The sequence below is a fragment of the Manacus candei genome, unplaced genomic scaffold, assembly GCF_025592945.1.
Source record: "Manacus candei isolate 608988 ecotype Guabito, Panama unplaced genomic scaffold, ASM2559294v1 h1tg000034l, whole genome shotgun sequence".
Classification (NCBI taxonomy): domain Eukaryota; kingdom Metazoa; phylum Chordata; class Aves; order Passeriformes; family Pipridae; genus Manacus; species Manacus candei.
In genome coordinates this window covers 16,525,862-16,597,950 of record NW_026138082.1, presented here as the reverse complement: position 1 = coordinate 16,597,950, position 72,089 = coordinate 16,525,862, and the positions used below count along the sequence as shown (strand labels likewise).

Sequence of the window (72,089 nt, the reverse complement as noted above, 5' to 3'; positions counted from 1 at the left end):
GTACACATATCTATTAGTGCAGTTTCTCAAATTGTCAAAACTTTCCGCCTTTAAGCACAGAAAATGTGACTTGTACAGCATGCCAAAGTACTTTTCCACGCTAACAGGTGAGCTTTACATTTGCACTTCTTATTTCCTCTTTTCAAATTACAGGTTGAGGATTCTTCATCTGTTTCAAAGTTAGGACTCTCACCTGCCCAGTCTCCCTGACTAGAGTTCCATCTGTTTTCCAGCTCCATGGAAGACAAGACAACCAGCAGAGCTGACACTGGCTGATTAAAGACTCAGAAAATGGATTCTCCAGGACAAAATGTTGCCTGTTCACCCAGAGCATATAATGCGTGCCACAAAGTGTCAAAAAAACTAAGTGTTAAAATGTACATTTTCTATAAGAACACAATAATGTTTCCTTGGAATATATGTAAGGTTCTCTCATAACAGCCAGGCTAAGAGTATCAGGTTGATCTAGTTATAGTAGTTACCCTACATTTTTCTGTAAAACAATCCATCTGAATTTCAGGCTTATCTTCTGTAATTTAGTCCTATTAATTAGTCCGGCAGGCCTAATTTAATATTATCTGTAATTCTGCATATTTAGCATGGATAGACTATGCACTAAAAGACCAGCTGTGGAGCTGTCAAGTATGAAGTACTCTTACAATAGCTCCTCCACTTTGTTTTAGATACTTTCCAAGTGATTCACCTTTAACTGCTCCTACTTTCCTCTTAGAATTGTTTTAACTGTGCATTTCCTATAGGTTATTTTTACCCACACTACCTGCAGCTACTTTGTCCTAGTATATGCCAATGAGAACAGGGGCTTCCCTACCTCCTTCAGCTGCTTTTCTTGACTCTGCCCACCCACCCACTCACACTGGTTTGTATATGCTTGCTAAGGAGCACCACACACCGTGAGACTAATATAGGTGAAGCTTTCCTTTCCCTTGTTCTTCCCAACGTTTTAGTTGCCGCATGATTCCCTGAGTGGCTTCTTCTCCTTTGGCAGCAGGGGATTGAGGACAAATCCCTGTTGTGACTGAGGCTGCTTTTTTGATAGGATTGCTGGTTTGTACCAGTTAGACATACACAATAGCCTTAAATCATGGTGAGAAAGATTACCCAGATCAGCAGTATCATAATACCCTTAGCTCGTCAAGATAACAGTGCAGAAAAGATAAAGAAGTGAAAAGTGAAGAGTAGACAGTTGCTGTCCTGAATATTTATGAATGAAAATCATGACCAGAAGATCTTATTAATTCCTGAAAAAATTTGGATATTACTTGAAATTTTCTTTTAACACCAAAATATTCCATTTAATTTTCATTTGCAACATGTTTTCCTTTCATGCACTATTATCTGATAAATTTGGGTAAAATTCTTCAGACAAAGAAAAAATTTTTAAAAATCTGCTTTTTTCCCATGCCAGATAGCAAAGTATATCGATTTCACTGGAGTAGAATATATTTAAACTTCACATTTTATACACATATTGACTATAAAGGCTATGGTACTTTCAGGGCCATTTGAAAGGAAGTGCTCGCAAAGACAAGATTTATGAGGGCTTTAAAACACACCATGTCATATGAGCTGCAGTAAATAGTCTTAATTATTAAGTGACAACCTCAAACATATACACACAGCTAAGTAACTGCTGTGAAATTCCAAGCCAGCTGAGTTAAGGTGCAGGGATTTGGGAAGCACACTGCTTTTTTTCATACTACAGGACAGAGACATGGAGTTATACTAACTGCACATATTAACATTTCCATACCATGGATTTCAATTTCAACTAGAATAGCTTCATCTACTTTATCCATTCTTTGATAAAGGGGAGTGGGGGTAAGAAATCTCATGCAAAAACCCAGTTGCAACACTAAAGGTAAAGCAGCAGGCACCCAAAGGTTTTTAAAATGCAGAAGTAGAACAAAATTTCACACTTAGCCTATTTATAGTCATATGCAACTGTTACAGTGTCCATTCAATGACAATTACCTCATTTCTAATACAATACAATATAGATCTGTTTGATTTCTCCTAATACATCTACTCCTGTATAATAACCCTTTACTGTATTTCTGTGTTGCAAAGAAAGGATGAAGTTTCGTACAGCACAGGTGGTGACCGACAACATTACAGTCCCATCACAGCCTGCTCTGCCACTATGAGATTATGATGTAATAAAGTCATCCTGGCTGTACAGTTCTTGGATTTTATGGTTCTTTCCAGATGTTTAGTACCAAACTGCATATCTCTTCAATCACAATGGCTTTAAAGTACGTTTATGAATATTTATTTATTTTAGTGCTCTCAAGCAAATCTATAAAGGAGAGTGGAATAACTTCAAGAAACAAGAAAAAAAAATGGCATATTGTGTACTGTATCTAGAGTCTGGGTTTTCACTGATAAGATCTTCTCTGTAGTATTTTCTTCCTTCTTTCCAGTTAGAGAGTTTGTTGTAGTACTGAGCAGCTTTGATGGCTCTGCGTTTCAGCAGCCATTACTCATTACTTGAGTGAAACAGAAGTCACCAGTAGTTTTCATTGAGAAGGAAAAAAAATATTTTTTTTCCCTAGAAGTGTTTTATCTTGGGAAACTCCAGCCAATATTTTGTTTATTTGCTTTCCTCTTCTTTTTAATTTTAAATCTCTTTGAATTGTTCCTGCTTACTGTCTTCTTTCCTAACTGCCTCCCACAATAGTAGAGTGGAGAAACAAAATAAAACAGACTGTTAGAGAAGGGGAAAGAGAAAGAGAAAAATTAAAACAAAATTTGGAATTATATAATTACAAAATGGAAGCATCTACTTTTTCCACATACACTTTTCAAGAATCTGAAGTTTGTTTGGCTTTTCCTTATCCAGAAAAATAAATATGAGCTCAGTTCAACTGATTTATACTGTCCCCTTTCTGTCGTGCAACATACAGTTGGTCGTATTTGGGGCATAATGAGAGAACACACCTCAAGTTTCTTATCCAGAGAACCAGAGGCACACAGCAGGAAATCTCTTAGACATCCACAAGAAGGTTGTCTAAGACTTCAGTATTCCTTACCTGCTACAGTCTAGTGCATGTTGCTGAAATTTAGGACATTTAAGAGATTCATTTCTTACTTATGTAATCGTAAGGAGTAAGTTTATTGCTATTTCAATATGAATGAATTACTCTCCACTAGAAAAAAAAAATAAAATTTGAAGGTCAAAAGTAACCTAAAATAAATTAGCAACAATGTAGATTACTGTGTATTTGGTACGAATGGGGTCCAACTAGCTGTGAGTAGCTTAATAGTTCATGTTCTGTGTATGGCAAACATTTTAAATAGATGTCTGCTTTCTACATCTATGATGCTAGAATAAATCTAGCACCCAGTGATAAATTAATGTTGGTTTCAGCATCACCACCTGGAAAGTCTTATATGGAGCACCATAATTGTGTTAGTGACCTCATAATATATTATATAATTTTGTAGTAGTTCTTTCTACATTTTTATATGATTCATATTCCCACCACAGCATATTATTTTGATATTTCAGTAGTTGTCATCATTCCATAATATTACACAAATGGTTATTATTAGTGTTAATGTTTTTTTTCTCCAAATCTCTGCCAACAGCTCTTATCCAAAGATAGCATTACATTTGACTAAGACTAAATAATTCTGAAAGTTTTGCAGGCAATCTGAGGATTAAACATCTGTAGAAACAAATGTGAGATTTGTCAAATAGTTTATTCTGACCATAGGTTAATTTTTTCTCCCTTTTCAGTGTCTTTTATTTTTTAAATCTTGTGTACTTTTCAACAGCTACTTCTCCTCCCTCCTCCCAACTGTTCTCACAAAAAAAAACCAAACTGCAGTGTTTGATTTCATCCCATCTCAACTTACACATGGTAGGAGCAAACTAAGATATGTTCTCCTGCTAGACATTTCTAACCAAATTTCCCACCTCCCTTCTTACTGCCTATAAGCCTTTTGTTTTTATTGAAGTCACCCTTCAGAGAAGTTCCACAGACACTGTGCGATCTTTGCCACAGACCACACAAGTCCTGCCATAACCAAACCCTCAGCTTACCTGGTGGCCTCCCCAACAACAAGTAGATTCCCTATGTGCACTAACAGCTGCTCTTATAGGAGTTAAATTCCTTGCCATAGTAGCACTAAATTAGCAATTTTTTATCTCCTACATGTGAAATAAAACGACAGCAGGTCATTCTGTCCCTTTCATCTATGGGATGTAGTGGGGTACCAGTAACTTTTGCAGGATTTTCCTGAGGCATGATGTCTTGGGGATTGTCTGGTCCATCATTCCTCCTGACAGCAACAACAGGCTGGATGGAGACACTGAGTAGGTTAGGTGCCATCCTCAGACTGTCATTTTGACCTTATGAGTTAATGTTACATTGTGAAGAGGTATACATATAAAACAGCCATTGGACTGAGGGTCTATAATTGTATTTTCTGCTTATGAAGCCTCCAAGAACACCTTTGAGATCATAAACTTTTCCTGTCTATGGTATATTTGGGGTTTCTCAAATCTTCATAGGGAATTGGTGTGTCTGACTCTGTGTTAAGAAAGCGTGAAATATCTAGACGAAAATTTTTGAACACTTAACCATGAAACTCTGCTGATACAAGGTGATGCATACAGCAAAAGCAGAGTTCAGTAAGCCACAACTTCTTACTGATTTTTTTTTTTTAATATAGGAACAGGGCATCTACAGAATTTGTTGGCCACAGAGGATTCACACACTAACTGGCTACAGGCAATTTTCACACCTGCTTTTAAATAATGCCTTTGTAAACACAACCACAGTTCAAATTACTTTGGCACCAGAATAACAAGCAGAAATGAATGGACAAACATGGTGATGACTCATGCTGTTTCACAGAAGGTTCCTATCCCAGAATTCTCCACAGATAAAAATCAGACTATCTTTTTCCTTTCCCCAGCCACTGCTACAATCTAAATTAGCAATGCCAACCCATTGCAAAGTGAGAGGCAGTAGGACTTTACTCAGTATGGATCAAAACCAGATTATCATCGTGTTGATTAAGGAACAGAGAGCACCTATCAGAAACTGTTCTGAGCTGACTGAATTTTCCTATAGCAGAAAATTTAGCAGCCACAAGCCATCCCCATTTCTACCTTTGTTGGATGGACTTCCCATAATGATCAATGCAAATCAGCCTTTGCCTGACATTCCCAAGTATTCTACTCCATATATACTCCCTGTTCAGGGAATGAAGTGATTGGGACCTCAGGCATGCCCTGATGTGCCTAATTGTTGTCTAGTTGCATTGATATTGGCTTCATATTGAGACTTTATCTGTTTACTTGGTAACCATGATTGCATTCTTTGTAGATCTGACAAACCCACTGCTAACAATATATGCTAGAAGTTATTCCATTCCTCCCTTGAAATGTCTATACAGCATTATATAGCCTCTTGCTACCCAGTAAATAGGCTTAAAACACAATCTATAAGTCAGAATTGTAAGGAAATTTATGGAAGGGATCACTTAATGTAAAAAAAATGCTAAAAAAACCAACTCTGAAATGCACACTATGGACTACACACATATAAGGACAATTCTCAAAAGATGCAGGAAAATAATGTCAAGTACCATTCAAAATATTCCAGGAATAATGAACTTTTTGAGATAGACAAAAAACTTCTTTTTCAGAAGTTTTAATAATAGGTTATACCAGTGGAATCTGAAGAGAGGGCCCAGAGCCTCCCACTTTACCCTATGTCCTAGTTAGGACAGCTGAGACCAGTTCATCACTGGATGGGTGTAACCCAAAACTGTGTATTCCATAGCCTTCCATGCCATTTCCCAGAAACTGTTATCAATGAACCATTTACACTATCTGCACATAGAGCCTAACTCCTCAGGCTATAAACTAGGTGCTAAGAGGCCTGTGAGATAGGAGTTGCTCTTGTCCTCACACCCATTAAGGAACCCCCCTGCCCTGAGGGAGGTACTGAGCATTCCTGCCTGAAATGGAGGATATATAATCTTGGGGTCTTGGGACCTTTTCTACCACTCGTGGGATTCAGAGGAAGACTGCAGACCACTGCTCTCAACCAGACTGCAGACCACCACTCTTGACTGGACTGCAGCCACCACTTTTCAACCAGACTGCAACAGCACTGTCACCAACAGGTTTTCCCCTCTTTTTTTCAAAGAGAGACATTGTGTGTAGCAGTGTACTGATGGGATGCAGCCAGTGCCACTGCACCTCTGATACCAGCCTCAGATTGCAAGGGCCGTCAATGGTTTCTTCTCAGTTCTCTGGATTTATGCTCTCTCAAGTGTTACAGCATAATAGTGGTACAATTTAGTTCAAGCAAGATAAAATTATCAGCTTTCTTGACTGTCATCAACAGCTTAATAAAGAATTTAATTTGCTGAAGCAAATGTTGGAGTGATTTTGTTTTGATGCCTGTTTTATTTTTTTTCTCCAGAGTAGCATCACAGACTGGGATATCATTTATTTGCATCTCTAACCAAAACCAGAAGCTGTTAAGATCAGAGCTGCTATAATATTATTAGTTTCAGTTGTGTGCAATTGGCACGGGATTTACTTTTCTGTAAAGGGACACTAATTATCTCTTGTTATCAAGAGTTTTAAAACCATTTTCAAATATGATGCTAAAGAACTACATATGTCAACAGTCCTACAGCAGATAACAGAAGAATTTAAAATGTCTATCTTCTTTCAGCCCATTTTTCTCACTGCAAAAGAGCTGTGTAATACTCAGCTCATAATTTGATAAACCCAATCCTGAGGAGAGGGAGGAAACAGATGTTTTATTTCAACATAAGAAACATTTTTTTTCTCCTTCCACTATGTTATTAGTATAGATTCAAAGGCACAAAGATGATAATTCTGACCTGGAAAATGAAATTCTTCTTCAGGGACCCTTTTCAAACTGATTTGCTCAATCAGAGCTCTCTCCATCTACCTGATCATGGCTATAGTTCTTTAGAGAGCTTAGTCAAGAGATGATTAGAGAGGACGACATCAAGGAGGTTCAGGTTTAGTGCCATCATGGTGACCAATCAATAATGTGATTGTCCAACTCAGTATTCAGGATCTGTGTATAAATCTTGTTATTTACTAACTCTTCATGTCTTGCTATGAAAACAAAATTGATGTGCTCTTACAGAGTAGAAATGCTCATTGTAAGAATATTTTGTCTGGAATAAGCATTCATGTCTCCAAGACAATTCCTTCAGTCTCCTTTTGGCTTTTTTAAGATTAAAAGTGTTTTCATCCTTCCAGTGATTTGTCATTTTATCTATGTTTCATATGTTTCAAACTCAAAATAAAACCTGGCTGTATTTTTGTGCATATCCAGATCTCTAGTAAAAGATGCCTTTGCAATACTTCGACCCCTTTGATATTGGTTTTGGAAAGACAGCCTGATCAAGGAAATTCAAATTCTTAAAGTTATTAAAAAATAACAAATAAAAAACCTCCAAGCAAAAAAGAAAGCTTATTGTGAAATAACAACAGGTTCCCCTTCTTACTTGGTAAGAGTAAATCAATTTGTTTCTCTTGATTTAAAACTATTAAAGTCACATCTTGGTTCATAAATAATTTTACCTGGAGAATCACAAGATATCTAATAGTTCTGCCATTTCTATGCATTAGATGTTCCACTTCAATCAAAAGTAGTAGAACCCAAAAATTCTTTCAAAGTCCTTCTAGGCAGAAGGAACTAATAACAATTCACACTGATTAATTAATAAAGACTCAGAGCCATCCAGCTTTATTTACTTTCCTGCACTGTAAATTTTGACTTTAGAATCGAGTTCAGTGTTCTTATAATTTCCTTCAGGAAATAGACAGTCTTGCCACTTACTTTGGCTACATTCTGGTTATAGTCTCTATGTCATCAAGTCCAAGGAATTCTGTATTTTGGCCAGAGTAACTGAAACCTGGATCTGGCAGAAGAATTACCAAATTTTGATCTAGATAGTTTGATTTCTGTTCTGCAGTGTTTCAGCAAAAAGCAAGGTAATACTGTGACCATGTAAAAAAAAACAAACCTGTAGCTAACATCAACTTTCTGTTGAAGAATATGAAACTGTGCTGTACCCTGACCATGTGAGAATCCCCAAAATTGCTCCACTTCAGAATTCACCAGGACAGAACAAGATTATGAGGTGTTGTGGGTCAAACTCTTTGAATAGAAGCACTCTTGGCACAATAATTTCATCATTCTCCATTTAATGAGAGGAAAAAATAAATGTTCAGTTATTAGCTTTCTCTTGGTATCATGGACAAGGTTTTTTGCCTTGGTCTATCCTTATCGTTTGAAGTTTGATGATCAGGTGAGATCAAGTGCTTCTCATATAGATTTTGCCAAAGGGCTTTTTTTTCTTTTACCTGAGGAATCAGACGTAAATATTTATTGATGTATAACATCTGTGTGAAAGTCAAAAATGCTTTAAAAGGTGAAACTAGAAGTGAGAGTAGAAATCTAAAGCTACCAGATTTAAGATGGTTCAAAGATTTCAACCTGTGATGTGTAACAGTTTGCAAAAATGTTTTTCAAAAGTAGTTTTCCCTAACACTTTTGGGCTATGAGTGAAATCTCTTCTGTTTATTATTTCCATGATGTTCAGATTCTTATCTGATATAGTGTGAAGGATTTTCTCCTGAAAAAACACCTGCAAAAGTAAATAAATCAACCTACAGTGACCACGCTTAGCTAACAGGAGCAAAACAGAAATCAGTCAGCACTTAAGTCCTGCACTACAAACAGAGCACATTTAAGAACATAAATGAAAAGGCAACAGAGAGAGAGAGAAGAGAAAAAGCAGAGATATGATTTTGAAATAAAACATAAATGAAAAGCACGCTTAAGATGCATCACTAAACCAGGTTAAAAAAAAATTAAATACACTATCCTAAAAATAAGAAGGAACCAAGGCAAAAAAATTTAGAACTTGAGACTAATCAAACTAAAATATAAAAAGAACAGAAGGAAAATGCACAAAATAAATAACGCTCTACAACTAGAGACAGACAGATAAATGGAAGCAAAATAAAAGGGATAACCTGCTTGACAAAACCAAAGGTATTCAATTTGTTGTAAAATAACACTACAGAACAATAAATCTATACAGACAATGTAAAGAACATTAAAGTTATCTGTATTTGAGACAAGAATTCAGGCCTCCGGTGTTTGTAGGAATGGCTGCAACAAGATTTTAAAGGGTTTTCAAACCACTAAGAGTTTTATTTCCTTGCTTTACTTATTTTTACACAAGCAGCTGCAAAGTAATAAACTACAGGATAAGCACCAAGTGATAATAGAATTTGATAAGACAGAACATGTTCAGTGCAGTATAATTCATGCCAGATGGTGAAACTAGCAGAAATTACAAACAAATAAATGATATTGCTCATTCAAGTCCAAAGCTGACCTCCTAGAATTTGCAAGGGGGATGTCAGATAACAGAAAACGTCTTTGCCCCAAAGCACAGTTTGATATCAGGTACAGTACAAGAAAGCTCAACATGCCTAAACAATTACCTGTCTTCTTCCACATTTATTACTTGACCATATTTTGGCCCAACACCAAGTCTACTCCAGTTCTAGGACCTCAGTACAATTGCTACATCCTCCCATTCAAAAGATTAATTTCCCTTCTCTTCCACTACTGCTTGACAACTCCTTTTCATAGAGGGGAAACATTCCTGGTCCAGTCCTAGTGCAAGACTTATTGCAGACCACTGCTAGGCTCTTGGGACTAAAAGAGGAGAAGTGGGAGGAACAGCAAAACCATCAGAAGCATTCATTCTTGCAGCTCACAAATATTACACATGCCCTAGGCCTGATTTGTTAAAACAGAAGTAATTCTATTGCTAAAGGGGAATTTTTATAATACAGACTCCTGCCAACAAATAAATACTTCAAGACTATTGATTGCCATCACAGAGACCATCATCTGCTAGAGTTTTGCCATTTCTAGTCTAAGCAGGCTTCAAACTAGCAGCCAAAAGATTCTTTCTTATTCTGTGTCAGCCACCCACTTCCCTACAGGGAGGATAAGATTTGCCAATACTTCTGTAACAGTCATGGGCATAATAAGAAAGAGTATTGCTACTAACTGGCCGCAGTACTGACACTCTGTTCCCAATTAGCAGAGGATGCCTGTTTGTACGCTTCAGGCTGGTGTATGCATCACCCTCACATCCAGTTGGATGTGTGGCAGTAATTGCTCCAGCTGCAAAGCTGCCATTAAGGTCAGAGGTCCCTCCAGCCTCAGAGGTTTCCTGCAGCTGTGCATCCTCTTGTCAGCCTAGCTGCTGCAATGGAGTCTCAGCCCTGCTGGGGTGACTGCTCTGCTTCCACTGCTCTTTTGTAAAGAGTAAGGGCCTGACTCCCCAGGGCCTTGGGCAGCATGCTGTCATCTACCTCTATGCAAACTGGGTACAACATACTGCTGGAGCACTACATTAGGCGGATGAAAACTACTAAGATCAAGCTAACAACATGAGATGGTTTCCTCTCAGCAAGACTTCAATAAGTTTCTTTCAATTTAAGTGTAAAATTCTCTGCCTTTTGCTGTACTGTAGATTCAGCAGGGGTCGATTCTTTCACAAGAAAGCCTCTGAGTTGATTTGTTGGGGTTGGTTTTTTTTGGTTTTTTGCTGTTTTTTTTTTAGATTTCTTGTTTTTCTCACAGCTTAGCAAACACAATCAAGGCTGCCACTGTAAAGGTATCTTACCAGGCTTATCTGATTCACACAGCAGGCTCCAATGATGAGAACAAGAGATCCGATGTGAAAGCAGACTGATCCAGAGGGAAAGAATTGTAAGCAAAGATAAAATTTTTAATGGAAGAGAAAAAAATTTTAAGGAGCTAAGCAAAAAATGCTGGTAAAGAGCAATTGAATTGTTAGCTTTAATTACAGAAGAACAAATGAAAGATAAAGGAAACAAAAAAAAGGACTACTGTCTCCCAGAGATGAAAGTGGCACTTCCCCCCCACCTTCACATTGTAAGGAAATATGCCCTTAATGTAGGAGGCAGGATGGATTCAGCAAAACTGCAAGAAAAGGAGGGAGGACCATCAAAGTGCTAAAAAGGAACAATGCAGTACAGTACACATTTGTACCCTGTAACTTTTAATGGCCCAGAAGAGAGCCATACCTATTTCCTTACTTCTGGGCTTGTTTCTTTTTTCTGTGGTTGTCGGAGTTGGCCCTCTGTGGCCCCGACGGTCAGTAAAGAAGAAAGGGTCCAAACGCTTCAAGGGTTGGTGCAAAAGAGAGTTTTTTATTAACATGGCTCCTGCCTTTTATAGGGCAGGAGCAGAACTTGCTAGAAACATGGGAGGAGTATGCAAAATACAACTCTATAAGGAAAGATAGGGATATGGTTTAACATTTTAGGGAAAGAGTGGTCATAAAAGGAAACACTGCAATGCAGCAAACTTTGGCCAATGGGGGAACAGGATCAAGAATACAAGGGATATAAGAGAAAACTGGGGTACAATATAAGAAGGAATCTATATAATAAGATACAAAATACAACATAAGATTCAAACACATATCTCCAAAATGACTATAAGTGTTAAGAATACATTTGTCTCATGGGTATCTCCAACACGTGGTTACTAGTTCTCCAGTTTTCTTCGTTTTTTCTCACTGTAATTTAACACAACATGCCTTTGCTACTAATTTTATAACTGAATGGTTTGGGATGTGGTTGGTTTTGGTTTATTGTGTGTGAGGTTTTTTGAGGGGGTTTTGGATTTTTTTGGTCAGCTGTATCATTTTGTGGAATGAGAATATATAGCCTGAAAAAAAGTGTGGCTGTACAGCATCTTCCCCTCCACCCATAGGGGTAGGGACTGTCATAACAGTGCCTAAGTAGTTCAAACATCAGCCATGCTATATATCCAAGCATGTCTGAATTGCAGTCAAAGGCAGAACTGTACAAACTAGCTTTGAACTAGACAGCTTGTGTGCCAACAGCAACGTATCTCAGCATCTCCATGGTTCTTCCTTCACTATTCCAAACTAATTTCTTGATGTGATATATATATATATATAAAGAGAACTACAAAGTTCAGCACATCTGTCATTTCAATCTGGGCAATATTAGTTATAATAGTATCTCTTTCGTAGTAGAATTAAAGTGATGCATAAGGGCAATAAACTACATTTTAAAAAAGACTTTTAATTAATCCTTATGTTTTTTTTAATGAGGAAACATCATTCTTGTTTCTCTAAACATCAGAAAAATCTATTCATTATATTTGATAAGTACTCTATCTATCCATCCCCCTGTAGACAAGAATATCTCACGGTATGATGCATTTCCATCTCTCTCCATGGAATCCCAATATTTGCTGTTAAATAAAACAGAAACAGAGTCCAGTCTCTGGGCAAATGGTTTGGCTTAGCTATATCCACACTACACAGCACTTAGTATTCATCTTTCCCTGAGCCTCAGTCATCTTAAGTCATACTTATCATCCCTATATGTTTTTTTCTCAGTTGAACGTGTCTGGACTACTGAGAAATCTGTGTTGCAGTCTATCAGTGTTTCACTGACTGAAATTGGGGGTGTTTTGAAGGCTTTGGGACGTAGCCTAAGTGTGGGCACATGGGAGTGCTTGAGGATGCCAGTTTTGCTGGGATACTATTGGAGGACTGTACAGGGCAGAATTGCTACACTACATATCCCTCATGTGTGCGGAGATGAGAGCTCCCTGACACATACTATGCCCCAAATTTTACCCAGACATTGTTTCAGAAAATTCTGCTGCCAAAAGCATGACTGGGAGCATGATAGCATTTCAGTAACATGCGTGATGACAGATTTATTTAGCAATGTAGACAAAGCTTATGATACACACATTTCTGACTAAATTTTCCACCTCTTTTCTCTTGTTCTTTTATTAGAATACCCCTGGCAAAAGGATTGTACAATGCAATTGAGTCAGTGGAGTCTTTTAATAGGACCCAGAAGTCAGCAAAGAAAAGAATAAAGTCAGGAAGCACGTATAAAGAAACAAAAAACTGATTACAGCAAGACATTACATGCAATTAATAATAATCCAAAGGAAAAAAAGGCTTGGATAGCCATGTTAGCAATATTTCCATTGACACGGTGACCTACTCAAACGTGAAAATTATTCTGTTCCTGGTGTCACAGATCACTGTTACAGCAAAGCTACAAAGGTTTCTCAGGGTCTGTGGGCTTGTTTGCTTTTATTCCCCGAAAACAAAATTACGAAAGAGAAGAACAAGCTAGAAATCCAACTGCAGAAAGAGACAGTAACAACTGCCTTTTACTGAGAAGCTGCACTAGCAGTTCAGTCGGATTCCTTGGTGCTTTGCAATTAGTTATGAATTTTTTTAAGCCCTTTTCTCCTTGCAGAAGACACAATGGAGATTACGCAGGCTAATCGTGGTGTGTGAGCCAACACTTCCATTAACAGGCTCTGATGTAGTCACAACTCTGCTAACTGCGTCTGAGCACTGATCAGTCTCTGGCACAGAAAACCTGAACTAAGAATAAATGTAGACTGCAATCACATTTAGAAAAACACCTACAAAGAAAGCCAATAAATATGTGGAAAAAGGATGTGTCCTGTTCTTCTAGGGACATTCACATTACGACTTATTTTGCTGCAGTTAGTTTTCAAGTAAAAGAAGGCAAAATCATTATCTGCTGACCAGTATAATTAAAGAAGTGATTACTTTAAGAAGTAATTGGAAATAAAATGCAGAACCAGTAATCAGAAGCATAGACCATATGTTTTTAAATATGACCAAATCATCTGCACAGTGTTTATGTGCAATAAATAAAAACCAAATGAAAAATCTGCTGACAGGAAATAAGTAGCAATAAGGGTAGAGCGATATGTTAAATCCTTCATCCCAGATCATTTAGGCAATGTTCCGTTCATTTTAGATTCATGAGTAGAAGCCTTTATAGATTGGGCATGCATACCATAAATCTCAGGTTATCCATTATTAGGTGGCATTCTGCTGCTTGCAATTGTACATGTTTACTTTGTGCATAATTAACTGCATAATAGCTGTCTGTGTTCTGCACAGAATTTACACTCAGGCTCTCATCAAAACGAATGACTCTAGAAAGTAGGCCCGTTCCAATAAGCTATCCGCAATCTGCATTTTCTAATGCTGGTTCTCAGAAAACGGAGTTGGAGCTTTGATTTTCCAGCTGCAATTAGAGTAAAATCCAGTCTTTCAAAGGCCCTATGTTTGTGTTTTCAGGATATTTTATTAAATCTTACAGAAATAGCTGGAACACCAAGGGGTGGAGACAAAGTGAAGCTGAGTATACCTAACAGAAGCTGGGATGATACATTTCCATAAAAATAATAAGTACAGAGCAGATCTGGACAGGCAATTGATCATTGCACAACTCCATGATATGGATCAAAAACTTCACCCTGCATTTTTTCTATTTCTGTGCATGATTACTACTATCAGGTCAACTACTTCTGCCATCCAGTTTCTTTATACACTGTATGTCAGCAAAAGCTTCCAGACTTCTTTCTCCATAATGCAGGAAAGGAAAAAAAAAGTAAAACAAATTCATGTTGAAAGAAAGCAGGGAAAGCTACCAGTAAAATCAAGAAAGGTTCAAAGAAAGAGGGAAAAGCTGCTAATATGAAGGCCAGCAGTTACAGATTAAAATGAGACAAGATACAGATGAGTGGAACTTGACTGCTTCATGGAACTGCAAGATGAAGTCTCTATATTTTTAAATTATCTAGATGCTACATAAAGAACATGTAGTACAAATGTGGGTATGTAGTGAATATTATTTTATAGTTGATCTGCCACATAAAGGAAGTGTTTTATAATAGGAGTTGTTTGAAAATGATTACTGAAAATATGTGGGAAGAAATCTTATAACCTACCCCACTGTTTGAAGGAAGAATTGTGATAAAATGTTACTATCATGGTACAGAATAATATAAACATTCATCACAAATAAAAATATCTCTCAGATTGGACAGCTTTAAGCTAAAAAGCATGAAGAATATAAATGGTCCACTAATGCTAATGAGTTCCTATTTTTTCCCCATGAAATGATGAAGGGCTACACTTGAGGGAGACAAGTTATATGCAAAATTAGTTGCAAAGATAATAATATGTGTTTTATACAAATTCCTTTGTTTCTGTTGTTTTACAGGTTACCCTAATGTAAATTGCTATTTTTTTCTTACAAACAACTATACACTACATTCATTTGGGGAGGAGGTGGGGACGGAATTGTGTGTTTCCTAGTTTTCTTTTTTACCTTTAGAAGAAGCTGTGGTTTCTTTCAGAACAGCAGTGGGAGGGGCTCTTTTATTTTTCTAATTGCTTTTCTTGGAAGGGATTCTGCTCAGTCTACACCCTATATTCCCCAGAAAATTTTGGTATATCTGATTTGTGTAATATCAGAATGTAGGATTTTTCATTTGAGGAAATTCCAAGATACTGCGAAGCAAATGACAGTGCCTTTCCAAAAATTGCATTAAAACAGAGATATATTTCTACAGCCTGGCATGGTTTCCTTTATTTATTTTTCTTTCCAAACTCTTCACTTTTGAAAATTACATATCAAAACATATCAAAATCAAAATGAAAACCTGCCACATTCATCAAGCTGACGTCTATACATTTTTAAATTATCTAGATGCCACGTAAACAATAATTAATATCAGCTCAGGTACACAGTGAGTATTATTTTACACTGATCTGCTGCATAAAGAAAGTGCTTTATAATAGGAATTGCACTCAGTCCTCATGCTGATTAGCCTGAATGCATTTTTCTCTTCCTTTTTGGTTTTGAAATACAAGGGATGAGGAGCTAGCAAACAAGTCCTACTGCAGGATTTTCCAGGCTGAGAATTATTTATTTCTGCTCAACTCAGATGTTACAACACTGCTGCTTTATACCCTTCCTTTTAGCAAAACATCTCAGTATTTGTGGTTTTTTTGTAGGTGATTTATTAACATATACAGTTACCTACATTTAATAAATAAGATCAACAAAGGCTCTTAAGAACCCGGTGGAAGTCAAAAGACCTTTGTGCTTATTTCCCATTTATACCTTTGAGAATCCCTGCTCTCACCCCTGCAAACACCACTATACAAGTTGAAATAGAAGTCTGTATTCATCAAACAGCTACTCTGGTAGAGTCATCCTTTTCATTTACAAGACCCCGTCATCTTTCTTACAAAAAAAAAATAAATAAAAAGGAACAAGAAAAGAGATGGAACTCTTCAAAGAGAAGTAAGACAGAACTTTAGACATTGAATGCCACCAGAACCCATGTGTGTTCAAGGGTTACCTGCATCGAACCACGTACAGGTGAGTCGTAAGCAAACTCTGTCTATCTCTGCTATGATCAAAACCAACACTTCACTTTGAACATCTGATGTCCCTGGCTTTTAGAAGGCTTGTTGATATTCATTAATTGATCACTTGATTCTTTTCAATTTTTTTTCTCTTTTTATATTTAGATAGTGTATACCTACTATACGTGTACAAATGCATAACAAGATATATACATAACAGCAATTTGTTTCAACAAAGCTGATCTGTTTGTAATTTTAACATCCTCATGAGAATATCTGGTGCCATGAGAAAGGTAAAGAGATACTTTAGGACTTGTACTAGTTTTATAATTTTATTATTTATTGTACAGTATTGAGAAGCACGCTTGAATGGGACGAGAACATTTATCTGATGAGTTTTTAAATGTGCATAGTAAGAAACAAGAAGCTTTCTCAGGTTCGTAGTCTTCTTTTTAAGCAACATCTGAGGATTTTAGGGTAAAAAAAAAATTCCCTTTCTTTATAATACTCAATGGCGTATAAATTGCTTCAGAGATCTTGAGAAACAAAATTTCCCAGTCTGGTACTTTCTTCTTCCTGGAAGTAAGTAGTGAACCAGGGAGTGTGAAAATGTATGTCTGCAGCTTACAATCAGTCAAAATTTAGGTAATGAATTCCAAGGAATAACAAGAGAGGGGAAGGGTAAGTCTGAGCAGCTTTGAAGAGCTACATCTGACTTAGGCTACAGTTTGGTTTTCTCCATGTCAGAGAGGGAGTAGTGACTTCTCAGCTCCTCCTTGACCAACTGGGTTAGATTCTTCTCATCTGACTGACTATAGTCATTGACAGTACAGGCATCTCTGTATGAGTGGGTAATGCCTGGTTCCCCTCCTGGGTGATGAAGAGAAAGAGGTCTCTGAGGTTCAATGGTGTATTTTTCATACTTCCTGTGCGATGTACCCCAGAAAACCTCTTTCTCTGAAAAGGGAGAGAACTGAGACGGATACCTTGGCAATAAGCACACACACTGCAGATGTCTATAATTTGGTCAGAATAATCAAGCCTTTTTGTTTGCTCTAGTTCTCTAGTTCTCAGCATCCAAGCTGTTTAAGGTTTGTCTTCAAGAGCTGTAGCTCTCTGGCACAAATGTCAACAAGTCGGGGGGTTTTTCTGCAAATTTGCAGAGACAGAAATCCTGGAGCATTAGGATTTAATCTGGTCTGATCAGATGAATCATTCTAGAAAAAAATCTTGGTCAAAGCTCACAATCTGGGTAACTGAGCAGGTAATGTCTGACTCCTGGCTCCATTTTTTGGTCACTCTTCTGCTTCAATAATGTCTGTCAGATGTGATCTACCCTTTCAAGCTCTTTCCATTTTGTTGAAAGAGCTCTGACTTTTTTATGTCTCCTGAAGTGCTTTGTTTTGTGATAGAGAACTGTCCTAATCTGCCTCACCTGATGATCTATATTACAATCTATGTTACTGGGAAAACCAAGACACAGGGCAAACATATTTCCCTATCCAAGCTGGTGGTGTGAGACTGTTGTGCATTGTCCTACATGAGGTCACACTGCAAAGGGTTCCAGTGGTTCCAAAGGATTCCATAGCAAGCATGCAACAAATTTTAGTCCTGTTACAAACTTATTCTAACAATATTTACTTCCAGGTTGGTCTTAAGACCTATAGAAGAAATTCTAGTAGAAGTTCTGGATTCCATAAAAACCTAGTTTTAGTCACTTTCATCTGTGCAAATGTACATTTTGTAGACAGTAAGATAAGGTGTGCACCTCTATTCACCGGGTAAAAAGTCACGTTCCCCTGTGAGGCAGTATATTTTTCAAGAACAAAGAGAATCATGAATTTTTAACATATAAAAGCAGGAAAATTAAGGAAATAACTGCATGTAAATTTATTTCATCCCAAACTTCCATTATAACAGCAGATATTTTTTAAATGAACTGATTTTACATCTTGTGTGTCTAATCCATTGTCTGGCTATAAAGGAAGATCCCAATGAGAATATCAGTGAAGTACAAGCTAAGCAACAAAAACATTCCTGTTTTCTGATCAAGTTTTCATTCTTGCAAATTGTACAAAGAAGTTCAGAGAACAAAGCCAACTTCTCTAGTGGTTTGTAAATATTTACAGTTACTATCTTGGATACCATCCTGGGTCACTGCTAGATTTACCCTGCTGATTTTTCTTGTTCTAGGATTTTGATCAAAGATTCTATTGGGAAAAGCCATCTTCCACTCTGCCAGCTTTGTTTATTCAAGGTAGCAGGATTTTTCCTAATGGTAAAATGTGTTCTCATCTCTAAACTGTGCTAAACTGATAAGTGTGAAAATGATGACTGCTTAGATCTCTATTCCAGTAAGTGTATATGGATGCAAATAAAACAAATTATATTTAAACTTTATGTTATGGATTTCTCTTTTAGTAGGTAGAGGAATTGTAATGCCCTGGGCATTTTTAACTGTTCTGCAAAGGACTGCGTCATAGAAAATGAGCACTCTACAAGTTATCTGATATAAGGAACCTATAAAATTTTTTTAAGTATTAACAGAGGTTGTACATGACTGTTTTTTACATAGTTATACTTCAATCCACATTTAGAGCTCAGTTTAAATTGTTTTCAGAACATGGTTCCCGTTAATACAAGAGGAACATATTTTTAGTATCAGAAACTGTTACATAGCTAGCTTGAACCCCTTCTTTGATATTTTATAAATATCAAATCACCAAAATAAAAGAGTATAGTCACTTCCACTGGAAAGACAAACGTTTCTCAAATATATTGCCTCACAGTCAGATTCACTGACATTGAAAGTGCTTTTCACAGCCATAATCTCCTAATTGTTGCACAATGACAACACTCAGAAGTCCAACAAACAATTTCTTGCACACTTGTAAAGTGAGCTCAAACCAGACCCTCTATTAATCATATCACTAGTATTGACTGCTTCATTTATTTTCCCATCTAAGTCTTTCAGACATACTTGAATGAAAAGCATGTCAGCCCATAATTCCTAGCTTCTGTTCAGTAATGGGAATGACAAATGTATAGTTTGCAGCAATTTGTGTCAAACCAATGTCATGTTATTTTTAAACTGTATTTGGTAGGGAGTTTGAAGTGTTGTGAATAGGGCTATCAGTCTCTCTACCACCTACAACATCTTTGGAGAAAATTTTCATCACATTTGAATAATGTTTTGTCACAGGAACAATTTATCTAAGATCTGGAAGCAGCATTTATACACAGTTTTCTTGCATTTATCATGTGCATTTTTCATAGTTTTAAAAAGTTAGAAAGAAACATGCCATTTTCCTTTCCATCTGACTGGAAGTTCTATTAGTGCTTGTCATCAGTAAGGCAAAAAGGCCATCAGACACAAAGCTAGTCATTCTGCAGTGGCTTATCCAAACACTGTCAGAAAAGACACCATCTCTTCCCCAAGAAACTGAGTCTATCCTATCCTAACATTGGTGCCTGCTATGTCTGTAAGAGTCATAGAAGGAAGTTAACCTTAGTGTCACCCACAGCCTAGTAATTCATGATTAAAGAGCCATATATTATATATAAGGGAAGATGCAGTCAAGAGCAGATTTCATTGATAAAAGAGAGGGAACTTCTATCAAAACCCAGAGAAGACATCTCCCTAAGTTTTGAGAGACCCTTTTATACACAACAATGTGAATTACTACTGCCTGTATTCTCACCTGCGCAGCACTCAGGGGCTTATCTGCAAAGAGTGGCAGATCACCATGACAACTTACATCAGTCTAGATGTTTGTGGGTTTTTGTTCTGTTAGAAGTTTAAATTCTGTTCCTTCCTTAGTAATCTTAACACATGAACAATGAACCAAGAGCCTATGTGTTTATCTTTACTTTTTGTTTACTATCATATGCCTTTCTGATAGCTTTCACCTATTTTCAGCAATTTTCAGCTTAGTACCTGATTTAAAGATATCTTTTCTGTGATAAATATGGCTTCAAAGTTAGGACTATGAGGAAAGTTGCAGTATTCTCTAGAGATAACATATGACTATCAATAAGCCAATTCAACTATCAAAAGTGATTTAGCCTATGTAGGAAACTTTGCATAGGTTAATTTATCTTAGTTATTACTGAATTATGTTATATGTACTTGGGTTAGTTGGGTCTCCTGTTCTTAAAGTTGGCTAATTTAAACTTAGCTCTACCTTAACACTGTGTTGTTATGCTGACTGCAGCATAAAACAATGTGGGTTTTTGCAGAAATACTGCAGCATGAGGTTGAAGCTCCATAGGCAGTTTCACCAATGCCTAAATATATGCCTAAAAGAGAAGAGTTTCTTGACTTTCTGTATTGACTGTGAAGGAAACCAAGCCATACCTCCTGGATGTCTAATGAGTAAAGGTTGAAGTGAAGTGACACACATCCCACCATAACCACCTCAACATTTATCACTGTTTTCCAATATTGTTTTCTGGTCTAATTTTCTAGCATGTGTGGTATTCTCTATATGCTTTGTTATTTGGGTGGAGACAGAATATGCTGGAAAACTAAATGGGGACTTTTTTTTTGAACAGGAAGATCAAACTTTATTCCGAGGAATTTCAGTGTTTAGTGGAAGGGCAAGCCTAATAGTTTACCATAAACCCAGTCAAAGATATTTAATTATGAAAAGCACTATTGCTAACACATGCTCTCTGTAGTATCACCTCAGATTTTGACATTCCAAGAATCTAGGAGAAATGTTGTAATATATTTATCACAAATATTTACTACCCCACTACTGCAGCTGTGTTAGAGATGTGGACACAGGTCATGTCTGTGATGGATCAAGACACTGGCATTGCTAGTATTTAGCCTTCTCAAATCCATTTAAAAGAGATATAATTAGGAATGCCCTCACCAACCTTTTCTGGTTCACAGCCTAGTCATGGGGCAAGTAATTACTGACTTAATTTTACTGTGTTCTCTGAAACCGCTTATTTAAATGAACAGAGATTATCTCTTCTCTGAGGACACCAATTTTGTAGATATTATATGGCTGATCAAGTTCACTAACTTGTTGTTGAAGGCATAACATTATTTCTGTGAAACCAAATAAGTAAATCATTAACCATGGTCTTTGACAAGGTACTGTGCTGTTAAGAGTTGTTATCCTTTCAACGAGGTGTTACAGGGAAATTACATCTGCTTACCTCTTTTGACAGATGGAAGTCAAAAGACCCCCAGAAGCACTCTATTCATGCTTATCTTGGTGTCCTTGCCAATGTTTTTTCACCCAGAAGTCAAAGAAGTCCTGATCCTGAGTCATTGCTGAACATAATATATATTGCAGTAGGCTACATTGTCATTCACAACCCATTTATAACCTTTTTATTAAAATATTGTCAATACTAAACACATGAATTCGACTTTGCAAAGACAAACCTTTGAATTTAGAGGAACTTTTGTTTCCACTCTTTAGAATAAACTTTCTTGGTCTGGTCTCTAGATACTTTCCCATAAGTAATTAAGGGAAAATAATAATATACCTCCTGTTTTGTGAAATGGTGTGAGATCATAGGCAGATCATCTGCCCTTCAAGTGTAGAGATGACCCAGGATGCAGTCTCCAGAGAACTGCATCCTGATCTGAATTCTATGACTGAAGACTGATTTCTAATATAAGTCAGACTATGCGGTAACCCAGCATGCATAAAATGAGTAAAGGACTTTATTTACCCTTATCTCTAAGTAAAGCTTCAGCTCTTCACTCTTTCCTCATATACATTTAAATGACTTCAAGTTCTCTTTATGTTCCAGTCTTAAAATGATACTTGATTTATTTCTGCTTTCTAAGATTTGTGCTTAAGGAAAAAGAAAAGAAACTTCATTAGATATTCACTTTGACATTCTGGCCCCAGAAGAAATAACATTAGTTTCATACTTATCCATCTGCTTTCCTATTTTAGCTGGAAAATCTCTGCTTATAATTATTCTAGGGACATGTGGGCAACCTTCCAGTTGTGCCATTAAAATCCGTTACATCCTAACAACATGTTAATTAATGTCCTCTGATGGTTCTGCATGCAAAACTGCAGTGGAAAATGTGTCCCAAAATGAAAAAGTTTGTAATTCACAAGCAAAATTCAAGTGATGTCTCTTACTTTCTTTGGCTGGTATAAAATCTTAGTTTAACACATATGCAATCATATTTAAATAAAAAATCTTTGAATTTCAGAATAGAATAAATAAAGTACTTTTTAAAGTTAGCTCTCACAAGAACAAAGCTGACCATTCGTGTTGCCTAGCAACTCCATTTTGTTACAGGAAATCTAATATTGTATCGTAATGATTTGGGGAGTATTAGTTAGAAGTAATAATTTACATGAGAAATATATAAATGCCTGTTCTCATTAGGAACTACACCTCTTTTCTAAAATTGGTCAGCAGTAGTTTGGAGTCAGCCATCTGTCTGGGAATGCTTTTCTCCATATGAAAAGGCAGATGAACATCATACTATCAGCAGCATATTGATGGAACAATAAAGTGGTTCAGAAATTAACAGGGGACAAGAACAAAACTTGCTTGGCCTTTCACAATGCTAAGGTAGTAACATATTGTGCATTTAATAATCTGTCCCATCCAAGGATTTCAAAGACCTTTACAATCATTCAAGTTAGAAATTATAAGTTATCATCAGTACCCATGGGCAGGACTTCCACTGACCACTTTTAGCAGTTTTTTGGTTTGTTTTATTTTTTTATGCAATTTTTTATACTGGTTTAATTTTCCTCTACTCCACTATGTTTTTACTATTATTATTTTTTTTCATCTTTCTTTTCACTAGAGGAATGATAATTAGCACTTGGGATACAAATTAGGCACTAATATTAGCATTGAAATGTGAAAGTTGTATATGCTCCAGCTCTGTGTTCCTACGTAACATTTCTGTGGACAGAGCCATTTTAGATTGCAGACTCAGAGACAAATTCACTGGAAAGAAACAGGTTCTGGTGGGTTATTGTATATTTTCATTTTTTTTCCTGGATGTTGCAGTAGGTTTCTGTGTCTGGATTTTGGTAGCGAGGGGGGGCTACAGGAGTGGCTTCTGTTAGAAGCCTCTAGAAGCTTCCCCTGTTCCATGGAGCCAATACCAGCCAGCTCCAGGACAGACATCCTGCTGCTGGCCAAGGCCAAGCCAATTAGAAGTAACAGTAACACCTCTGTGATAACATATTTAAGAAAAGAAGGTTGTGGCGCAGAAGAAAATTCCAGCCAGGGAAGAGCGGAGTGAGAACATGGGAATAACAATGTCGACACCAAGGTCAGTGCAGAAGGAGGGGCAGGAGGTGCTCCAGGCACCGGAGCTGAGGCCCCTGCAGCCCGTGGTGCAGCCCGTGGTGTAGCAGCTGCAACCCTGCAGCTCATGGAGGACCATCGGGGTGCAGAGACCCACCTGCAGCCCATGGAGGAGCCCATGCTGGAGCAGGTGGATGAATGAAAGAAGCTGTGACCCCGTGGGAGGCCCAGGATGGAACAGGGTCCTGCTGGAGACCTGCAGCCCATGGAGAGGGAAGCCCACACCAGAGCAGGGTTTTCCCAGGTAGGACTTGCGGAGCCTGTGGGGTACCCACGTCAGTACAGCTCATTCGTGAAGGACTGCACCCCATGGAGGAGAGACCCAGGGGACAGCAGTTTGGGAAGAACTGCTGCCCAAGGGATGGACTCACGCCGAAGAGTTTCATTAAGGACTGCCTCCCGTGGGAGGGATCCAGCGGGAGCAGGGGAAGGACTCCTCTACCTGAGCAGCCACAGAAATAACAACTGATCACAACCCCCATTGCCTGTCCCCCTGCACCGCTGAGGGGGAGGAGGGAGAACATGCAAGGAAGAAGCGGTGGGGGGAAAGTGTTTTTAAGACTGTTTTATTTCTCACTCTTTGGCTCTTATCCTGTTAGTAATAAATATAAGTACTATCCCCACTTTGAGTCTTATTTTGCCTGTGAAGGTAATCAGTAAGTGACCTCTCCCAGCTGTTATCTCAACTCATGAATTCTTAGCTGTTTTTTTCTCTCTCTCCTCTGTCCAGTTGCAGAGGGAGAGTGAGAGAGCGGCTTTAGTGGGTACCTGGTATCTGGCCAGGGTCAACCTACTACAATGTTAAATTTGTTTTTGAATATGGGCCTTTAAAAAGCTCACGAAAACAAAAACCACACGCACTGCATCAACACATCAATATTAATAGATTATTTACATTTACTAAATTCTGACTTTTTACGTCCAAAATTTTAAAGTGAGTTCTGTTAGTGAAGTTTTGTGTTTCCGTCTGTCTTTTTTTCTCTTGAGGAATTGTATTTATGGACTTCTTAAACTTCTCCCAGAGGAATAATTACACTCTGATATATTGTTAAAAAATAGCACCTTATAAGCCTACAGTTCATGTGTATAATGAATACAAGCACAGCAGAAATCAATTCCACCCAGACTGTAAGAAGCTGGCTTGGCTTCTGGAATCAGCATTTTCTTCAATCAAGAAGCACCAATTAATATGTTTCATTTTAAACTTGCAAATGCCCCCACTGGAATATGACCTCCCTTGAGCTCTCCACAACTAATTTTTTTAGAGAAAGACTGAAAAAATGAATGTGCTATTGTACCCCCCATGGTGTTTCCTCTCAGTTAATATCAGTCTAGGCTAAAGAACATATTGAGTGAAAAGGTACATCTGTACATCCATATTAAATAACTCCTTTTAAAGTTCTCTTCCTTTGGTTCATCTTACTGCTTTTCACTTTCTCACTTTTACTTTTAGCTTCTACAGCCGTATTAGATTCACAGTCTTATGTCTGTGTTATGCAAAGATGGAATTCCTTTTGCTGCCCTAAAGTTCCTTTGGTACTTTCTGATGTAAGAAATAGTCACCATTTCTACTCCACATATCTTTTGCCTGACACTTCAATATCATGTGAAGAAGTGGTCTGTCACTATAGACTAAATAGAATAAATATATCTTCTAGATGTGTGATTTTACAGAATCTACAATGAGATCACCTTTCCTTCCCATATTAAAATACCCTCTGTTTAATGTTTTACAGAAATCATCCCATACTTTGATTGCATCTGCCACCATTACCTTTACCTCTTTTTGTTCTACCGCCTAGTTCTTTTAATTTTCTTTTTTTTTTTGTCCTAGTAGAAACAAAATCACATGAAGCATTCAGGGTGTAGCTCACCATTAATTTCTGACTGTGTTTCCTTGTTTTATAGTGAGGAATTCTCAAATTCTGTTGACAAGTTGACTTCTGTAGACATAAAGATAAGACTATTGAACATAAAGATAAGCGCACTTGAATCAGAGTTCAAGGACCATTGCATATTTTCCAATATCAGGAATAAAGAAAGGCTCTGGCTAATTCTGATTAACTGCCAAGATATAAAGATCATATACTTTATTATTTTGGGATATTTATATTCTACTTTGTAAGTTTAAAATTGAAGCCTGCAAGATTCAGAACCACCAATCATTCCAGGTGATTGTTTGAAGACCAGCAAATATCACTGAGTATCTAAAATGCTAAGCCAGAAATACTGAGCTGGTAGCAACTGAACACATAATCCTGCACAACTGAAATATGTTCAGGGATAGATATTTCAGGGAGTAGATTGAAATTCATCTGTGCATACCTCAGAGGCACGACTAAAGCATTTAATGATTCAGCTGAAAGGCCTGTTGCTGCTGAATGGTGCAGTCCAAATATCTTATCACTGGACAAATGAATCATTAAGGAATGGGATGTGCCGCTGATTGAAGAGATAGCTAATCTCAGAACAGATCATAATATGTACCTTACTATATGATTTCCGTTCTTCATACTCATTGAAAAGATCAATATTATAGGCAAAAAAGAACGATCTCTGTTTTAATTTATCAGGCTAAACCAACAACTAAAATACTAGGTCATTATTGTTTCTGTCCGAATCTACATGCTTCCTCCAGTGATGAATTTCAGATCTGAAACTTTTTGTGGGAACAACTGGTAGCAAAATGGATCTAGTTCAAACACACATAGTTCTTTTAAAATTAACAAATGGACAACCTATGGCCCTTGAGGTCAGTGTCCTGATTTCAGTTTCTTTTTCTGTCCCTGCACCAGGGAAACATGAAAACACACTACTTCGCCTATTATTAAAGCAGCCATTGCAATAGACTACACAGTGCATGTGTTTAGAGCTTTCCTATAACACGTGTATTATAAAAAAATCAGCTTATCTGCCTAGGGGCAAAGCTTATCTACAAAAGTACTAGACATTTCCCAAGTTTAAAATGCTGATGAATAAATATACATTTAGCTTCACAGAAGTTTCTTTTTACATGCCAAATTTTTTAAATGCATTACTGGTGTGTCTTCGCAAAAATTTTTGGCACTAGATGTTAAAAACCCAAAGAACATTAAATTACATAGATGAATGCACTTTATAAAACACATAATGGTATTATGAATGGTTCCAAAATATTGAGACACACATTATTACCTAAATCTCAGCTTCCTCAGCATGGAAAAGTCTCAGAATCCATTTTCAGGGGACAAGAAAAATTTTTAATATTATCAACCATTTATTATATATTGCCAGCTGAATTACAGGAAAACACAGAAGTCACAAAGACCACAATTTTAAGTGTTTACATGACGTTTTTCACATTAAAGTTTCAAGCACCATACAGCAATTTTTTAGGTATCTCAGCAAAATCTTCAGTTTTGGCTTTGGTATTCCCCATAGTTAATGCCAACATTTTTATGGTAGAATTTCTCTAGAAAAAAAAACACTTAAAGACCTGGAAAAATAAGACATGCAACTAAGCCAGATGGTAAATCTGTCCTTCTGCAACGTCATCAAGTGAGTTTATTTGCTTAAGCATATGATTTTGTTAGGACTTTATTAGTTTTGGACTGTTCAGAAATGTTAGCCAATTCAAATAACAATGGAAGACTCCTACTTATTCCAGGAGAGTTTCAGCAGTGACTCTGGCATTGAGGGGATTGCCTATCCCCACCTCCCACTCCAGAGGTGTGGAGAGAAACCAAAGAGCACTCCCTTTTGCAGTCAACAACGCTCTTCTGTTCTGATGCCTCACCTTCTATTGCTGCTTCAATCTACTTTGAAATCATATTCTTATGTTCATGATAGAATGGGTTTTCTTGAAAACACTGAGATTCAACAGGCTTTTTTTACAAACTTCCTGCAAATGTGGGATGAGTGAATGCTTATAAAGCTTGCAAATATAGCTGATATGGGCTAACATAAGGGGAGAAATAAAGTAAGTGCTTCTATTGTCACCTCTTATTGTAAAAGTATAGAGAGACTGTCAGGAACCTCTTGAATGAATAAAAAGACATCCTGGACTTTGTTTTACCAGTGCCCACTTCACCAACTATGTAAACTGTTGCCTGAATCTGAACCCAGATATGCTGAGTAGGTAGTTAGCAAGCAAACTACAGAAGTAACAATGCAGTCTCTGCTGGTCTAGAGTCTGCCTGCAGCCCTGGAGTTATGCACCACAGTAGAAAGTTCTGCTATTCCCAAGAATGGCTCCAGAGAAGGTCTGCCCAACTACAGTTAAGCAATACAATTAATTATCTCCCAAAGCAGGCTCTCATTCCCATCAGCAAACTGAAGATGTTCTACTTCACAAATCCTGCATCAAGGGAAGCCCTGGCTTTTCTTTGGAAAACTCCTCTGGAGCTCAGTTGTCCCTGCTTCTCACTTTCTCTCCAGTGGACTGTAATATTAATTAAACATTCTCTAGCTTTCTATGCTTTAGCTTGATGCATTTTATGTATTCCCAATGGACATGACTTTCTTCAGGATTAGACGAACAAAACTGAGCCAATATCTTTTGAGAAGCAGAAAAAATGCTTTTATGAGAGATCACTTGTGTTTTAGTCTTTCTGGGTTTTTTTCTGGTACATTTTCTAGTTGCTGAGAAAATTATATATTTGCTTCAAAGATATAATGGCAAAAAGTTTCTCAGAGAGGCATGAGTCTGGGTCACTGACAAATATATTCCCAAGCATTATGCTGTCAGTGTAAGCTTCACACTACTGTTACTAGCAGGTATTGAGTCCTTTCTCATATGAACTCTGGAAAAAATGAATTCCTGATTCTCCTCTAACATCTCTGCTCAACAGCATGTATTGCTTATACTTTCCATGGTTATGGTTTCAGCTTGTGAAAGATTTGCTTTTATTTTACTCTTTTTATTTTCTGAATTTTATGTGCAATCCTCCATCTTACATTCTGACCTTTATTTCTCTCTGTTAGTAACAATGTTCTACTAAGTACTACTGAATTTTCACATGAGAACTAGATACTCAAATCCCACTAATGTTCAATTAGACAGACTGTTCTAACGGAGAACCAGTGAAAATCTCAGTTATTATTTTTTACTCTGTTCTCATCAACACACTATGACTCATTCTTCAACCTTGAACTAATATTTTATTTTATTTTCTTCCTTTAATAAATATTGGCAGGACTACTCATTTAAAATCTTAACTAGACATTGATCTTCTTGTGGTTTTTAAATGATTTACCTCCTCTTTACAGACAGAAACACTGACACTATATTTGGCTATATTGTAATCAATACATTTAATTTTTCACAAGTTCATTTCTTTCCAGTCATAGTGAAATTATTGCAAGAAGTCCAAAATTTGCTTCAGTGGAAATCACATGGCAGAGTTATTATTTCCTCATTTCTTAGAAAACTTAGAAGTCTTCAGTCAGGCTGATATCTTTGTGTTGTTTGCCTTAACAGGGAAAAGATGTAGAAGGAAATGTATCCACCTGAACACAAAGAAACACTCTTTCAAAACAGGTTTTGATATGTATTTTATTTCCTTTATCTACTTACTCCCTAAATATTTCTTTACCTTACAGACTAAAACACTGTGGTATCGAACTTCTGGTGGCTATTTCAGTCACTTGTTAAATTTGACTTTTCCCAAACATACCTCACCAGTTATTATCATATTGAAAGTCTAAAATAAGATTAAAATAGTAATTAGCTAACTAAACTTTATCTTAGCATTTCTTTAACTGAACAGACCCCTCATTTCTTCATTTTTCTTTCTAAAGGAAAAGATAGTTTTCAAGATAACAAAGAATCCTCAGTTTCCTCAATTTATTTTAATTAAGAATTCATTTCAGCCCTATCTTTCCCAGCTTGGGAGGTAAAAAAAAAAAAAAGTGAAAAAAAAGGAGAAAGACACTAAGGTCATAACAGAATATTCTTACATGACATAGAATATTCTCTTCACCTTGCTGTCTCTAGCAGCAATTCTTTCACATTTTTCTGTGCCTTTTCTAAGCTGCAGCCTAAACTGGATTCTATTCTCTAATCATCATAAACTGCATCCTGCTCCCATCATTGTTATTCTCCATTGCCACTCCCCTTTCCTTTCGATATTTTTTGACTGCTTCTAAAAAACACTAAGTGCATTTCAGTACTGAAAACTAAAAATGTAATAACAAATACTAATTTATTTAGATTGTTTGTTTTGTCTGGAAAACCACTTAGTTACATCTTATTTCTGGAAATTTCTTACTGCTGAGTACACGAAGCTGAGTGGTGCTTTTGACACAACTGAAGGACAGGATGCCATCCAGAGTGACCTGGACAGCCTTGAGAAGTGTTGCCATGGGAAGCTCATGCAGTTTAACAAGACCAAGAGCAGGTTGCTGCATCTGGGTCAGGGCAACTCCTGGTATAAGAGGCTGGGGGATGAACAGATCAAGAGCAGCCCTGCTGGGAAGGAGTTATGGGTGCTGGTGGATGAGAGGCTGGACATGAGTCAGCAGTGTGCACTTAGAGCCCAGAAAGCCAATTGTATCCTGGGCTGCTTCAAAAGCAGCATGGCCAGCAGGTCAAGGAAGGTGATTCTGCCCCTCCACTCCACTCTGGTGAGATCCCACCTGGAGTATTGCATCCAGTTCTGGGGTCCTCAGCACAAAAAAAGACATGGACTTCTTGGACCGAATACAGAAGAGGTCACCAAGATAATTAGAGGGATGGAGTACCTTTCATATGAGGAAAGGCTAAGAGATTTGGGATTGTTCAACCTGAAGGGAGAAGGCTTTGGAGTGACCTAATTGCAGCCTTCCAATACCTGAAAGGAGCCTACAATTAGGAGGTCCCTTTTAATCAAAGATAACTTTTTGGGATGTCTGTGTCCAAGTGCTGGCAGTGGATGGGCTGCAGGGGTGGTCTCCGTGAGATGAATACAGGGACTGTCCTGTGTCAGACACTGCCAGCTCCCACAGACTCACCACAGGACACTGCTGAACCCTTCAGCCTGGTGGTCCCTTGGGGAAAACCTATTTAAGATGGGAAAAAGGATGCACAACAGTGAGGAAAATAGCAACAATGCTGTGAACACCAAGTTAAGAGAAGATGGAGAGGAAGAGATGCTCCAGGACTTGGAGCAGTTATTTCCCTGTAGCCCATGGAAGCTTTGGAATTCACTGTGGGGAGCAGGTGGATATTTCCTGCAGGAACTGAGCCTGTGGAGATGAGCCCAAGAGGGAGCAGGTTTATTCAGAAGGACTACAACCCATATAGCAGACCCACGCTAGAGCAGGGAAAAAGTGTAAGGATGAGGTAGTGGCAAACAGGAGCTCAAATTCTCATTCTCCATCCTCCTGCTTGGTGGGGGTGGAGTAATTAGAGGAGCCAGGAACAGAGGAGTGAAACTGAACCTGGGAAGAAGAGAGGCTGTGAAGAAGGCATTGTTTTAATTAGTCTTTGCTTCTTACTTTCCAATAAATTGGCAATCAGTTAAAGTAATTTTCCCCAAGACAAGCCTGTTTTGCCCATGACAGTAGTTGGTAAGTGAATTCCCACTCCTGTTTAGGAGAAGGAGTGAGAGAGCAGCTGAGTGGGTGTCTGGCAGCCAGCCAGATACCAGCCAAGGTCAACCCACTGAAAGCAACATATCCTTGGTCCAGAGAATTTACCAAAATTAAGATTCTAGATTAGGAGGAAGTTTGTAAATTTTTCCCAGATCAAGATGTAGTTTCTACTTTAGGGGACAGAACTTCTAGAATAGCTGCAGATTCCTTCTCTCTATTTATGGGTTGTTTGCAGGTTTTTTTAACAAGTTGGAAGGTTGGTTTTGACTAGTTTTATTAAGGATGTTTGAATTATACAATGTTCCTCTTTTGCTGAGTAGCATTATATAAGTACATAGCAAATATGATTTATTGTACATCAGTGATTAAGTAAGCATAGTGTGGTATAATAAACAGGTTTGTAGTATTAGAAAAGGGTAATTTTGCACATGCTAATGTAACACCAATCTTCAGGATTTTGTGTGTTAAGAAATAAGATAGTTATGAGCTTCTCATTTTTACCATTTTATCAAAGTGCATCCACTGGAACACTGCATACAAGTAGAAACCACTTCTACTGGTATGTGGCAGTATGAAATATTGTTCACTAACCATTCCCGTTACTCATGTTAGATAGAAGCGGAATGACATCAAAGGAATCTAACTGCAGAGACTCGAGTGGTGAATAGAACTAATTAGAGTCACATTTAATATCTTTATGTGGTTTATGTCAAACTAACAGTATGTCTGTACTTACCCATGGCAAGTAATAGGTCTCTTCATTTTTCCACAATAAATCACTATAGTTCTCCATCTCGGATAATACTTGAATAATGTGAAATTACAGGAATTGTTTTTAGAGAAGTACTTTAATCTTCAGTCTACCTTGCCAGAAGGAATGTTAATGTATAAAACCAGTTTTATGGTTAATGCTTCAGTCTGAGGTGTGAGATAATAATAACTTCTATTTTCAGCCCCAATATAGAATACTTAGCTAAAAAAAAAAAGGACCATGCTACTTATTATGAATAGACTAGTTTAAAAAAAATCACTGGTAATGAGAGAAGGTTTTCTTCCATTCTCTATTATATATGACTTATCCTATGAAAAAAGAAGAACAATTCATCAGAAGTAATGAAGTCACTTTGTCTATAGTGGGTTTAGACCATTTTAAGTCAGATTAAAACTTGGATCATTGAGTATAATACCAGGGAATAAACCCCAATATCTTTCTTCATGCAAATTCAGATGATCTGAATTATTGACTTTTTGATGAGAGTCGTTTCCATATGTTTAAATGTGTACAAAAACAAAATCAGAAGGGAGTGTGGCCTGTAAGATATATGTCAAAGGTGATCCCAGTCTACCTTTGAAAATCCAGACGTTTTATATTATGAAGGAATTTTATCTACACCAAATTAGACACATTAATGTTAATCATTCATTTGAAACATAAGCACCTCAAATCCATTTCAAAGATGATAGAATCATAGAATATCCTGAGTTGTAAGGGACCCACAAGGATCATCAAAATCCAACTCCTGGCCTTGGACAAGACAGCCCCAAGAATCACACCATGTGACTGAGTGCACTGTCCAAATGCTTCTTGAACTCTGTCAGGTTTGGTGCTATGACCACACTGAAATAGGCACAATGAATCTGTCCTGAAATAGGACAGAACAGATGCTCAGAATAGGTGAAATGAAAAGCCATATCGTTATTTTTTCCCTTCAAGATTTAAACAAAAGATTAAGAAGTCTGATTTAAAGTTAGATAAGACCAGTTAAATCAGATTATATCAATACTGTCCTATGTCATTTCCTAAAAAAAAATAAATAAAACAAGCCATGTTCACTTGGTTTGTTATTTGTTATGACTTAAGGAGCACATATATAAAAAGGAGATGTCTGGCAATGCCCACATAGCTGTGGGTCAAGAAAATTATGTTTACCTCCAAATGCAATTTTATAAGCAATGATAACAGAGTCTTCATAAAAGCTGGTACAATTTTACTCCAAAATAGAGAAACTGCAAGTCAAAATGAGTTCCCATTCATTTTAAAATTATGGAAAAGATATCTACATGCAGATATATGACAACCACGGTTATTACAGACTGTTATTTAATAGAATTTCTAATTAGTATTCCTCTTCAGCACTAGTAAGCATTAATTAATATTATCATTTAATACAAGGAAATATTAAATGTGTGCAATAATAACAGAATAAAACCATCTTGCTTAAAATTCTCACAAAATCAAAAAACAATCCACATTTATACCTGAGTAAATTTTGTTCTGGTTGTAATTAAATTAATGAATGTTGTGGATCAAATCTTCCTCATTTAGAGACACATTATCATTGTTGGGAGGGAATTTTCTTCTGCTTCCTTCTGTTCACCCGCACACAGGCAACTGTGAGCTTTTGAAGTGTTTCCTCCTTATAAAACATCGCAGTCGTGCATTTCATGAAACACACAAGCAAGGATCCAACACAGTCACTAGCTACGTATATACTAAAGAACTAACATTAGTTTTAGCAACTTTCAACAAGCTTCTGTATAATAATTTACATGCCAAAATGCCTTATTTCAAAATTATTAACTTCTTATATGTTATCTAATGAAAGATACTACTAGTGTTTTAGCAATATATAAAATTTAAAAAATAATCATCTTCAAAATGTCAGTTACATTTTGCAGGATGACTCTATTGGGCACATGGGATTGACATTTTAAAATAACTATTAAAATTAATTGCAAGCATTTTGATAAATATAGCCTAACTACGTAACTAGCACTTAACAGTGCCCAATAAGAGCTTTGTCTATAGTCAATCACTTTCTAGCAATTAGGTAACATCTTATTCCAATTATTGCTTACAAGTTACTTCTTTTAAAATGTGTGAGGCCATTTTTATGAAGTTCTGCATTTTATTTCTTAGCAGACTATTTTTTTATTTAAGTACCGGGAATATGTGACTCATAACTGGGAGAAGAGAAGGAGCAAAGTAAAAGAATCGGAAGTAAATAGATTGGTTTGTCACTCAAAGATGAAGTGCACTACATCAATGCAAAGGTTAATAAACCTTAACACAGTTTGTCTACCAAACGTGAGTCTTAATATTAGGTGCCTAATGGTGTCATTGACAGTAGATTGCAAAATTGCATTCTGCTATAGAAAAAGTGTTTTGCAATCCATTTACTTGATGCCTAAAACTTTGTTTGTGGCACCTGTAATAAAAAACCATCTGCAAATGATTCACAATGTGACTCACCATAGCTTCATAGCTTATGCTAGGTGGACAGTAGCCCATCAGAATTACTCTCTAATCAGTTACTTGAATCTGTACTAAGCAGTATATTGACTTTGTGTTGCTCTTTTATAAATCATTACTATATTGTACTGATCCTTCTTTTCATTCTTAACTGGTCTGTTCTATATCTACACTTTTTAACTATTAAAGATAACATAGGCATCCATTTTCTTTCCATTTATTTCTACATTAAATATGATTGATAAAAAGCAAATACCCAGTTTAGACTGGGATTAAAAGTTTTCTCATCTTTTTGTCATTTTGTCTTTGGTTGGGCTTTATGTGCACACATTGCCTTAAAGAAGCACCTCTTGAAATGTCTGGAATAGATCTTGACAAAACAGAGGAAAGGTAAGTATTACTATCTCATTTTGCAAATAGGAAACCTAGAAAGATTAACTACTTTGCATGGGGTGCCACTCCTCTGACCCATGAGATTCAGTTTCTTCATCACAAAATAAAGCTCCTTTGAAATTCTGGGATTTCTAGCATTTGCTCCTTCTTCACAATGTCAGCTCCCATAAAGCAATTCTGCATTTGTAAGGGAAGTTTAGTAGATTTTTTATTCTTTCTGATGTGAAAGGAGTTGGGGTATTTGGGTTCTTTTACTGTTGTGTTCAGTGAGTCACAACACCCTGAACACCCTCTAGTGTCATAAGCATCATCTTTTAATCGTGTTAAGGGTAGTTAGAGAATAAGACAGAACTGCTCCCACAGAATTTTTCACAGGATGAGACTCAAGCTGTGCAAAGTCAATTCATTTTCCTTTTCTCATCTTGTCAATATTGACATAAAACTTTTTCATACAGAATATGAGACAGACAAGACCTCCTAATTGGGAGGGGGAGGGAAGAGGAGGTCTTTCATTATCAGCACAAGCTGTGCTGCCTCATAAACAGTGAGTGATCAAATCTAATAAAGATAAACCCTTCAATGCTTGCTGCTCTACTGCAGCAACACACTGTGAAGGCTTCGGGCGCTGGTTTGGTGGAGACTGAATCCCAACATATGGAGGGACTGCCAACAGGCATGTAGGAGAAAAACAAAGCTGAACTCCTGCATCTCTGTTTCCTGCTGCCTCTCTCTGTCCTTAGGCTGCAAAGCCATTTCAGATGCTGATTTTTAACAACACACAAACAGTGAAAAAACAGCCTTAAAATCAGTCTTGGAAGATATTCTCTTTAAAGAAGCCAGACAATTTGGTATGGGGTAAAGTGGGACAAGGAACTCAAGGCAGAGAAAAGTGTAAAGTTAAGGTGATTAAAAACCTTTTCTCAGCAGAAATTTCCAGATTTAGGATTCAACTGTGAAAACATCAGTATATATGCAAAAAAGTCATATTTCTAAAGCTGAAAAACATTTCCCTGAGAAACAAGGTATTTTTCTACTATTTCTGTGAGGCATAGACTGCATGATACTCTCCAAGACATGACTGGGGGATACCTGAGAACAAGTATTTCCAGAAGTTATATGGTTTCAGAATTTAATTTAACCAGTTCTAAGACCCTAACCATGACTGAGAAAAGGAAGGAAAAAAGGAACAAATTTAAAAAAGATGGAAGAAAGATATAACTCAGGGAAATGTATGGCGTCTGCATTTCCTTCTGTGTTTCAATGGGAGTTGTAAAACTGGAAGTTGAATTATTAAAAAATCAAAAGAAAACACAGAAACAGAAGGAGGATATTTGGGTATCGCAATCTAATTGCATCAAAATATAGGAAAAAATCTAGAACAACAAAAGTGTGGTTCAACCAGATATCTCTATTCATAACAAAGCACGAGCACTGAAGTGGATAATATAGTAGTTTGAGTGCTCTTCATTGTTGGAGGACTTCAAGATATATAGAACAAACATCTGACCATAATGATACAGGGACAGTAGATCCTGCCTTCAGAAAGCTGGCCTCTTTCAAGGTTCTGTCCACTCTGATTCACTAAGACACATTGTTTATTAAATGCACCCTTTTCAGAAAACATATTTAGTGCTGTACCATGCTAAGGAGTCTAGCAGTCTAGCTGCATGATATGTTTAGGCACAATTGTCTTCTCATTGACCTCAGCAAAGAAAGGAACAGCAAAATGGAGTTCTATTTCGGTTACCTATCTGTCTTCAATCTTTTATGATCCATCAGCCTTGTCATGATGTTGTATGACAGAAACAACATAGGTCAAGTGCTAACTGTTCAGTTTTTGTAGGAGTTGGGTTACAGGACGGATGTTTGATGAGGCATCCTGGGAAATGAAGTCCCAAAGTACTCCCACACATGGGCAGTGAGATGCCCTTGGTAATTGGTCAAGGGAATCACATGTTACTTTGAGGCGTATATAAAAGGTGTCGTCTTATTTGAATAAAGAGGGTTTTGTGTTGAACCCCCAACTAGGTAGCCGGATCTGTGCAATTCATTTATATATTATATTAATATGCCACAAGTTTTGTGACCCAAATAACTAAATACCTCAATATAAAAAGATATGCTATATAATACAAGGAGGCTTCTGCATATGAAGAATTTCACAGGAGAAGTTAAAAATCATGAAATGACACTACTTCAAATATTGTAGGACACTTAACAGGTGTGTCTTTTAAAACATCTTTGGAACTGTTCTGTGTTATTGAATAAGAGTCTCACACTTCGCAAAAACTTTTAAATGCAAAATCTGTTACTTTCTGTTGCTGTGAAAGGAGAGCATAAAGCCTTGGGTTCTCTTTGGGCTTTTTGTTTGTTTGTTTGTTTGTTTTTCCCACAAATCCAGCAAAGTGTTGGCATGTTTTCTTTCTAAATTAGATATGAAGATTTTAGTTCCAAGCAAAACAAACCTCAATCTAATTACATTTAAGGGTAAGCAGAAGAAGGAAGGGACATTATGAAAAAACTGAACTCTTGAATCTTAAATCAAAATATCTATATTAAACTGGCTTTGCTTATCCCTAAACACTGGTACCTACTTATCAAGTCTCTTTCTAACTAAATACATCAAAGAAAGTGCAGCAGTGCCAAATCTATATACACTAATGAAGATATACTTGACTATACTGAGACAAGAGATAGAGGATTTTGAGGGATTTTTGGAAGAGGTTACATCCTCTAATGCCACACAAGAACATCATGATTTACATTATTACAGAGCAGTGCCAAATGAATTAGTAATCATCAGATATTTATTCCTAAGTGTCACAAAAAACTCTTTAGCAATCACCTTCCAGAAAAGCACTAGTTCAAATATTTGTCACATCCAGAAAATGTCATAGAACATAATGAAAAAGCGTGAATTATCTGCAGAGTAGTTAACCCTGTGCTAACCCATCACACCACAAACCTGAGCTCCACTCCACTTGCTACCTGTAATGCCCTGGACACTGAAACGTACAACTGATGCCACAGCTTGTGTGATGTTGTTTGTTCAACAGAGACAAGGAAGGAAGGGTGTGAATCATGCCTGAGTATTTGCTGCTACCTTAGCAAATAAAAATTGATTCTCACCTGACAAAAATCTTGTTAATTTTCCTGGGGTTTGATGTCTCTTTTTACTATAGGCTGTTACCAGTTTTAGATTGGATCACTTCTCATCTTTTGTATTGTCACAGGATTGCAAGGAAAGAAAGATTCATTAGGGAAATAGAAAGAATGAGAGCAAAGCAACATGAGCGAGGGTTTTGCTGGGAAAGCAGCTGGCTCTGGGAGTGCCAAGGGGCCTTACTGTCCCTATCCAACACCTCCAAGGCTCTCCCAGGAGCCTAAAGCCCAGGATCCCATTTCAATTCCCCAACTCCTGGTTGGCACAATGGGACTGGTCCTGGCTGTCATACCCTGCCCTGCTAGACCCCATGGGAAACCCCCACAACTCCAGGTCCTCAGAGAGCGTCTGTCACCTGGCAGAGATGAGAGATCAGGGTCTGGGGTCCATTTCCCAAACCAGACTGAGATATCTTGTCCAGTTTCAATTTACATATTCAGGAAAAATGCATCAGAGACAGATTTGTATGCTTGACTGCGAGCCCGAACCTCTAATTCACACAGTTGTGCTGCCTTTTCCCCCCTTCTCTGCTTCCTTACATTCAGTTCTCTGTTGCACAGTGGTTCAGCAACAGTATCTAAGAACTAAAGATGAGCCTTTTCCTAAGTTTACTGCACGGGATTCTGTATGTTCTTGTTTTAACCATTTCTTGCAGACACTCTGTCGAAGGGATGTTTGCTGCTCTGGACCCTCACTTTCCCCAGGCACTGCACAGTGCACAGAGCACAGCATGGCATGTGCAGAAACAGCTTGGTCTTTCTTCTAAAAACATGTTTGCTGACGTGACAGTAATATGTCAGCCAATGTCTTGATCAAAACATTACCCAATTCAACATAGTTTTTTTCGGGCTTAGTCCGAAAATCATTGTTTCCCAGTAGAGGAACAAATCACTGGGACCCAGGTGTGCAGCTGGTGTCAGTTGTTTTAAGGAAAATGCTATAAAGATCAAAAGACTTTTTACCACCCTTCTCTGCTTGTTTTAGGTATTATGTCTTCATTGTCTTGGCTTCTGGAGGAACTGTGGATTCCAACTGTACTCCCAATTTTAAGTGAAGAACAAAAATTTATATTTAAAAGGTTTTATCAATTTATTTATTATTAATGTAAAGCCTTGAACCTAAATACCACTGCCACTTCATCACACAAATTCAAAAATAGATAATCTGACTTAAACATATTGTTAGGTATTTCAATTTGGTCTTAAATTCAGATTGAACTCCTTCTTGGTTAAAAATAATGGATTTCCAAGATAATTTTAATTTAATTCAAGAGAGTATAATTAAACATACAAATTAAAAAATACAATAGAGGAAGAGATATGTGTAAAATACTTTGCATATAATCCGACATCATTATGGTCAAAGTCGTCTTAAAATGGGCCCCATTTCAGTCTTTAACTCCGTGTTTTCAACATAGCAATGAAAATAACTTTCAAATAGCAGTTGTTTTAACTGGATGTATTTCCTTATTAGAAACAATTGTCTAAAAGCCCTCACTGAAGCCCATACACCACCCTCAGAGAACAACACAGTGCAGCAAGTTTTACAATTCCAAAACAGAATTTGATGTGGTGGCTTCCACTAATTCAGACTGAAGCATCAGGGAAAGTAACACCAAAGCACTAAGGTTTGGATTTAAGGAAAAACAATTTATTTTCAGATCAGATACCTGCTGGTTTTAATTTAGATATTGGATAAACTGTCTAAAATGAAAGCAGCAGACTAAAATTGAGTGTTTTCCAACCTCCTCTAATTAAAATCAACTAGCTCATTGCACCTTTAATCAGAATCACCACTTCCTTGCCTGACCAGGATGACCTGCCAGACGGGAGGGGTGAATGTCATCAAGGACCATTACAGACTCCAGATAAGGAATGAGGGGTTTTGAAGAAACTGTGAACACACTCTGAGGAAGAAATTAGACTGGTGGACTTGAAGGGGAAAAAACACCTGCAAATTGTTTAAACAAGAACTTACGACACAGGTCAATAGGGATGTTTCTGACTGGAAATCACTTGCTGGAGAAGAAATTGGTTTTGAATACTTAACACAAATCAGTAGAGTAGGTAGGGAACATTTTAAGTTATTCATCTTTGTCAGGAAACCCTGATTTCTATCTTCCATAGCCTCCTCTACTCAAAGTGTGTCATGGGAAAAGTATAACGTCAGATGAACTGCGGTCTAATAATAAGAACATAAAGCAGAGAAGGAAACAAGGCATCTGAGCAAAGGTCCATGTAGCCCATATTCCATTTCTGAAAAGGGCCTGTACAAAATGTATGGTGAGAGAGCTTAAGAATAGCAAAAGCAGAGATTGATACTTTTTCTCCCTACTTCTCTGGTTTCCAGCAGTCTGCCATTTGGGGATTTTTTTTGGTTAAAAGCTGCATCTGCACCCTGGTTTGTAGCCCTTGATTGATTTTCTTCTACAAATTTGCCTAAGAGTTTTTCAAATCCATTTGCAGAGAGAACCTCCACAGGAGCCCCTGGAGATGAGTTCCAGACTTTTTCTTCATACTGTGTGTAAGAGCACTTCCTTTTCTTTGATTTATACCTGCAGCCTGACCATTTCATCTGACGCTCCCCTGGACTGTTGAGAGAAAAAGGAAATAATTGTACCCTGTTACATTTCTCCATGATAACCTATCATATCCTCCCCCTCAGCTGTTTTACAAATGGAGGAATCCTCATCTCTTTAAACACTATTCATATTATACTGGGTCTTAGTGGGATGGAGATAATTTTCTTCATAGCAGTAGGTACGTTGCTGTGTTTCAGATCTGTGACCAAACAATTGAGAGCTGCACTACATGACCCTTTCCACTAGATCCCTTTCCACTGAAATATTCCATTCTATTCTATTCTTAAAACAACGTTGAAAACACAACAATGTTTTATCCATTGCTGAACACTGTTTGCATGGTGCCAAGACTTTCTGTTTCTCACTCTGCCATCACAAGTAGACTGGGGATTGGCAAGAGGCTGGGAGAGGTTGCAGGCAGAACTGCTGACCCAAACTGACAAGAGAGATATTCCACATCATATAACATCATGCTCAACAATAAAACCAGGTAAGAATTTTTCCCAAGTAACCACTGTTGGGCATTGGTTAGCCGATGGTAAGTTATCGTGTTTGCACCACTTGTTTTTTTCTGTTTTTTTCTTTTTCTTCACCTCTACACATTAAAATGTCTTTACCTCAATCCATGAGTTTTCTCATTGTTGCCCTTACAATTCTCCACCTCATTCCACTGCAATGGAGTAAGAAAGGGAACAGTTGAGGTCTTACCTGCCAGCTGAGGTTAACCCCACACTCCCATGAAAAGTGCTTCCTACTTTTATTCATCTCGCAAACCCCAGGCATTTTCTCATTTGCCCTCTTCCATTTCTTTATGTTGAGGGTGATTTAAGTGAGAAGTATGTTTCATATTGCAGAAAATCATTTATTCCAAGCATCGGATTTTCTAAGACCAGAAACACTGTCAAATGGTTTCAGTCAAAACAACGAAAGCCAATGGCAAAGATAGTCCATTCCCCAGCTGAACTATTGTCACATACCCTCTATAACTTCCTACCTGCTAACTCCAGAGACAATATTGTAAAAATAAGTTCTGTATAGCGTAGTTCATCTAGTTCCAAACCCCTGCCATGGGCAGGGATATCTTTCACTAGATTAGGTTAATCAAAGCCCCATCCAACCCGGTCTTGAACACTCCCAGGCATGGGACATCCTCAGCTTCCCTGGGCAACCTCTTCCATTGTCTCACCACCCTCATAGTAAAGAATTTTTCCTTCCATCTAATCTACATCTGCCTTCTTTTTGTTTAAAACCATTACCACTTACCCTATCGCTACGTAACTGAAGCAAGAGTAGATTAAAACAAAATAACATTGAGAAGGATTATGTCAAGCAGGGAACAGCATTTGCACTAATGTGTACTATCTAGGATACAAATCATATTCAAAAATAACATTTAATGTAAATCAACTAAATTTTCCCCTGGGATAAAAGCTTATCTGCTAAGCAACACTGCAGTGACTTTTGTGATCAAGTTATTGCCAGACTGAACTTCTGGAAATGAAACGCTAATATTTCAAGAATAATCTGGTTTTAGAAAAGCTGTTAATTTTTGGGGTTCTGGGGGGTGGGGAAGGGCAGTTAACCAAGAAATGTCAAATCTGCAGTTTATACTTGTTTTTCATCAACCTTTTCATTATATATTGTATTCTATATGTAACATAAGTATGGACATTCTTTAACTATCAGTTTTATATCAGCACATTTTGCGTTTTAGTTTAGATATTGGGTGCTCTTCTGAAGGACATGTCCCTGTATCTTCCATTTACTAAGATTCAGATCATCTCAGGGTGAAGTGAAAGGGTCTCATAGTGCCTGAATTCCTTTCAGGTGAACCTAAACAAAAATTATATATATTTCCGGAGATTTTTGGTTCTCCAGTTTCTTGGCATTCAGTCCACAGGACCAGATTATAGATAGTGTGAAACAACCTCCGTAACATAAATGCAGATAGTGGGAACATGACATCCTTATTCCTTCACATGCTCACTTGTGCTACATTCATTAATGCTGACATAGCCTAGAAAGACAGCTAAATGTAGAAACTCATTGTGGAAGGATTCTTTCAAATATGTTGGCAAGATTCACTTTCTGATGAAAACATGTTATTCAACAGTTTTTAAGGTGTTCCTCATCCACAGTATTTACAAACATTCTTTTTTTTAATATAGGCTTTCTGGATACATGGAGACGCTGATACATTCTCTAGTGCCTCAGAAGAATGTTTCTCTGAGGCTGTTTTATAGATTAGTTGTGTAGCATATGCTGTAAATGCTTAAATTTTGAATGGCTGCAGTCAGTCATGGCTATTTAAAATACAAAATACATGCTTTATCTAGACCCATCTACCACTTGCAAAACTTTATAATCAACACAGATTCTTCAATGTGAAGTGCTAGAAGCTGCAAAACCTAAGTCTGATGCAATTATAAGAAAGTTACACTGTAAGAATCGTATTGCTATTGACAGTAATATTCAAAAGCACTGAAGTTAATTTTGCCTAATGTTAACCTTAAAGGCCCCAGACCCGGCCTGCTATCAATCTGTTATGAGAACTTGCTATGTGACCCAGACATTGGTACCTAGTGTCCTTTGAGGAGTTCAAGCACAAGATGACAGGAAAGGGCTTGAAACATGATTGAATACTCATGACTGTAAATTACTCATTGATGGCAATTACTGCTCACAGAAGAATTGCAACCTTGAGAAAAAACTGTTATGTACATGACAAAGAGGAAGCAGCCAAGCAAAAAAAAATCCATCCGATTTTGCAGGATAACACACTTGCCACCATGTGGGTAAGTATCACTTAGTAGTGTTGCACGGTACGTAGTTTGAAGAATGAAGGGTGCAGGATAAAAGTTTAAAAAACTGCCTAGAAACTAACACAATCTGTGCAGGGAAAATGGAAATGGGAATTCCACGTAAGAACATAATGGGAATTATCTTATGGAGAAATTTTCCAAGCTGTGAGTGCCCTGCCCACTTTTCCAGCCTGATTTTACTGCCTGCTCCAGTTTCCCCTGCTCCCAATGCCTGATTTCTTAATGTCCTTTTGTACTGACAAACTCTTACTCAGGACAGGTTACAATTTTATGAGAGACTCTGTGTGTTTATTTGCCACGGTCCGTAAGGGGAGGGGAATGGGGCCATGACACAGCACAGACGGCTCCAGATTCAAAGCAGAGGTGCAAATAGAATCCCTTATTGAGGCGTGCAGGGGTTTTATGAGTTCAGGCGGGGAAAGGGCTAGAACATGGGGCGGAGCATGAGACAGACGACCAGGGGAACAAATGGGATTAAGAACTCGGGAGAAGAGGGCGGAACCGGGGAGGAACTGGGGAGGAAAAGATCCAATGGTAGCTCTCTCCTCACTGCAGCTTTCTCAGCCAATCAGAGGGAGGAGCGGGGAAGCGGAAAATTTGTGGCAAGCCTGGGCATGCCCAGGTTATACAAATATAGGAGCAACATACAATGTGCATATTTAAAACCACATAATAACTGTAAAGTCCATATAATAAAGTCCTGTCGATTGCTGTATGACTTTTTCCACTCCTGAAACTACTCCCATCCTGAATCTTGCTCCTTCACATTTCTTTGTATGTGTATGTGTGTGTTTCTGTGTGCATGAAAGTGTAGGCTCACAGAAGAATAGGGAATTTACTCAAAGTAGCCTACACAGTAAACTACAAACCAGCCCATAGAGGAAGGCAGGAAAAAAATCTTTCCAGTACAAATTCCTTTTTGACAAACCTGAGTATCCATTAACTAAGCACATGAGCAAGACACTTTGTACCAAGCAGCCATGGGAATTTCCCAAAACCTGTTGAAACAGTAATGCACCTGCAAAGTTTCTCCTGTCCAGCTATGGCCATCTGCAAGGCAGTTAAGAGAGGCTTGCAAAACATCAGGAGGCTGAGACTCAAGGTTACTCACACATTGGAGGGAAAGGAAAAGGAACTCTACTAGCATCCTACAGATGCCCTGAACCATGGAGGAGAATCAAATTAGTTGGAGTGATTTGTTAAGAGTTAGAGAAAGGACACTTACCTTTTTTTTTTTCATAAAACAAAAGGAATAATAAGTGCCCTTGCTCGGTCAGACACAGAGCTAGACCAAGTATGTGAGTCAAGATTTTCATTTACTGAAGCTATACTGAGTCTTTCTCAACATCCTGTGCTTTTCCGTTTGCTCAATAGTCTTGCCTTTTAGATACAGAAATCAGATTTTCCAGTCTGTAGTTTCCAGGTTCCCCTCTGTGGCTCACAGACTTTTTTATTTTGTAATGGGAGTTACTCTTCTAGCACAGTAGAAATTGCATTGCACTGTTTACAGTGAAAGTTTACAAGGCTTTGCCAGATGCTCTGCAGTTTCACATCTGAGTTACTCCAAAGATTTCTCCCAAACATCATCCAGTTCTGGAAACTTACCTGACTTTTCTGTTTGGTCTCATTCCTCCTGTATATTCACAACAAATGTATTTAACTCCTCTGATCCCTCTGCTGTAAAGAATAGTGGGGAAGTGGTAATTATCAAAGACTTAAGCAGTAGACTAATACAAAAATCTGTTGCACACTCTGCTCTGTCTTGTTCATGCCTGAGTAACCTGTTACACCTTGATCATTGATTATCCTGTTTGTCTTCTTATATGGAAGAAGTAAACAACTACTTACTAGCAACTTGAGCATTCTCTGTGAACCACTCTGATTCTGTTCTAGTCTTTGGACTTTGTCTTTAAGCTCAGGCTGCCATGTTTTAGGGGCTTTCTTTTTCTTTTCATTTAGATAAGCTCTCAATTTTCTATAAGGTTGACCTTTCCTTACAACAGCCTCCTTAAGTTTTCTATCACATCAAGCTGATCCAGTAACAACTGGACTTTTTTTTTGGTTTTTTTACTTATGTTTTACTTTGTAACTTTTTTTTAATTTTACTAATAGTATACATTTTTATAGTACTTTTCCTTGCAGATATCAGAGTGCTCTAGGAAGGAGATAAATAGCACTAGCTCAGCTCTTGAGAAAGGGAAACACAAGTGGTGAAATAGCTGTCCCTAAGCCTTTCGATAGACCACTAGCAAACCAGGAATAAAATCCTCCTAAGTCTCAATAGTCCTTGCATTGTATATGCCAATAGGATGGAATTCATATGCATGTTTATACACTTCAATGAGCATCCATCCAGCCATTTTAGATTTGCTATTCAAGAAGACCTCTACAATCATACATGATTTAGTGAACATTAACAGCAATGCAGAAAAACAGGAAAGTATATTTAGGATAGATTAACAAAAGCAACCTTGACTTTTAAATTTAAAATATATGTATATTATAATAATAACTGAAAAATGAAGCAGTTGCTTCAAACTTCTTTCAGTACTAATAAACAATGAACTGCAGTGGCTCAGCTTGAGTCTAGTAAAAAATGCATTTATGCTTCAGTACTGTGACAGGACAGTTTTCAGACTGGAACAGTTTCAGGCTGGGACATGCTGAACTCAGCTTTGCAGTATTCCTTGCTCCATAAAAAAAAAAAATGAAATATCATTCAAAGTGCAACTCATTGGATATCATTCTCTATTGCATGAAGGTTCCTTCACACTGCTTGGCTGGAGAAACAGTCATAAGGTAAATAAGAATAAAAGTTATTTGCACTAGGTAGTTCTTGTCACTATCAGTCAAAATTGTGCAGGTAATCACTTCAGTGTGAGATCTATTATAGAATGACTCCTGCTTGAATTTAAACAGGCAGCAGAGAAAAAGGAATCAAACTAAGAATGAAGGAGAAACTGATGCAGCAGGGAAGATTTCAGTGTGTTACTTGATATCATTGTATAAAATTTTGTGCAATAAACAAAGACTACATCTTTATTTCCTGAAATTATATTCTATAGAGTCAAAACATCACACATGCAAGTAGAATGTGAGAGCAAAAGGGAAATTTATGCAAGATTCTTGTTTAAGAAAGTGAGCAGTTTAGGTTTTTTTTTTTTTTGTTCCGACTCCAACTTAAAGAATTGCAATAATTACAATAGGCCAGGCCTTTTTTTCTGTGCTGGCAACAGTTCATTCTTACTGTTAAAAAATTTATATATTCTTAGAACACACTCATTGGCAAGCAATAAATATTTTGAGCCTAAATGTATTTGAAGACAAGACGCAGTTTTGCTGTGATTTTACCAAAATTTACCATCACATCCACAGATGACTGGCACTATGAACTGTCTCAGGTACTCTTAGAGCACCTCGCACCAGACCACCTTCTTCACTTCCACTTGAATGCAGCTTTTCCTTCTTGAATTATTCCTAAATAATTATGAAATAACACATACAGTAGTCCCATCATATTACAGTCATCTCAAAGTTCTTTGCATGTCTTTTATGACATATACTACAGTATCAGAGAAGAAAGTTATGTTGTGATAGCCATTAATGTCATAATCTCTGTAAACTGAACAAAGACCAGAATTAAATATTATTCTTGCTGCATCAGTCATGTTGTCTTAAACCAAAGATGTGATAAGTTTTACTGTTAGATTAGCAGTTTTTCGCTACTAAGAGTATGCATACTCATCATTTTTACTTCTTCCTAAAACTATTTTTCTTTCCATGAGGCCATTTACAATTGCCATTTTAAATTCCATTGCTTCTGTGAGCTCCTGTTCCTGAGAAACATAAACATGTACCTCATTGCAACAAGAAGTGATGAACTGCAGCATGATTTTTTGAGTTTTGTATTTTAAAAAAATACTTGGTATAAATCAAATCTTGGAGTTTAAATCCAATTCAGACATTATGTTATTGCCTTTGAGACTTAATAGCAGCAAGAGTGTTTGAGTGATACATCACAAGAATCATCCCTTTCTGTTCACGATCACAGCAGCTGTGCTGAGAGGAAACACCGTGGCTGATGGAGCCCATGAGGAAAAGCTGTTACACTATTCTGTATTCATTACTGAGCCTAATTACTCTCAGATTACAATGCAAAATGCATCTGCTTTGAATGACATTCTAGTAATAGACATGCAGAGTGAACCAAATAGTTCTTCCTAATGTCATGCAAGTGATTTCTTCTTTAAGAGGGTGAATGACATCAATGTGCACATATATATTATTCACAACAATTTAACAATTTAACCCCAATTATTCACAGCAGTGGAATGGGGTTTTTTCATGTATCCAATAAAACATTCACATTGTAAGTGACATCTATAATATTGTATCCGGGAACATATCCATGTTGTCTGGTCCAGGCACTCATGACAATGTGCTTGCAACCCAGCTTGAAAGACTGGTGGTGGTTCAGACTTACACTCCATCTCTGCAGCTCCTGGTTTCCACACAAATAAAATACAATCCTGTAGGCTAAATGGGAGCAGCAGAGCCCTTCAATGAAATGCCAGATGAGGGCAATGGGGACACTCTTTTTCTTACACTTGCAGCAAGAACAATGGATTTATCTGGAGGATCTGATAACTTAAAAGAGAATTGAACTAATTGCCACTTACCAAGTTTGCTTCTGCTCTTGGGTTTGGTTGGTTGGTTGGTTGGGTTTTGGGTTTTTTTTGTTTTTTCTTTTTAGTTATTGTTCCAGTTTGCCTGAAATAATAAATTTCAAATTCCATTTTTAGAGGGATTTAGAATGTCTTCTAGAATATTTAAGGGCAAGCTATTCTAATACTACATTAGCTATTATAGCTAACAGAGGTGCTGTTTTAAAAGGCATTTTCTTTTTCTTTTTCTGTTTTTTTTTTTTTTTTCAATAGAAAGATAACATGTCTCAAAGAAAGAAGAAGAACAAGCAACAGTGTCCATATCAAAATTTTTGGTATGGATCCTGTAACTTGATAAAAGCAACCTACTGGAAGAAATGTTTTCTGTGGATTAGAAAGTTGTATACTATGATTTAGCCTGCATTGAATTTGTACTGATGAATTATAAATGACTTAAAATAATGGTGTAAACAACTGTAATGAAAATCCTGATTTTGGAAGTTTACTGGCATATGATGGAGTACCACTGCAATAAGACTTTTACATTTGCATAACTCTTCAATATTTTATTAAAAAAAATTAAACATGCTCTAAAAAACTTAGCCACTCAATACTAATTTATGGTGTTCTCTTTTTTTTCATAAAAAATTCTGCTTTAGATTAAAATTATCTAAGTTATTTCACCAAATCTCACTTCATACTCCTCAAAGGACCTCTTTCCACTGAAAATATTACCCATCGCTTGTTACCTTCTATAAAAAGCTAGTGCAGACTTTCTATTTTTAACTCATCCTGGAGCTTGAAAAAGAGGTATAACTGGGGGGTATAACTGTAGAACCTCGAGGTTCAGCATGGAGATTTGCCTTTTTTTTTCTGTCCTTGGTATCCAATCACTTTCACTTCCCTCTGCAATCCTGGATTCTAAAGATATGGAAATTAGTCCTTTCTAATTGCATCAATGAACATTGGAGTTGTAAAAGTGGAGAGGCAAAAAACTGTCTGTAAGACTTGAAAAGAGTCAGTAGTGTTAAAATGAACAAATGAAAAAATAGTCAATATAAGAGCAAGATACTCCTACAGCACACATTACTTTCAAAAGCAAATAAAGAAAATCTCTTGTCATGCCTTGGTAGTAACATGGGAACACCTGAATGAAAAGAATGTTACAAATTTCCAAGCTCAAAACAGCATTTAGAAGAGAAAACTTGAGAGCAAATGCTTTTCCCATTCAATTTTTACTGTCATTTGACATGTCTGGAAATGCTGAAAAATTATCCCATATATATATTTGGCTTACAGAGGAGACATGGATAGAAGCAGATGTTTCTGCAGAAGATGGAGTACTGAAAAACACAGATAAATAACAGTTTTCTGGCATTCAGAGATTTTAATATCATACTTTACTGTTCTCCCAGAAAGGAAAAAAAGAGGAGGTGGACATCTGAAATGCAATTTTCATCATTACTGTCTGGCAGCAGAAAGTAGAGAGAGAGAGATATCTGACTGACAATAAAAGCTTCTCAAGCAGTGCAGTGTGGGGGGAGAACTGTATGAGGTTTGTGGAGTTTCACAATAGAGAAGACTGTAAAAGGCAGTCTGTGATAAAGCAATTCTAGAGGAACATCCTTCTAAATGTACATAATATCTGACAGTGTGTCAAGGATACTAATTCTGAAGATGAAGATGACATTGAAGTTGAAGAGGCTCATAGAGAATTAGAATGTTTCAGAGAATTTTTCTCTTGAGAAGCAAAACAGTGGCTTTCTTATATATAATTCATCATCCCACCTGGTTATTTATAGCTATCACAGATATCAGGTAAGCAAAACATCCTGGATTCATTGTTGATTATGAAGCATGATTGCCTAGTGTAGTGTCGTATATTGCTTCATTGTTCCACTGATTAAGAGCAATTGTTTGTTGAATGTTTTTAAAGGATTGCCAAATCAGTGAAATTGGAAAAAAACAGTCAAAAATATTTTTAGAGTGTTTGTCTCCAACAAACTCAGATGACTCAGGAGCATGCACTTATTTATGTCTCTAAATTTTTTTCAGTTTATTTTCAGGAATATAATTCAAGAAATTCTACATATTAAAAACATGGAAAGGGAGAAAAATAAACAAAAGCCCTAAACAAACAAACAAAAAACCCAAAACTGCAGGGGAAAGGATGTAACATGGAAGTGTAAGAGAATCTATTTTTTCCACTCTTGCTCTTATTTTCCAACTGGATTACCTCTCAAATCATTTGTAACAATTAAAGGTAGTATGGTGGTATGTCAGATTTGACAGATATATGAGTGAATACATGCATATACAAAATAGAATAACAATATGCTAATGGTGATGATACCTGGTACCATCATTATGGTATTTTAATGTCTTATCATTACTACTCCTATTGACTTGAAAGTAAATGCTGTCTTCAAGAAATATAACCCAACCTAAGGTCTTGGTGGAGGCATGTATTTACTACTGTAAAGAAAAAGCTGTTGTCAATATAGGTGTTTCCTTTCAGATTTGCCAATAAATTGACAGTAGTCAAATAGTATTTGCATTTAGGGAGCAAAGTTTCTTTGCAACAGAGACAGAGGAGAAACATCAATTTTACCGTTACAAACGGGACTTAAAAGTACTGTTGTCTCTCCTGAAATCCTAGCACCTGCTGTTGTCTAAGTTTTCTTCTGGGCTCCTTATAGATTGAGATCCATATCTATGTCTTCTTTAGACACCTCCTTAAATTTGCAGATGACAGAAGACAAATAAAAAAACGTTTAAGTATACTATACTTTTTGTTATTTACAGAACAATAGGGCCAAACTTTGGTCATGATGGCTTAAACTTGTGCCTAAGCCACTGGTGAAAAATTTGGTGAAGAGTTATAACCATGTGAAAAAAATATGTATTTGTTGATTGTGAAGTATGGAATGAAATAATAAGATTTTTTTTTTTTGGTTTGCCTGAGTTTAGTAATCAGCTTGCTACAGTTAGAGTTTATGCTAATCATATATTTAGCTAAATTAGGAGAAAAAAAAGGCAATTAGATAGTCAAAAGGAATCTCTACATGCATCCAGCTATACAGTACGGGTTATTAGTAGAAAACCATATATGAAATGCTTCGATTAGCCTGAACTGCATGCAGTAAGGACTGTGAGAGAAAAGTACCCAACAATTCCTGCATTGCCAAAGAGAAAGAGGACATACACTGGAGGGAATTGCTGATTGACAGATTGATTTTTTGGGTAATTTTGGTATTTTTTCCCCTTGAGGAGAAATCTAATTCTTTTGTGAGCCATAGGTGAATACAAAGTCAGCAGAAGTCTCTTAAGGATTCGTGGTCACATCGTATCAGCAGAGAGAAAATGTTCCCCCTAAGTACTTCTTTTGATACCTGTTCAAAAAGAGTTCACTGATTGAGTCAGGGCTGCTTTCCTCCGCTCCCCGTGACATGATAATTGCTTTAACACAGTTATATTTGAATTAAGCCACATTGCCCACAGCTTGTCTCTTTTCCTGTGACATTAGGCTAGACCTGATCTCAGCCTGAGGCGTTAGCAGTAGATAAAACCTTACTGAAGAACACAGTTTTCACACAAGTAAGGAGGTCAAGCTCAACACTGGAAGTGAGCTCTAGTGAGAAACTTGGCCACTGACACTTCAGCACTGCAGTTAGCCACCCAATCCTGAAGGGACTTTACTATCATGTACGGAGAATACAATCAGTACCCATACAGCACTCTATTAGTCAGGTGCCTTGATTTAGGTTTTGGGGTGACCAAACTACTGCATACTGGGAATGAGCAGTTCATCCCTAAGTTTCTCACTTTGTCTCAGTGTCACTATAGGAGTAAAAAGATTAGCTTAGAAATCAAAATCATGCTTTTCAGCACAGAGAGAAAAACTTACTTTCTTTTAAATCACTCCTATGGCTAGGAAACCTCTTTTGTATATCAAACTTGTCATAATTCTATTTTATTAGCACAGTAGGTCATCATGGGACATGTTTTTACAGTTTTCCTGGAATGAAAGAAAGATTGCATCCACTGCTAAGATTTACAAAAAATCCCTAAACTTTATTGCCATCATATCAAATTGCTGAAGTTATTTTATTATTTTATTTATTCGGAAATTCTCTGGCCAAATTTGCACAGTCATTTTTTTTTTTTTTTGACTCTCAGCTTTCTATTTGTTTGTTACAAATCAAATTAAAAACACTTTAGGGTGGAGCTGAGGTAGATTTACTATTTCTCTGCCTCTAGGACAATGCAAGATTTAAAATCTACAAAGCTTTTCAATACCACCTCATAAAAATAAACTTGATGAAATATACAATATTTCTAGGGTCTAAAGCAAATTCTGGCTTTTTGATCTTCATGTAATTTCTACAGTATTTTCATGAAATCTAAATAAAAAGAGACACTAGGAAACTTTACTGTCTCCTCTAAAACTTAGTTGATATATTTCTTCTGGAGATACCAGAAAATCTCACTAAAAGTAACAAAGAATGAGCATAAACTCTCCAAGCTTCCAAGTAGTGAGAACCATAAAAAGCAATCTACTCTTTCAGCTGTTGGTAGCTTATACTAAAGAAAGCTATTCCACACCTAAGTGTAATTTCTATTCAAACATATGTTCAAAAGCGATCCTTTTTGTCTCTGTACACGACAGTAATGAGCTAATCCTGCCATGGGCAGGAGCTGCTGTGTCTCCATGGTATCTTGCAAAAAGGCTTGGTGTCCTAAGAACATAAGAGGGTGGTCAGGAGCTAGACCAAAAACTCTGAGGCCACATACAGCACAGAAACCTACAGTAGGGGCAGCATCTACTCCCCTAGCAGGTCTGAGGCAAAATCTAGCATTTTAACTGTTATTTTATATATACACACACGCACGCATACATTTATTATAAATATGCACCATGCTCATTTCCATCTCATTGAATTTTTTGCTTTTAATAATGTCCAGCAAATGTCAGTAATTCTTGTAAAATACTGAATCATTTTGAACACCATGGATATATATAGAACAAATACCTACAAATGTAACGCTATTCAGTGTAAAGAGCTCTGTATTCACTTGTCACAATGACTGGGTTGCCCAATAGTCCCATTCCAGTTAGGAACAGTAACAACCCTCATTTCTCTTCTTTCTTGTTCCAAAAGTTCTTTGACTCTGTTTTGTCTCTGTAACTTTGAGAACATAACAGAAAAATAACTTTACTATAGCTATGACTGAGCACATAGTATGGTACCTTTGATTTTCCTTCATTTGAGATTTAGGGCTGATCCTGGTAGGCAATGGGAATTAATTTCATGAAAGTTGCTTCAAAAGCCTTTCAAAAAAGCTTTAACTTTCACAAGATCACACTGTCAACACCCAAACTGCAAAGAAATGCATACTTCCTAAGGGTTTTCTACAGACTTTTTTTTTCTCCATTATCATTGAGCTCATTTCCTGTCTAGTGAAAGCTCTGAATCTTTCTTAACATGCTTATTACAGGATAAGGTGTGGTTTTCCCATCAGCTCAGCAAAGAGATGATGTGCTGTTCAGAGCCACAGCTACAGTCTGCAAGACACACTGTGAATTAGAGTTCTACTCCCTGTCATATCTCTAACCAGTCTAAAAGCTAGGGAGGGGGAGATCAAGTCAGGCTACTCAGGCACTGAATTATTTCTATATTTATACAGGTTTCATACTAGTAATTTATATGATATAATGTTTATGCTTCATATTTCTGTCCGTTGTGCCAGCTAAATTAAGGGGTCCAGTAGTTCTAGCATAAAATAAGTATGATGAAATAAGGTCCTGTTCTAAAGTGTCTGATGTCAGCTTGTTGTGATAGACTTCATAAATAAAGTAATTACTTAGTCCTTCACTATATGAAATTTCTAATCTGTTAGTTGAGTGTATATACCTTACTTCTATATATTATGAAACCTATTATACTCTTATAGTACATAAAGCAGACATTCAAAATGACACAGAAGAGCTTAAAGAAAAATGTTTTAACAACCTGAGGTCAAAAGATTAATATGATTTTAGTTCTACACGCTAAAAAAATATAATGGGTATTTGCATTCTACTTTATTCTAGTGAAATATTTGTATCTAGGTCATCTACCCAGAGCTCACAGAGCCGACACAGAACTCAGTATATATCTGCTCCTTGCTAGATAAAGAACTCGACGCCAGACCATTCCTGAAAGGACAGCAGAAATCTACATCTAAATAACTTTGCTACATTTAAGTGAAACTTCTTTCTTTTATCTGCTCCAAATTTGTATTCTGGAGGCAACAGCTAGCAAGAATAGAGTAAAAAAACAATAGCTAAAGAAACAAATAAACAAATAACCCTTCTCCCAGTGAGATGAAAAATATTATTTAAAAAAAAAAAAAAAAAGGCAAAACCAAAAAAGAAATAAACAAACAAAAATAAAATCCAAAAACAGAAACAAGTTTCTACATATCTTAGTTTTAAGACAGGAATAACAACCAGCTCATCCCACTGCTGCCAGGACAGTACATAAAGCATAGAACTTGCTCTGCATTTCTTGAGTTTCCAAAGAGGACTGCTGTGACTGTTGAGCAATTCACAGCACATACATTTTAGACCAAACTCATTTAGGTCCAATTTTTAAAATAAAAGACAATGAAGTAGAACATATGAATACTAAGATACTGTATGGAACACCTGTAAGAACATTATTGTGAGCTAGAATATAACAGTATTAGCTGGAAATTCTTAGGTAAGTTTATGCAAAAATTTTTAATTCTATTTCTTTTATAAATTAAGGATTCATTTCAATAAATTTCTTCTCTGTAAAGTAACACTAATTTATGAAATAGAAATAGAGGGAAAGGTTTTTCTTATGAAATATCATTTTCCTATGAAATCACAGAACCAATAACAGAATTGTTGAGGCTGGAAAGGGCCTCAAGATTGACAAGTCCAACGCACTCCCCAAAGCCGAGTCAGCTGGCGCAAGTTGCTAAGGATCATGTACAGCTGGGATTTGTATATCTCCATGGATGGAGACTACACAGTCTGTGTAGTAAATGTCTTCTGGTATTGGTTCACTCTCGTGTCTCACTGAGATTATGAATGTCCATTATGATCACTCTTGTTACTTTTAAGCAGAATTTGCTATGTTTAAATTAGTGCCCTCTGCCTCTTGTCCTCTCACTAGGCACCATCAAGAAGAATCTCTTTTTCAACCCCATTCATGAGATATTTCTAATGTATATATATATAAAATATAATTATGTGTAATCAGATTCCCCCGGGCCTTCTCTAGGCTGAGGAACCCTAGCTCTCTCAAACTCTATAATAAGAGATCCTCCAATCCCTTAATTATCTTAATGGCCCATCACTGAACTTGGTCCAGTAAGTCTACATTTTATTTGTATTGAAGAGTCTAGAACTGGACCCAGCACACCAGATGTGTCTCACCAGAGCTGAGTAGACTAGATGGATCACCAGCTCCAACCTGCTAAAAACACTTATCCTAAAGCACTCCAGGATGGTGTTGACAGTTAGAATTTAAATACTATTTTTATTTTCCAAGTACGTATTGCAATTTTTGGCATATTGCCATCTTTTACTTTTCTGTTATATTAATAACTTACTGCTCATAAAAAGGAAAAAAATGCCATAGTGAAAATGGTTTCAACCCACAGGAGGTGACCACAGATAGTGGACTACATACATTTGTGAATTAAGCTGTAGCAGAAATAGGCAGGATTTATATGGTCAGATTTAATTTTTGACAGGTATTGTGAGTTAATATTATGGACAAAGAGCATTACTAGTAAAGAGTAAGTGGAATGAAAAAAATTCTAAGTATATCTGATCTTGACTGTATAGGTTGTAGCTTGACGTCACCATCCTCTCCATCTTTTATCTGCATAGTATGAATTCATACTCCAGTTATACAGTTCTGACTATTTCTGAAGAAAGAGAAACTTCTTTTATTTTCGAGTTGTATTTTTGTTTTAAGGAAACATGAAACAACGTAAGCAAAATGTCTCTCTTCCCGATGGTTTGAAAAATATTAAACATTGCATAATTCATTGCAGCAATGTACTCCTATATTTACAATTCTTTTTGGTTTATTACAAACCTTTTCTTAAGACATAGAACATATTTCTTCTTAATCCTTAGAGGTAAACAAACTGTAGTTATTACATTAAAGAATTAAGAAAATTTATTTTAGTATAGGATTTGAAGCTTGGGGAATTTTGCCTCTTATTTTGCTGTTTGTTTCGCTTTTTTTCATTAGCTTTTCATCATAATTTTTGTTTTGCTTGAGGTAATTTTACCCATCTGTCTCATCAGATAAGAGAAACAAATGGAGAGCAGGTCCTGAAAAGAAAGGAGGATACACAAGGTGGCATAGAAGAAGCTTCCACATATTAACCCTTTCTGACTTGCCAGCAACAGGGAAATAGAGGTTGGATGTACTGTAAGAAATCATGGTAACTGAATTTGTAATGACCTCTTCGATTGGTTAGACTGCTCTCCTTCTTGATAGTTCCAAAGGAACTGCTAGTCTCCCTGGAAGATGTTGAGAATCACCCAGGTCACTTGTTTTGTGCATCTTTTTTTTTTTATTTTATTTTTTGTTTTTTCTTCTATTGAGTCTGACCTGGCTAAGAAAGAGTACTGTGTTTTGCCACTTCCACAACCTCACAAGAGGTTCAAACTATGCACTTACAGAAATGTTGCACTGCCACAAAACCAAAACCAAAACAAACAAACAAAAAAACCCCAAACAAACAACAAAAAAAACCTACTATTGGTATTGAGAGATTTGATATTTCCCTAGTGGATATGTCTAAAACCAAAAAGGGGACAATATCTTTACAGATCAATTTCCTCCCATTATACGTCTCCTCTCCTCACCTGTCCATGATGATCAAAACTGAAGAGATGAATTAGAAAAACTTATCAAAGAGGCAGAATAAAATGAACTAAATTATATGCAATAGAACAAACAGCCTACAAGCTCCACCTTTTTGTTTTACTATAACTCTGGATAAACCATGTATCTTACCTCCACCAAAAATAAGTCACACTAATTTCTGCCTTACAACACAAGAGTTTGCAGTATAATGTCTTCTCTTTGGTTCTCTCCCCTTACTTTTTTTGACAGAAGGTTCTGATTCCCAGTCAATTAATACTGAATATAAGAACTAACCTAATAGCATGATTTTGAAATAATTTTTATAGTGCTTTGAAACTCAGTGTAAAGCATTTAATAAGTCTAACATGCTTTTCTAATTTACCAAAAAAAACCAAACAATTGAAACAAAAAACCATAAGGTTCCCTTCAATTACTTTGCCTATGATCAGTGCCCTTTTTTTTTTCTTTTTATTTATAGGTGTATCATAAATATAGAACTAGCTGGTGTTTTTAGGGAAAATAGTTGTAATGCATACCTTATTAGTTTGAATGACATTAGAGTTACCCAGTGTTTGAAAACCTCTCATAGAAGATTTCTGAAATGAGCTTTATATTATTACTCTTTGTCATGGTTATACCACAACATTGCTTTTACTGCTACAAAAAGAAAAAATCTTTCTCTTTTCTTCTCTTGTTTCCTTTCAGTTATTTTTCTGGAATTTATCCTTCATAAATATGATTACTAACTATTGGAGAAGAGCAAGCCAAAACAAATAAACCCTTTTCCAAGACTGTATTAATGTTTTCATAATCATTCTGTTTCTACCTCAGAAGAAACAAATAATTCCCTTAACTGTGTACAAGTAACTTTACTTATGAAACCCACATTATGGTTTCAGCCTCTTGGCATACAGTCAGATTGCAGCTGCATGTGCACATTTTTCCTGAAAAGACTGCTCTGGATTTCCCTCTGCAAACTAAAGATCTCTATAAAACACTCTATAGAGTGTTCTGTGTGCTGGGCGGCAGTACTAAGTTTCCACGCCAGCTCTAGACCCTTGGATATATTTTTAACTTGACAATCTCCCTGGGATTCCCAACTAAAACACAGTCCAGATTCAGCAAACTATCAAAATATGAATTTAATTATGTATTTAAAAGCAGATTAGGCTTGGCTTTTGTGATAATAAACATTAGTGCTAATAACATTTCCTGATTATCATTTCAACAAGTGATCATACATTTATCTTTTTTATTATCAATTTAAAATAGCTTTCCAGTTCCTGCTTAAGCTGCATTCTCTACAAGAGGTTTATTCTCTCTCTCAGAAGGTGGAGACGCACACAGTGTGTCATCAGTTTGCAAAACTGGAGCAACAGGCAAATTCAGCAGTGGAAAAAGGAGTGAATAGCTGAGAAGAGGACAGGAAAACTTGTTTCTCTTTTGCCTTCTGAGTGCATGCAAGCAAGGTTCATTTGCCTGATTAGAAGTGGTCCACTTCCACAGTCATATGGCCCCCTGTACTCAGTTCTGCCTTGACTTTGTCTACCATCACCTTTTCAGCCAGTGAATATTAAAGCTGCCCAGTGAACATTAAAGCTAATCCTCTTGCAACATGAGGAGGGAGATGATGCTATGATGTATTTTAGCTAATTAACAATATCAATGGGAAGATTTGGTGAACAGATAGAAATTCTGCCCGGAGCATCCATGAATAATGATCACTATTTAACAATGAATTTTGTGGGTGACAGTGCAGAACACACCTGATGGAAACTGAAAAACATAGAACTGGGAAATCTGTTTTATTCTATAGTATCTTCTTTTTCTCAGTGTTTCCATTGCAGTGGAACCTGCAATAAGTAGAGTCCTTAAATTTAGTTTTGATCTGCCAGACTAGGGAAACAAGTAAAAGAGTGTCAATCTGTAGGTGGAACTGGGGCATGAACACAGGATGGACCTCCAAACAGTTTTTTCAGGTTGTCATATGAAAAGATTTATTGAAATCCCCAAATGATTAGTGAAGTATAGCTCCTGCTTTTTCAAAGCACAGTGTACTGAGCAATTTTAGCTGGACAATCTTAACAGGATTGTTCAACAAGACAAATTCAAAAAGACTAGCAAAAAGTACTCAAAGAGGATAAGAGCCATGACAACTGAATGCATCATTCTCAGTGGTGAAAAATCAGCTAGACAGAAAATATATTAAGGGCATAAAAAGATCAGTGGTATACTATAAATTCATAATGCCATGCTGTCTTAAATACCAGTCTCACTTCAGGATGTGTACTAGGAGGTACTACAGAGGAGAAGAGAGGTAGCTATTTTTGCCCTCTTTACTGGTAGTATGGAGTCTCTAGCTAGAGGATTCAGGCTCATTGTGGATATCTTTCTCTTCGGAATGATGCCGACAAACTGCAGGTTCCAGAGGGAAAAACTGGACTAAATGTGGAAATGCAAAGGGTTTTAGAAGGCATGACTTAGGAGAAAAAATAGAAGATGTATTTAGTCCAAAAAAAGAATGGTCTGACTAGTAGAAAACATAACTGCTTCCATTACTTAAAAAGCAGTTATAAAGAAGGAAGATGAACATTTGTTCTTTACACACATAGGGGGAAGGACAAGTAGAAATCAGCAAAGACTTTAGGTTCAGAGCAGCAAAAATGTTCTAATGAAGAGTAATGAGGCACTTCAGCAGGCTACCCAAAGATGTGATGCACCGTTCTTCACCATTTTTAAGAACAGATTAGACAAGCATATGGTAGTTTTAAAAGATACAGCTTCAGTGCAATAGATGGAAAGAAATATCTTGAACTTTGGAGTTCTTGAACTTTCTGAAAACATATGTCTATGATCCTTTCCTCTTTTCCTGTTACCCCAAAATGAACTTTCAAAACATCACAGTGATTACACTTCTTTGAAAAAGAATTATTATCAGTAATAGCATATAATGACAGCTTAATTTTTAAAATAACAGTAGCTAAAGTATTGTCTTATGCTTCTTCTGCAATATGATAAATGATTCCTTCATTTGCAGTATATAGGGAAAGCTTCCAATACCATACATTCACCTACAGCATATCTCCACTAGAATGCCCTTTTTCTCCTCTTAACTGCAACAAAGAGGATTTTAATCAAATATCCATAAAAGGACATCTGATGAGTAAACTGAATATATTTAAGTATAGCAGAAGCAGGCATGATTAAGTGCATAAAGAATTGAGGTTGAAAGAGGCTACAATAAAAGGTTGAGTAAAAATTAATTTTAGCATGCACTTTGTATAATACTGCATAAGGTATTCTTTTGTTTCGTTGCCTCTTTTTTAGGACCTTAATTTTCAGTCAGTCACTGGCTTACATCTTATCTCACACCATAATGGCAGAAATTAATGGGATAAAAGTACTCGATTCAAAGACAAATTATCATTTCACTGATCTACTTCACTGAGTACAAATTCCCTCTGCTCCCAATAAAAGCTTTAGAGCAGTAGAAAAATGCTAGTTAACTAAAATTGTGTTTCTTTTCTTAGACCATAAAATTTTCATTTATTCTGTCAGTAATACCCTTGTGTAAATACAGTAATTTTGAAGCCTTTCAGTATAGTGTGATACATATTTTGGCATTGTTGTATGTCTGGATTTCTTCCATGGTACTTCAATTTTGTGGTTCAGTGAACAAAACTAAGAGTTCTTCTGAAGGGCTTGTGCTTAAAACAATCAGGGGCGTGTAGCCTGTTGAAGCAGTCAGTCTTTCCTCTTGATGAGAGTGTCCATCCACTGTTTTTATGAACTGCATCTTTGTTTAAATTTGCATTGGTTCCTAGCAGTAACTACTTTCAGGAAAATAACAACCTCAAATAGGCAGCTGGATGAGAAAAAGCACTTTCAGGATATGATAAAAAAAAGTCATATTCGTTGGAATATAAGGGGTTTCAACACTTGGAGAGGAAGTTTGAATTCAAAATACACTGAGAAATGTCTTCAGCTGTCTGAGGTTGCAGCTCCTCTAAAAATATGGAAATAATCTTTGTGTGTGGTTTAAGCTTGACGATAAAGATTTCCTTCGAAGGAACAGAGTATAGATTAACTATATTTTCTGAAATGCGGGAATTTCCTTCTACTGTTAGGGGAAAAATAATTGTCCCCAATTGTGATTAGAAGAGATGAGATTTTTGATAATCTTAATCCTTCAGATCAATCCATAAAATGAAGTGTTACTTGGTAAAGGTTTTATCAGTCTACTATATTATCCTTGCTTTAGAGAGAGCTTAAAGCTATTCACACTCCTCTATAACACAGAACTTTGAACCACAGAACAGAATTTTACTGCCTCTCATTAAGTGTCCCAGATTATTCATCATCAAGGTTTACTGTATGCAACTGCCTTGTGCAAGTGTAATAATGTATATCAGTGATCACAGCCTTCAGGGCAAAGTAAATAAATCAATCAAAACACCAAAACAAGTAAAAACAAGTAAAAACACCAACACTTCTTCCTCAAAAACCCAAAGCAGTATATTTGCTAGGAGCATCATGAAATAAATAATTTTAAGTATTAAGAAAAACATATGTATATTCTTTCTTATAATTTTTACAAACAACAGATAAACAGCTTGTTTTCACCTGCTCATAAGCTTTCTGCTAATTTTAAAAATATTTATTTTTCTTTACACCATTCACCAAAATAATTATAATTGAAGTCCTGGAGTTTCAGCCCTAACTGGAAGAAAAATTTAATGTAAATCTTACAAATGTGGCCCCAAATTGCTCTTACTTAAAATTTTCTCTCCTCTGTAGCTAGAGCAAAGGAGAACATAGAAATGGACAAGGCTGACAAAGCAAGAACAGGTACCAAGCCTTTACCTTTTCTATGCAACTCATCTCAACCAAGGTGCATTGGAAAGTCACCAAGTGAATTGCCAGGTCGGTGAAGACAAAGAAAGTTTTAGCCCAGAAAAAAAAAAATCAGGATATTATCAATCATTCTTGGTGGTCCTGGAAATGTAACCACTTACCATAAACAAGAGCTGCAGGTTTGGGAGTTCTGTGGAAACAAAGAAAAAGTAAAGATCCAGACACAGATGGTTTCTCAGCTTTGTAGGCCAAGCAGCAAAACAAAATACCCATTGGACTAAGTCGATATGAAATGAAGTTATTTCATTTCAGCTATACAAGTTCATGGAACAAGTCTGCAATTACCTTGATTTAATTAATACAGCACCCCTAAAACTATAAACATAATAACATTATTTTTCAACAGTCAGACAGAGAAAGTATAAACTTTTGGTGAATCCCAGAGGAAGTTTTGAATACAAAGACCAGTTAATGTGGGGACAGGTAATAAAAGCATATTTCAGTACATGCAAACTGGGAGGAATCCAATTTTCTCTATATAATGACCTCCTACCTTCTGGTCTAGGTGAAAGTGGATCCATATAGACAGAACACTATATACTTGCCAAGGAAAGGCCTCCAGGCTGTTCTTCTTGAAGCAGCATTTCCAAAAAATAATGCAAATGGATAATATACACTGTATTTCCAAAAAAAACCCACATAAATTCAGTCTTTATAAACTATTAATCAAGTCTGATTTAATGGGATCATTATATCTGGCATTCTGCATGTGCTAATAGCATCTAATGCACAGATGCTTTTTTTGACTGTTGAATGAATAATGATCTGGGATTCAGGTTTCCTTAATGGTTCCTTAATATCAACCACTTTGGCTAGAGCTGCAAATAAACATACATGACATTTATTTTATATTAGTAGCATGGAAAATGTGTACATTTGTAATCAAGGTAAAATTTGACAATGTAGACTTAATGACCTTACTGAAGAGGAAATGATTATGAAGAGCACTGCTTCCAGCATGTATATGAAATGCTGTCACATTAAAAAGTGATGGGAGAATAAACAAAATATTGATAAGATACTTTGAATTTACACAGCAAAAATGAACTGCTTCTTTCTGAAAAAAATTTCTCCTTAGAAACTGAGCAAAAGAAGACATCAAAGCAAGGACAGAACCTGAATTTCATGTGGTTTTTCCCACATAGGTAGAGCAAAAAAAAAAAAAACAAAACGAGAAAAAATTCAGAGAACATATGTATAACTATCCTGTTGATTGATGGATGAAGTTAATAAAATTAAGTCCATTAAACTTATTGGTATACAATTCCTATCTGTGAAATTTGTGTCTGTCATCTGTATAATACATAACTTTTACAATCCTTTGTTGGATTTTTTCCAGTATGGAGAAAAAGATGTAAACAAACCTCACCAACGAGTGAAAGAGAACACAGATCTATTCTGTATTGCCATCAGAAATCTGACTTTAGCATGCACAGGCATATAAAAGAGCTTGAATATAGCTAGACAAGTATGAACAAGCCACTTGCGAATGAGTCAAAAGAGTTCAGCTTGTATATGCTCAAACCTAAAGTTCAATCTCCTGAGAATTTATTACTATGGGAAGTTCTTGAGTAAAAGATAATATGGGTATGAATACTTGCAGTAGAAGCACAAGCTGTGTTATTGTATACTGGCACTGATATAATCTTAGCAAATGTTCCTAATATTTACACTGGTTTTACGCAGATACATGGTTAAGAATGAGACAAGGTGAGCTTATACTGGTTGTCAGACGACTATATAAGTACTTGTCAAGCTCAGTCTTAATGGTGCAACTCTGATCCTTCAACTGGTCTGCCCATTTTGGTTTGTGTCAACAGCTCACTATGAGAAAGGAGGGAAATTTAACCTCCTTTAGAAATTATTTTACAGAGGACTTAACTAGTAGTGACTATCTAACTCAACTTAAGGACATTTAACTCAAAACCTTCTCCATACAAGACTGGAGTTGTCAGTGCTGGGATGGGACTGAATATACCATCTGTGTTTAAGTTACAGATTGGTTTAGGTTTGCTACAAGTAAATACAAGACCTTGATCATAATGTTGCTAGAGATATAATCACAATAAAAAGAATCATCAAATAAAATCCTTGGTTTTGTCACTTAAATAAGTAGTTGTGACAGTACATACAAGAAAAAGATCAAATATGAAGTATTTTTGAAAAAAAAAAACATGAATGCAAATAAAAATACCAAATTTAGGTTGTGAAAGCAGAAATTAGTTTGGGGAGGTTAAAGTTGCAGTCTAAAATAAAACTTCTTGAAAAGTTAAGGAATGTTCTTAGGGCTTGATTTCACACACACATACTCATCTCAAGAAAATATGTTTTAATGTTAACTAATTTTGTCTGACTGAAAGATTGTTCAGTCTGGCTTCTGTTAAATTTATGGATCATTAGTCTCTTATCTTTTCATTATGGTCTCCTGAGATGAACCATCATAAAGTTAAATGAACACAGCAGGAAATTATTACAAGCCTCCTTTCACCCTACCTCCCTCACTGAAGGAGACAGGGTATCAGTGCATTCATTCTATGCAACAAATGATAAATACGTTATTTGATTTAAAGTCTCTAAAGATCTGATTTATTTTGTCATTTTATAAGTGCTGTGATTAATGAGAAAGATGTAATACACGAATTTTCCCCAATACCAAAAGTAGCAAGCCCACATTAAAGCTTGGTTGCCAATACTTAAACGAAAGACAAAAAAAAAAAAAAAAAACAAAAAAACAAACCCAGGTAAATATTTAAAGGAAACAAAGTTAATGATATTTTGTACTCTAATGAATGAAAGTTAACACCCCCCTACCCCAATTTCACAGCTAAATCTAAAAATTTCTGTACTCAACCAAAATGTTTGTGCCTAGAAATATATGTTCTTTTCTTTAACCCTAAGCTAATTTTTGTGACTAACTGAAAGACCATTCACTACTTCAGAGAAGTGCACAAGTATACCAGTAATAAACTAATCACAAAATTCATTTCTTGTAAGTCATACTACCAGAAAATAAACTCTAAGAAACAGTGATTATTCATAGAGTAAAATATGCCCACAGCACTTCTTGTAAATGTTGCAATACACAGCTTGTATTCACTCTAGGAAAAGAAGTAGCTTTTTAAAATGCAGAGCTCAATTTTCTTTGCATTCACATTTTCACTTACCAGACTTTTCAGCTATATTCATCAGAACTGTTTCAGGGTGTTTGTTTGTTTGGTCCTTTTATTGCTTGTTTCCATTTTTGTTTGCATATCTTACCTGCTTTAAAATATATTAAAAGCATTTAAAAATAGCACAGAAAAGTGTTTTGCACACAAGAAATTCAGTGGCCTGAATGTTTGTGCATCTGCACTTTATCTCCTGCAAACAGTTGCCTCCTTGACAAGAGGCATAATTCACTAAAATAGGAGGACACAAAGTGCAACTGCTAGTAATATGGAGAAGAAAGCAATTAAGTGTTCACAAATGTAATTTGAAAGGTCCATGACACATAAAGGGGATTTATAGTTAATACCAAACCAAACAGACACCCTTGACTGTTGGATAAAAGTAATGGTATTTTATAGTCATAATTTCTTTCTGTTTACCAGATGGGATGGGAGAAAATTCAATTTCACTCATTGTCACAGAGATTTTAACACTGAGATCAGCAAGACTCACACAGTACCTGATAAGCAGCCCAATCCTTTTCATATTCGTTTGGTACAACTTGTGGCAAGACACTGCAATCAGAAATCATTGCTAAAAAGAAAACTCAGCATTCATTACAATCAGACATTGGTAAATTCAGCAGTATGTGTGCTAAATGGATATATTGTTTTTCTAAATATGCCACTGGGATATTAGTAGTGTTCTTGAGGGGAAATGACATGATCCTATGTACAATCAATGATGGTAGAGTAAGTACCTTTTTGGGTGGATGTTGCACTTGATTGTATAAAGAGACTGGTCATTACTTATTCAACTATAGCTCTGGTTAATGACTCCTATGATGTGCAGATGAAGTAAGTACCTGCTGACCTTAAGCTATAAAGAGAATGCAGGGTTTAAAAAACAGAATATGATTCTGAGCTCTTCTTGTTTTCATGCCTAAGGAACCTTACCAATGTGATTTATTTCAGATTTCCTCTATACAACTGAAGACAGAAAGGTAACGTGACACATGGAAATTTTCAGAGAAACTGAACCCTTTCAGAGTTATCAGGGTTGTGCTGTGAGGTGTCGGATGTGCCAATGGCTAATAGCCGTTCTGGGCTCCAGGGGCTGTCATGTGGAGCAGTGCTCCCAGGGTGCCAGTGGCTGACAGCTGCACTAGAGGGTCTAAAGGAGGTAGGATATTGGGTTGGCAGAGCACTATTCCACCTTGGCAGAACCTGATCTGCCTCCTTTCCCCCACACACAGAGTTGTTTTGAGCCAGTAATAACTTTTTAACATCTTTTTTCAGTCCTTCTCAGAAGCTTGATATAAATAACATAAACATGTCTTAAACCTAAAGAAGGTGTGAAGTATGTTTATTGGCTCATAGGCAAATCAAATCCTCACTGCCCCACTCATCTTATGTTTCCTCATTGATCATCAGATTACTGCTTAGTCTAAAATATGCTAAGATGATGTGACCTACCTGTAAGACCGATTGATGTATACTAAACTATTGCTCTGTTTCTATCCTATCCCAGCTGTATCATGTTCTCTATTAAAAATTTAGAATCACAGAATCAGAAGTTTTTAGGTTGGTCATCAAGTCCAATTGTTAATTCTGCACTGCAAAGTCCACCACTAAACCGTGTTACCAAGTGTCCCTTCTACATATCATTTAAATACTTCCAGGGCTGGTGACTCCACCACCTCTGTGGACATCCTGTTCCAATATTTGATAACCTGTTTGAGGAAGAAATTTTTCCTAATATCCAATCTAAACCACCCCTGACACAAACTGAGACCATTTCATCTTGTCCTATCACTTGTTACTTGGCAGAAGAGACCAACCCCCAACTGGCTACTTCTAGAGAGTGGTAAGGTCCCCTCTAAGCCCACTTTTCTCCAGCTCCCTCAGCTACTCCTCATATGCTTTGTGCTCCAGACCCTTCACCATCTTTGTTGCCCTTCTCTGGACACATGCCAGAACCTCAATGTCTTTTTTGCAGTGAGGGGACCAAAACTGAGCACAGGATTTGAGGTGCAACCTCACCAGTGCCAAATACAGGGGGACAATCACTGCCCTAGTCTTGCTGGCCACACTATTCTTGATACAGGCTGGCTGACACTGGCCTTCTTGGCCACCTGGGCACACACTGGCTCATGTTCAGTCAGCTGTCAAACAGCACCCCCAGGTCCTTTTCAGCTGGACTGACTACAGGCACACTACAGGCTTGGACAAGCAGGATGTCTGGTTCAATGTGGGAGAAGCATATTGCCTCCCAGGGGGGACCAGATTTCCCTAGCTGTTCCTGTGGAGTAGTACCATACCCCTCCAGCATTTGACTGAAACATCATATGCAGGTTTAGTCACACATGGAAGATGATTTAGCAATGTTTAAAAACTCACTATGCTCTGTGTAAGCTACTTGGCCACCCCAGCATTGACAGTAGTTTTATGTCATACATTTTTTTAACAGCTCCCTCAGGCTTAGCAATGCCCAGTGGCTTTACATCCAATCTTCTACGAAGAAAAATATTTACTCAACGCACTGTTACATAAAGATGCAAATGCTCCAGAAGTCTCCTGATATTTCCCAAGCTATTTATCACAGAACTGCAATCCTCTTTTCCCTTTGAATGCATATAAGTATATTCAGATAGGTAATATAAATTGCAAAATGTATACCTGAGCATTCGACCCAACATCTTGTCTCCAAAGCCACTCAATAACAACTGCTCACAGAAAGACAGGGGAACATGGCAATAAAGGGAAACTTCCCAATCAGATCTCTTTCTAGAAACCTTAGATGGTTACAAAACTTTACCAACAAAGCAGATGACCCAGCAGTTTGCCAAAATAGCACATGAATTTTGTTCAACTAGTGCAGAAGCTGCTATTATTTGGAACCAATGGGACACAAGGGCCTGACTGTGAAGGTTTCTTGATGTAGGAAATAGACCCTGAGAGCAGGGAAAACCAGACAACCTGCTCTGACAAGCAACAAAAAGTGGGAGTTATTCTTACATTGGATTAATAGGACAGCACTGACCAAGCTTAGTCAGTAATTGTTATACATCCCACGTGTTGCTAATCCTTTTACAGTCAAACCCTTATAAAACTGTTATGATCATTGCTATTTATCAATGACAGATGTATTTGATGCAGGTGCCTGGTCACTGGCAGTGGGGGCTGCAGGGCAGCCTCTGTGAGGAGAGGCCGAGGCTGCCCCATTCTCAACATGACCCATTCCAGCCAGCACCACATGGAACAGCTGAGCTCTGCAGACAATGTGGTGGTACCTCTGGGAAAGCATGCCTAAGAAAAGGCAAAAAAAACCTCTCTTAGAGAGATGAAAAGGGAACCAAAACAGTGAGAAATAATTGCAAGGTCAAAGGAGGAGGAGGAGGAAGCACAGCAGAAGCTGGAGCATGTATTCACACTGCAGCCCACTGCGAGTTTGCAGGTGAGCAGAGTAACTGTGAGAAGGAAGCAGCAGCAGCAAGAATCTGCTGTGGATTAATTCCCTTCCTATTTTCCCTGTGCCACTTGAGCTGGGAGTTGAGACGTCTGAGTTCAGTGGGACAGAGTTAGGAAAGCCCATGAGATTTTTTTATCTTGTTTCCTTCCCCTGTCCGACAGAGGAGATAGAATGAGTGAGTGAGCAGCTGGGTGGGTGTTTGGCTGATAGGGAATATCCTGTCACAACAGAAGAGGTGGGAATTGGCAAAGAATACAAAACACCCGTCTGATAGTCAGAAATATCTCACTGCGTACCTCAGGACACATCTTAGCTGCACTTAGGGAGAGATAGAAAACATTTACATCAGGTTTGTACACTTGGAAAAGCATGACAATTGGTATACACCCATCTTTCTCTAATTTTTGGTAGCATAAGATCAGAAAACAAGGTAAGAAAACCTACTGAAAATAATAAATTCTTTGAAAATTTAACTCTGAAATGAGCAACAACACCCTACATGCAAGTCAACAGCTACAAACAAGCACTGAAATATAATGTTTGGAACCTGAAGCAACTCCTTGCACACACTGGAGGGTAAATGAACAGGGACATATACATCTATTGTTAGAGTGATAAATGCTATGAGTGTACAAAGCAGAAGGTATTAAATTTCCTTGGAGAACAGAGCGAAGCTTTAGACTAGGGTTGTCAAATTATGATTACATATAAATTATAGTGGCAGCAAGGAAAGGACTAAGTCTGCTGAGCTGAGATTAACAACAAAAAATTCCTATTAAAGTGTGCATATGATGAGGATTAATGACTGCTTCCAAAGTTTCTAAGATATTCCCTACAAATAGCTAGATGATTTTCAGGGATAGGTTCAGAGAGATTATAAGTCTAGGATCAATATAATTCACACCACTTACGATTGCCTAACATTGGTTAGGCACATTTATACTGAAAAGGAAACTTTCATTTGAGTGTCTGTGGACAAAATCCTATGTTATCAATCAAGTCTAAAGTAACATTAAGAGACACAAGGTGTTGCAGCTATACAGCCATGATTTTCTTAGCATACTGTTCATTCCAGTGATACTAAGAATTGGTTTATTAAAAAAAAAATCAAAACCATGTAAACCAATGCCTAACTCACAAAAACGCTGATGTGTGGGATTTTAAACCATAGCACATTCAAAATAAATACTTCTAATTGTACTTTCGTATGAAAAACTCTGTCTGCATTTCTTTTAAAAGGTGACTTCCCACATTACAAGTATCATATATCACCACACTATTAACAATGCAATGGGCACTTTCAACTGACTGACAGGTTGTTCTAGCCAGGGACAATGATGAAGAGCCATAGAACAGTATTAGGCAGCAGGTAAAAATGGAACTTGATCTAAGGAGTCGAGACACATGAACATTTGCTGTACAGTAAGACTGCATCATACTTGAAGAAAGCTTTTGAGCCTAACTTCTGTTCCTGGCAATTTTTATCATTAAAAAGAGAAAAACACTGGTGCCAGGAAACATAAGCAGGACTCCTGGAAACAGAGCCGCTCACCTCACTGAAATCAGTGGGGGAACCACGCTTTTTACTATTTAGCTGATTTGATTTTTACATACTCATTTACTTGCAAATTATTGACTTTGAAAAGGGACCATGGAGCAACAAGGTCTGGAATAACAACACAAGATTCATCAGAAATACAAATCTTTATGACTTGGTAGATGTTTGTATCTACATTAAATTTATTTAAAACCATATCTAATAAGAAAATTACTGACTAATATAAAACACATCTGACCATCTTTCAACACACGCATACTACCTACACGTCTGTAGAATAAAAAAAAGAGGTATATAACCTTGTTTTAACATTTTTAACAAGACTTTACTTGACAAATATTAAGGGTTAATTTTTGCAGTAGCCAAGAGGGGGCATGGCTAGGACCTGGAGGTGATTCTATACCACCTGAGATCATTGCAGGCGGCAGGGGGAAGGAATCCCTTCTGACCATGTAGAGGGAAGCAGGCATTGTCGGTGTCTGTGTGGAGAGCATTCGCATGTGAATAGTTTGCCTCTCTTGTACACTTTGCTAAAAATATCAATGCTCTTACTGTTAGTTTTCTTATTTCATTGCTGTTTCCAGTAAATTGTTCTTATCTCAACCCGTAATCTTTACCTTTTGTGCCTCCAGTTCTCCTCTCCAGCCCACCACAGAGGGGGAGGAGGGGGGAGTGAGAGAGCAGAGCATGGTTTGGAGAGTTTCAATGGGAACACTAAGTTGGGGAATACCATTCCTAAGCCATGACATCATGTTAGAAACTCTTGATAAGATCATTCACTGTTATAAAACAGTAAAGCTTATTTTTCTTTTTTGTTTTTAAATTAAAATTTTCTGTAATCCTAGAAAAAATAATTACTAATCACATAGAATCACAGAATATTCTGAGTTGGAAGGGACCCACAAGGATCACTGAGTTCAACTCTTAAGTGAATGGCCTGTACGGACATCAAACTCGTTATCTTGGTGTTAGCACCATGTTCTAAACAACTGATATAATCATGCAGTTTTTTCACCTTGACAAATACATTATTGTTTTTCATCTCATTTAACTCTCTTCTTGCTATTCCACTGATCAAAAAGACCAACATTGCTGAAGTTATATCCTGTCTTCCAGAAGTCATTAAAAACAGAACATCAGACTTCCTGTCATATTTTCTGTTTAAAGTGAAAAAAACATTGAATAAAAGGAGAAACTTCTTACAGAACAAATGTCAACAAATTTTAAATTTTTCAAACCCTGCAAGATCTAGCAAATTATGAAGTACAAAGCATTAGTATTATAAGTACATTTTTGCAAGACATTAATATTATAAGTAGGGTTAGCATACCAATGCTCTAAGACAGTATCCCATCATATATTAACAAACATGGTATAAATACTTTTATAATAACAATAGAAAAGTTTTTCATCTAAGAAGAGTTGATGACTGGATAAAATTCTAGTTCTAGTATTAAAAAAACTCAATTATTACAGTTCATTCTGTAGGATTTTTTTTTCATTTTCTGGTTTTGTATTTTCTAGAGACTATGTATCCTTCAGCTCATGATATCTTTTAAAATAGATGTCAAGATGGATCTTTTTACCATTCTTTTCTCTCTCACAAACATCATTATTTTCAGCATTCAATTAAATGTCATCTTTTATAAATTCTACCTAGTTATATACACGACTCCAAGTTTGGCCTGGTGCTTTTGCCAACTGAAAATCCTCAATAGGCAAAGTATTTTGAATCACTGTAAAGGTGCTCTGTCATTTGTGCTCTGAAAACCTCCTATCTCTCCTTTTTCCTACAGATTATTGAAAAACAATCTTTTTTCATCATCTCTGGCTGGAATGAAAATGCAGAGGTTTAAATTTCAAAGGTCTCCTATTGTAGACTTTTTAAGATTCAACCATTAGTATTTTCCTGTTATTCAGTGTAAAACAGTGGTAGCCACTAAATGGTTCTTTTATACTGTGATTTAAGAGGAAGATTTCAAAAAAGAAAATAGAGAAT

General features: G+C 36.8%; 1 long non-coding RNA gene across 1 annotated transcript; it reads left to right on the top strand.

Moving 5' to 3' along the window:
- Positions 1 to 44,679: 44,679 nt before the first annotated feature.
- Positions 44,680 to 56,486, top strand: LOC127473156 (uncharacterized). Its single transcript, XR_007905296.1, has 3 exons — positions 44,680 to 44,727; positions 50,164 to 50,282; positions 56,433 to 56,486. It is a non-coding gene; the product is annotated as an uncharacterized LOC127473156 (long non-coding RNA).
- Positions 56,487 to 72,089: the final 15,603 nt, after the last annotated feature.